The 72,089-nt window shown below is 42.2% G+C and overlaps 3 protein-coding genes across 3 annotated transcripts in view; 2 read left to right on the top strand and 1 right to left on the bottom strand.

The window, feature by feature from the left end:
* Positions 1–26,089: 26,089 nt before the first annotated feature.
* On the bottom strand, positions 26,090–38,009 carry ccnb3 (cyclin B3). Its single transcript, XM_034676798.1, has 12 exons — positions 37,849–38,009; positions 37,501–37,635; positions 37,258–37,341; positions 31,562–31,674; positions 31,313–31,469; positions 31,118–31,216; positions 30,931–31,023; positions 30,700–30,837; positions 29,510–29,665; positions 29,273–29,422; positions 26,798–26,928; positions 26,090–26,705 (listed from the first exon to the last, which is right to left on the bottom strand). The coding sequence occupies exons 2-12, from the start codon at positions 37,582–37,584 to the stop codon at positions 26,636–26,638; spliced, it is 1,275 nt and encodes a 424-aa protein (XP_034532689.1). The 5' UTR covers positions 37,585–37,635; positions 37,849–38,009; the 3' UTR covers positions 26,090–26,635.
* A 6,229-nt stretch (positions 38,010–44,238) lies between these two features.
* Positions 44,239–51,061, top strand: si:dkey-171c9.3. The gene is made up of 2 exons (XM_034676775.1): positions 44,239–44,251; positions 49,347–51,061. Exon 2 carries the CDS (start codon positions 49,353–49,355, stop codon positions 50,160–50,162), a length of 810 nt encoding a protein of 269 aa, XP_034532666.1. The 5' UTR covers positions 44,239–44,251; positions 49,347–49,352; the 3' UTR covers positions 50,163–51,061.
* A 12,607-nt stretch (positions 51,062–63,668) lies between these two features.
* Positions 63,669–72,089, top strand: part of tnfsf10l (TNF superfamily member 10, like) — a 90,895-nt gene continuing 82,474 nt past the window's right edge. The window contains exon 1 of the mRNA XM_034677251.1: positions 63,669–64,199. Coding sequence (XP_034533142.1) covers positions 63,951–64,199 — 249 coding nt within the window. The 5' untranslated portion in view covers positions 63,669–63,950. The remainder of the gene's footprint in view (positions 64,200–72,089) is intronic.

The raw sequence follows: 72,089 nt of genomic DNA, 5'->3' as shown, positions 1-72,089 counted from the left end.
GTAAACACTGAAAGCCTTGAGAAGCCACTACAAAATATTACATGTTGAAGTGTTGACATTTCTGGACATTCCTGGATCCTGGAAAATCAAAAAGAATGCCAGAATTAAATACTCAGAAACCAAAACTTTAAAAAACTACATAATGCTTAGAGACATACTGAAAACTGGATTTTACTTGATCGTTTTTGGAGTATTATGCAAATATTTAATCAGTTTGTATGCAAGTCCAATTTTGGTTTTCCATATATCACTTTAATTGCTGTATATTTTATACTGCTTCCATATAATTTGTCCTTTATTGTACAAAGTGTTCTTTGGGTCTAAACAAAATGTTTTTGAACAACTTTCCCTTCCTTTAAATTAAATTAACTAACAGTCAGAAACTCCATTTGTGTGAGTTCTGTTTCCACAAAAAGTGAACTATGCCCATCAATTTTTCTGTGAGCAATTTTCTCAAACGTCTGCACATATTGACATAATGTCCATCCTTAGTAACCACACAATTAACCTGTGCTGCATACACTATATATTGTTCTGTCTATATCTTCGGAGGCAGACTGTCAGGATCAATGACGTGTGAAAAATGGACCTTTAATGGAAAAAGTTGAGGCCGGAGAGCAAATGTTGTCTCAAAGCCCGAAAGAAGTTTGTTGGAGTGGCATGAAATCACTGTAGCCGGGAGCGCTGTCAGTTCAGGGACTAACACATCACACAAAGACGAGGTGGATCAGAGCACAGAAAGGCTCAAACTTATGAGAATATTAAATCAAACAAGAGATGAGTAAACATTGGCCTCAAACAGGACTAAAGGGACAACTGATCTTGGATAAGACAGAGTTTAACACCAGTTGGTACTGGACAAAAAGCCACTCATAGAAGCAGTTCAACATCAGTTATAACCAAGCAAAAACACAAGTGAACATTGGGCTAAAGCATGTCAACAATACAAGGAAATTAAGGCCAACACATGGACGAATGTTTGATGAAATGAGCCAAACTAAGGCTAAAATAACCAAAGAGTAATAGTCCAAAATATGACCCAAATATTCCAGATAATGAAACAAACCAATGTACATTGAATGTCAGATGTAATTAGGACAAAAAACATGTCAATATTGGACCTTAACAGCCCTGAAACACAGGTGAAATAAGTAAAAAATCAAGAGTCAAATGCTGTCATGTACTGAGCCAAACCAGGATAAAAACACAATTAGAAAATTGGATTTAAAGCTGGGGTTGGTAATCAGATTTAGATACACTTTTTGTTGTACTGGTTAAAATGATCTTTATGGTAATCAATACATAACATGTTCTTACAGAGTAAACCTGGGAAAACACCAACCAATCCCTGCCATCAGGAGCCAAATTATGAAACCAATCAAATCCCGTCCTGCCGTTCTGCCCGCCTCCTGCAAAGCGTACATTTCATGTTTGTTTGTGACACAGTGTCAGACTAACGACTCTGCTTCAAGTTGCTAGGTTTCTTCAGTGTCGCTGTCCCTCGATTCAGCTGTGTTTACATTCCGTTTCAAACACCTTGAAGCCCCGCCTACATCTCACCCTGCGACATGATTGGCTGGTCAATGCCGTCTTCTACTTCTGTCTAATGTTGGGTGGCAACTAGCGTTTAAAGCACATTAGCGCCCCCTCCATTTCCAGTGGTTAGTGGGTGTAATTACAGGTTTAAAAATATAGCTTTTTTTTTTTTTTTTAAACCTCTTTTTTGGGCTCTTTTACCTTTATTGAGAGGACAGCTGAAGAGAGACAGGAAATGTGGGGAGTTGAGAGTGAGGGAAGACATGCAGCAAACGGTCGACCGGTCGGAAGCAGAGGGGCGCTTAGACCGCTATGCCACCAGCGCCCCATATATTGCATTTTTCTCTCATTTTTGTTATGTTTATATTGAGAAAAAAAAAAGTATCATGATAACTGTCATCGAATTATCGCCCAGCCCTAGTCAAACTGTACTTATTATGTTGGAAACAGGGCTTTTAACATTGCTTATTCGGCTTTTAAACCAGACCTGTCGTACCAGTACAATGCTCTACTCAACACAAGTGATTCATGGACCAAAGCGAGACAAAACATTGGTGGCTATCAGATCAAAACAAAGTTAAATGACTGATAAATACTGAACTGACAAAGGGAAAAAGACAAGTCAATTATTAACCAAAACAGCAGAGTATGATTAACAACAGCAGGAATTTAATACCATAGAATAGACCAAACAATGCCTGGAACACCAATAAATCTTGTACTTAAGTAAACATTGCTCCAGGTCATGTTTAAACACAGATGTATCAGATGTTTAATGACACCATTAAAATACTTGAACCCATTAATGGACTCTGACAGGAATGACACAGGTGGCTATAAATACAAAACAAAACAATAGTCATAACTGAGACAAACCAAGACCTAAAACTAACACAACAGTGCTTGAGGATTAGCAGTTCATTTATCAGTACAAAAGCCAGACAGACAGATCAGTGTGACGGCAGGCTTTTAAAGCAGGGCTCTATAAACGGCATTGCACCGCGGAGCTGGCTGCATCTCTGTGTCAGCGCTGACTCACTGTTTATATGTAGTGACTCACTGTGAAGTCAAGAAGCCGCCATTGTTAGTGAGCTTCTTCTGAACCTCTCCACCTCATCACTGTTACGCAACACGATGTGAAGAGTCGGCAGCTCTCTTTGTGCTCTTTGAGCCCTTAAAACAGGTATCGGTGTTATCATGATAGAGGTGTTAAAACCTGTCTGTGACCTCCATCTTTTTGTTCCCCTTTTTCCATTCCTGTGTTTTTTGTTTTCTCAATGCATGTGTGCATGAGAAAACAGAGGTAGAGTGAGTTCAGGAGACACGAGAGAACGCTTTTGTATTCGAGCTCTTTGCAGCCTCTGGTGTCATCCTTAACTGGCTTTTCCTGCTCCGGAAGGAACACACACACACACACACACACACACACACACACACACGCACACGCACACGCACACACACACACACGCCTATAAACCTTACATCCTCCAAGGTTTTATAGCACAAATATACAATATAATATAATATAATACACAATATAAATCACACTGATGTATATTGTTGTCACACTGCGGTGAGGATTGTAAAAGTTTTCAGGTATGCAAATTCCGCTGATACACACACACACACACATACAAACACAGACACACACTCAACCCCTTCTTTTTCACCCTGTTACTTTGACTTTATCTCTTTTCATTGGACATTTAATGCAAATGTGAAATAAAAAGGAAGACAGTGCCGACTGCAACAAAAGTTCATCCCTCTGAACTTTTGTTGCTCTTCTCAAAGCCACACCTCATTAAAATGCATGACTTCATTATAAAAAAAAAAAATCTCATCTTACACTAAAGACCTGCTTCCTGTTAGCACCGTCAAAATGAAGGATTCAAGAAGCTCATTAGAGAACGAAATCCAGATACAAGCTAACAACTTTCACTCAGGATTAAAAATCTGCCTTTAAAGATGACATATCATGCAAAATTGACTTTTTAATGGTTCTTTACCTGAAATATGTGTCCCTGTCTACAAACCCCCCGAGAATGAAAAAAATCCATTCTGCCCCTGTTTTGATTTCTCCACCTTTCTGTAAATGTGTGTGAAACGAGCCGTTTCAGACTTCCGTGCTTTTGTTACGTAACAACAATATCCGGTCTGTCACGGAGTCAGAGCTCAGAGCTTGTTCAGCCCATAGACTGTATCAAATAATACTGAATCCATCCCCCGTTTTTCATTACCTGCACAAATGTGTGCTAACAAGGAGCTTAGGAGGGAGGCATGCTAATTGTAGGCTGTCTTAATAAACACAAAGGTCAGTTTTACTCCCCACGTCTGCAGATTTGAAGATCTAGTGGATGATTTTTATTTGTCATGGATAAGTGCTAGCGCTAATTAGCATAGCCACATAGCTACATGTTCATAGCTGTAGCTGTGTACCAAGACACACGTCGACATACTGACAAATAAAACAACAAGAAACACTAAATCTGTGACCAATCCTTCATAAAAGGTCCCGCTGCCTTTCTGGCAGAGGTCGGTTTTACTCCCCACGTCTGCAGATTTGAAGATCTAGTGGATGATTTTTATTTATCATGGATAAGTGCTAGCGCTAGTTAGCATAGCCACATAGCTACATGTTCGTAGCTGTGTACCAAGACACACGTCGACATACTGATAAATAAAACAACAAGAAACACTAAATCTGTGACCAATCATTCAGAAAGGTCCTGCTACAGGCGCCTCTCCGTCAGGATCAGATTCAGAGGGTTGAAGTAACGCGATCTCTGAGCAGCCGTGTATATTCAGCCAACATGTAAACATTAGATCAACGTGCTGGAGAGCCGAGGCACATCCACTTCCGGAGGGGGCGTGGTCAGAGGGAAAACAGAGTGTTCTGAGGAGGAATGAAGAAGAGGACTTTTCAGGCATGCCAAAATCTGATTTCAAAGTGTTTTTTTGAGCATAAACTTTAAAGACATGTTTTGGGGACCTCTTAGACCAATATATATTGATGAAAAAAGCGTGATATGTCACCTTTAAATTTAAATTGATTTGATATTTAACATCACAAGATAACATCTTTTTCAATGTCGCCCAGCTCTACATAAACCATTTCTTGATTTCAACGAGTGTCTGGACGGTTGAAGTTGAGGGGAAAATGTTGCAGTTTTTGGGGAGTTTTGTGCACATGTGTGAACGCAGCTGAATGAACAGCTTTGAATACAAATTACATACAAATTATGGCTAACCAGAAAGCTAATTGGTGTTGTTTTTGGCAATCCATCACACTCCATGACATCCATGAATCTGTTACACAACAACCTAACTGCCACAAAGGTGGGGCTACTTAAAAAAATGTTAGATGTATGCCAGGTCTAAGACCTGTTTCTCTTCCGTACATCATGCCTGACATACTAGCATAACTTCCAGGTGTCATCACCTGGAAAGTTGGCCGGCTTCACCTGAACAGATAAATCAATCATCTAATTATTAAAAGAGAAAACAATCTGAGATGACAAGCTATCAAGGACACACCTTGACCTGTAAGAAAAAAAGTACACAAGGTAAATTCCAGGGTGTGTGAGCAGCACCTGGATGCACAGGCTGCCAGGAGACAGAAAAATAAGCAATCTGTATGTAACCTGATTCAGAACACTGCAATCCTGAATCTCTAGTTCCGCTGCCGTTCTCATCACTGCCTTCAATGAGTGATTGACAGTTCCATTAATCAGATATGGACATCTGTATGCATCAGGCTTCACTTCAGAAGTCTCACCCCTCCATCACGGCCGCCCTTCACTTTCATCTGAGCCGTGCGAAGTGATTGAGTTCTGCTTCGTGTCTTTTTGATGGATCGATTGAGAGGACACCATGTGGTCCTTTAAAAGTCTGCCGAAAGTCTATTTAATGACGTCTGGAAGGACACTTTGATCCGTGATTATAGAAACAACAAGAAGGAGGATTTAGGGTCGTCTCTATTAATACGGTCATTTCAGAAAAATGGCCGAGCTTTGAAGAAAGAAAGAATCTCTGAATGAGCTGATCCTCTTCAAACTTTTCCCAACTCACCCTCTCTTTTTTTATAAATCTTAGAGCCATGATCTAAAGGTAGCAATGTCCACCAATCAGTGAAAACCTCTGACCTGTTGACTCCAGGCCTGGCTCCGCTCATCATGACAGTTTGTTGTTGTAGTTAAGTGAAATACGATCTGGTGATAACACATAGTGTTTTATTCTGAAAACTAAACGGATGTTTTCATTTGGTTTTGATGCCTGACTTCCTGTCCCGCTCCATCGTGCTCCGGCATCCAGCAAGACGGAGCTGGAACGCAATGTAGTGGATCCAGTGGAATTTAACACATTGACTAGATAAGAAAACTATCAGATGGGGCGCTGGTGGCCTAGCGGTCTGAGCGCCCCACGTACAGAGGCTACAGTCCTTGTCGCAGGGGTCGCCGGTTCGATTCCCGGCCTGTCAACCATTTCCTGCATGTCTTCCCCCGCTCTCTACTCCCCACATTTCCTGTCTCTCTTCAGCTGTCCTATCAAATAAAGGCAAAAAGGCCAAAAGACATGTCAAAAAAATTAAATAAAATGAAATGTGTTATGGATCCATGACTCAAACTGGCCTCAAACAAACAAACAAACCAGTGCCAGAACAAAACAAATAGGCCTAACAATAATGGCCTCCTCAACTAGGCTACATGCTGTCACTGTCTGAGTTACAGTGATGGCAAATGTAGGGTGTGCGCACTCCAACTCATTTCACCATGCATGATTTTGCCAACATAGGGGTTGGTTGCCACGTGACAATCAACCCCAAAGAGAATGTGACGACCAACCCCAACTGGAATTTTTTGCTAGCATCAAGGCTAACAACCATCTAACAACTACTTAGCTAGCTAATAAAAATCTAAACTCTAGCTTTCCCCTCACACTTTGTAAGGGTAACACTTGTTTTGTTATAAACCCATCGTTTAAAAGCCTAGAAGAAAAATACTGAGGAACTAACTTTAATAAAAAAAGAAAAGAAAACCATCAGATCCGGTATGGATCACATACCCCTTTTCGACTGAGGCAAAACCGGCTCCAGAGCGGCTCTAACTCTTTGCTGGTCTAGAACTGCGAACCGCTTACGTCAGGGGCGAGGTTGCCGTGATCAAAAACACAAACCAAACGTGTTTCGGTCATCGTCCTGCAGCCAAAAAATAAAAGAGACTAATGGATTCCAAGGCAAAGCAGTGGTCGGACGAGGAGACAAGCTGCCGTTGTCTGCCGTTGATGTTTTTGTGAGGGAAAGTTCACGCTGGCGCTGCTAGGTAAAGCAGAGACGTAAATCTGACGTCATGACGTGACTCTTTCACGGGCTCGAACGGGCGGAAAAAAAAAAGGGGTGCCATGTTGGCTCGCGAGTTCAACCAGCTATGAACCAGCACGGTAAGAGACAGACGGGACATGGATCTGGTGGAATTTGGCTTTAACACAGGAGTAAAAGTACTGTTTTGTCCACAGGGGGCACAAGAATCAACACAACCTGAAAGTTCCTCACTGGACCTTTAAATTCTGGATCAGTGATTTACGTCTCTGTTCTCCTTTATTCATCCATCATCTGTATTCAGCAGTTATATACTCCTCTCCTTCATTCCTCTCTTTCCTGCCTTTCATTTCCAGTTGATATCACTGTTTACAATACTGGCATTTTAAAGGTCCATCTGTTCAATAGAATAAACTGTGTACTGATGAACTCATCCATTACTTTTAAAGACTGTCGATGCACATACACAGAAGTCTGCAGAGCTGAGTCTGTTCTCTCACGTCTTGTCAAACGATCACACTGCCAAGCCTTTCTGTGCCTCACTCCTCTGCGAGCATATGTGTGTGTGCGTGCATGCGTAGACTAATGTACACACTACACAGGTTGTTTGGGGAACATATTTCTTCTTGCATTACTCGTTGGAGGCAACAACTGCTTCAGAGTGAGAGCACGTTTATAAAGATGGGAAGTCCTGCAGAAGTTTAAACAACAAGTCACAAAGTTAATAAAAGCGTCATCTTAAAGCTCCTGTAAGAAGTTTTCAGCTGGTCAAGATGGATCCACACTCTCCTGCCGTTTGAACAAATAATGTGCCAAGCAATTTGCATCCCCTCCTTCTGCATTTCATCATACGTTTGTACAGTGGATTGAAAAGAACTAAATGTGTGTGAGCATCCTTGTGTTGAAATTAATGTTAATTTGTTATTTTCCACGGTGCTTCGTGTGATCTCAAAGCCTTCAATCCACACAGAACTCTGATAATATAATGTTTCTCAGTCGGGGGAGTAAAGGGGAAATTGAGTCAGTTTAGAGGTCAGACATAAGTCAGTCAGTTTCAACAGAGTATGCAGGACATACCATCCGTCACGATGCTTGATGTCACACTGTGTGCTTTGGCTTTTATGCCAAATTGCAGCTAGATCTGACAGCTGGCTGTGACCCGAACTACTGAGTATGGCAAGTCTAGCAGACAAGGGGAGGGCACGGATCAGATCTCACGGATGTAAACACCGGGAAAGAAAAAGAGAGTCTCTCAAAATGAGATAAATCACGTGGCAGACTTGGCCCCATCTGCAGAAAACTGTAGCCTAGCTTGAGTGCCGGTTGGCCCTGCAGTTTCTCATTAAAGGGGGCCGATCTGAGCTGAGGTGTTTTTCGACCGGAGGAACTTTACCCCTGAACTACATGCGTTTTGACCTGTAGACCCAGGGTCTAAATTTAGTTCAGGGGTAGATAATCTCCCTCCTAAAAAGCCCCTGCTTGGGGGGTAGTACTTTTCAAAGGTCCCGGGACTTTTTTGGGGGGGGGCCTGCAATGCTGAACGTGTCTGATTGGTAGATTAACCGCAGTGTTTTTATTCCGCCCGCCGTCCACAATAACATCACACACAGCTGTGATTCACTTGATTTCTCTTTCTTGTAACAGTAGTCTTCTCTCAGCCCACCATGAATGCGTCTCTTCCCGGTATTACGGTTTTAAAAGTGACCCTGTAAACTGGAGACCTTCAGCTGAACGTGTCAGTGTTTGTGGAGTTTACACAGCTGTTGAAACACAGAGGGAGTTCCTGGGAATGCAAACTAGTTTAGTTTTTATTAAGATTTCAAAATATCCTCATCAGATATTTAATGATTGCCTAAAGACGTTTATGAGGGATGCATCCGGCTGAGAGTCTCCAGTTAACAGGGTCGCTGTTTAAGCCAAAACACTGGCCGATCTCTGCCACGGCTTTTTGAGTTCAAAAGGATTTTAAAGCCGTGTTGAAACGTCTTTGCTACTCGCGCTCATCTCCTCTCACGTGTTGATTCAGTGAATCCATCTGTGATGAAATATAGCACCATCTAAAACAGCGCCAGCTGAGTCTCTTCATGCTAACAGGCTAACTGTTGCGTTACTCATAATGATACCTGCCTGTCCGTCTGCTTCTATGGTGTCATTTGTGATGAATGGCATTCGTCTTTGTTTTACTTCCCTCTACTGGTCTGGTGGTGTAGTGCATTTACTTATTTTTTTCTCCATATGTTACTGGCCTGATTTGCACAATCTACCCGGGGCTTCAGTCCGCGGTTGAAACGCATACAACAGTTGGGGCACAGGAACCTTTTAGTTCAGGGGAAAGTAGTTCTGCGGGGAAAAAGACCCTGGAACTCTTGGTCGAAATGCACCTTAACTTGTGACATGTAACTCATACAACCCCACTTTAAAAACACCGAACTATCCCTTTAAATTGTTTTTGAAAATTAGATGTAAGCAAAAACAAAAAGAGTTTAGATAGTGACCCAACATTTACCTTGGTGCAACAGGATCCTGTGTTGTAAGACATCAACTTGGCAAGTCATAGAATGAAATATCTCCAACTTTTCCACCTTTAGGTTTCACAGCCATCACCCTTTCTAGTCAAGACCTCAATTTCCAAAGTTCCCCAACACCACATGAATGCACATTTCAATGCCCTCCAGCTCCACGGCACAATGCAAGCTGCAGTTCCTCCACTGTTCTTGAGGCTTTTTGTCCCACGGTCTTCCTTTTGCCTCCCCGATCACCATTACCAGACAGCTTGCATCACCTCTAATGGCACCCCTTGTTGCGAAGCCACCCCTTGTTGTGAAGCAGCAGCAGAGGTTGTCTTGAATCAGCGAACTCTTCGCCCCGGCACGGAGAGCGAGGCCAGCCTCAGAAAAAACCTCATTTAAGTTCGTTTTTTTTTTGTTGTATCTCCAATCTCATTCTTTCAGGCCCTGAGCATCAGCACAAATCTGATTGAAAAGTGACCGGTAAATTGAAAGATCCACCCTATGGTTCACTTTAAGGACATTTAATGAATACATATGGTCCTGCTGTCTAATAACCCATGGAATTAAGGACTTACAATTACTGGCTCTTCTTTTTCTTGAAGGGACTTAGCATACGCACTCATTAACTAATCCAGAAGTGTGGTTGAATCCCTGAGATAGAGATTCAAACTCTTGGATTCTTCCTCCATTTAGTTGCATGTTAACTAGGGGTGGGAATTGATAAGATTTTATCAATGTCAATGCCATTGTCGATTCTACTTATCAATCCAATTCCTTATCAATTCTCCTAACGATTCCTAACGAGTATTTTTTTGAGGGGAAAAAAAGTAGACCTAAACAGTCTTCTGCACCAAAAGGAACCATTTTATTTTTTCCAAAATTATGTCTGCACAAGATTGAACATGAACATATTCAACTTGAACATACTGAACAATAGGTTGACCTCATTCTCGGCCAAGTGAGTCCGGACGTGGCCCCTCGAGCCCGAATGAAAAGACTTTGAATTTAGAGAGGAAAAACGCTTTTCCTCCGGGGGTCATCGCAGAGGTATTTTACCCGCTCTCGGTGCCTCATTTTCGGCTGCGTGAGTCCGGACGTGGCCCTGGAGCCTGGAGGAAACTACTTTGAATTTGGAGAGGAAAAAGGCTTTTCCTCCGGGGGTCATCGCGGAGGTATTTTACCCGCTCTCTGTGCCTCATTTTCAGACGCGTGAGTCCGGACGTGGCCCCTGGAGCCTGGAGGAAACTACATTGAATTTGGAGAGGAAAAACGCTTTTCCTCCGGGGGTCATCGCGGAGTTATTTTACCCGCTCTTGGAGCCTCATTTTGGGCCGCGTGAGTCCGGACGTGGCCCCTCGAGCCCCAATGAAAAGACTTTGAATTTAGAGAGGAAAAATGCTTTTCTCCAGGGGTCATCGTGGAGGTATTTTACCCGCTCTCTGTGCCTCATTTTCAGCCTGGTGAGTCCGGACGTGGCCCTGGAGCCTGGAGGAAACTACTTTGAATTTGGAGAGGAAAAAGGCTTTCCTCCGGGGGTCATCGCGGAGGTATTTTACCCGCTCTCAGAGCCTCATTTTGGGCCGCGTGAGTCCGGACGTGGCCCCTCCAGCCTGAATGAAAAGACTTTGGATTTGGAGAGGAAATACGCTTTTCCTCCAGGGGTCATCGCGGAGGTATTTTACCCGCTCTCGGTGCCTCATTTTCGGCCGCGTGAGTCCGAACGTGGCCCCTGGAGCCTGGATGAAACTACATTGAATTCCTCGTGGTTGAAGGAGTTCTGCGTCACACAGTGAGTGATGCAATGTACCGCGACATGACGTGACGTCGTGCTGGGAAATGAATCGTTAAGAAGAATTGATAACATTTGAGGTGTACAATTCTGATGGAATTGATCAATTGGAACTGGTTCCAAGCCGGATCTGGTTTTCAATTCCCACCCCTAATGTTAATAGATATTAAATGTGAATTAAAAAAGTCTCTGAAACTGCTTTTTAACCCACACAGTAATCTCTTCGAATTAAGGCACAAGGGGCTTCAATCACCTGAAATATGTCTCCATATTGTCATCAGCTCATTACAAACCCCATCCAAATCCAATATCCTCATACTAATAAGAGTACTGCTATTATGACCCAATCTTGTCCTGTAATAGTGTCACTTTCTTATCACTAACACGCCAAATGTAATCATTTCAGTATCACCACCTCGGTTTCAATCGACGCTCACACAGAGCTGAGATTCATCACAGCGGGGGCAGCAGAAACACCCATTTCTCCACCAACAGCCTCAGAAAATAGACCAGAATGCAATTCAGCCGAGAGACAGGGACCCAGCTGCAATCACTCAGATGGCAAAAATGATCATGAACTGGGAGGTAGTGGACTTTATAACTCGTCCAGCCTAATTGAATACAATATGTTTGGTGCATTGTGTGTTGATTAACCCTCCTGTTATGTTGTGGGTCAAATTGACCCTTTTAAAAGTCTATTTTAGGCAATATATGCCTTCCTGGGCAGTATGTGACAGAAGAGGTGTCATGTTAATTTATTAACATCATTTCATAAAAATAAAAAAAATAAAAAATGTAAAATAAAATAAACAAAAATCTATGTCATAAAAAATGATGGTATTTATATTTAAGGCTTTCCGATGTAAATTTAAAAAAGTTTGAACATTAATTTAATGAAAAACGAGTGAGTTATCCTCATTGAACCATGATCCGTGAGAATTAAAGAACACCAATGGACTAAATATTGATTTAAATGGTTAGTAATGGAGTTACAAATTAGATTTAAAAAAATGTTTATTGGGATTTTTTGGGGTTCTGACACTTTTGGATAATTGAATATGCCCCGGGTCAAATTGACCCAGGAACATTATTGCTGTTCCAGAGAAACGAACATAACAGGAGGTTTTAAAGCTGCATGGTAAACAACGTTAATTTTAACGTACTTAGAGATTATCTAGTTAGCTTTTTTTTTTTTATGAAGAAATAAAGAAATAGAAAAAAATCTGGGAATTTATATATTTAAATAAATTAGAAAAATTGTCACTAATTTTGCCTAATTTTTGAGTAAAAATGTAAAACTTGTACTTAATTCTAAAAAGAAGTTGAAAAATGTAGCTTTCTGGCGTTTAATGGGTTTAAACCATAGACCATAAATAAAAATGGACAGCGTTGCTCCGCCTCTTCCTGTTGTACGGTTCTGAAGCCAAAAAATCCCGCTCCTGGGCGCCGCCATTGTGCAGCCAGAGCCTGTGAAGCCACTGTAATAAGCTCCGCCCTACAGCGTGACGTCACAAGACACTGTGTGTCCTTTGAAGTTTCACAATACGGCGGCTGTGAATCAAAGGAAACAGGAAGTAAAACCCTGTTTTTTAAACTCTAATAACTAACGAAAAAGAAACTTTTCAGGAAAAAGAGGCCTTGGACACAAAACAGTCAAATACTAACAACATATCACCACAGCATACGGATGTGAGAAACATTCGTACGACATGTATTTATTTTTTAAAGTTTGACTGCTCCTCCATTCATATGAATGAGGGAGACAGATTTTTTGACCTATACTGCAGCCAGCCACCAGGGGGCAGACACACTGCTGAAAGCCTCACCACCAGCCACTGGAACCTCTCCCTTGGTTTAAACATCAGAACAGTTGAAGGTGATCGGGGTTGACCATAGACTGTATAAAATATGGACGCAGTATCCGTGACGTCACCCGTCTGTTTCTGAAGCGCTGTTTTGAGGCCAATCGGCGGCGGCAGCCATATTGCTGCTGTCGAGCGATTGTGACGTAAAGAGGCGGAGTTTGAGCCTCCTCGCCAACAGCTACAGTGTTCCCGCTTGTCAATCAAGTCAGCTGTGCCTCTCATTGGAAAACTCATAATCTAAAAATCTTTTTTTGTACCAGACTGTAAACATGTTTATTTCTGCTGTAAAGATCACCTTTTTTGAATTGCTGTGTATGTGGTTCCAGGTACTTCCGGAGCCAGCCCCTAGTGGACACTTGATGAACTGCAGTTTTCACATTGGACTCATATTCTTAGACCGGAGGTTGCCGCTTAGGGGTTGACCCAGACCACAAGTCCCAAACCCTTCCCTGCTATGTTTCTCGTTTCTAGAATTCTATTTTAGGCACTCCCTTGAAATGCTGTGTGTTTGTGTGGGTGTGTATTTGTTTCTTTTAATACCGGTGTGTGGGTGTAAGAACAAAAAGATAAAGAATAAAGAGATGGATAGAGAAAGAACAGCCTCTGGGAAGTAAGAGAGGAGGAAAGAGATAAACAAAGACAGCAAAGACACTGGCACATGAACACACACACGGTGAACCTCAGCAGGAACATCTTTGTGGATGATGTGAGGCCTGCAGGTCTGAAATCTCTGGAGAATAACAAAGAGGAAAGTATGGCTCAAAGGTAGTGGATATAAAACACTCAGTTTGAAAAGCTCGAATCTAACCCAACATGCTTTTCACTGCTGTTGTAAAAGTAAGGGGTAATGTATAGTGGGCGGGTTGTTTTGGGGGATAGGAACCTTGACAGGATTAGTGGGACCTCTGGGATATATCAAGTGCCTGTGCATCTCCTCCTCCAGGAATTATCCATGATAATGGTTAATTGCTTTTGCAGTGTATTTTGGAGTCGGCTAACTAGCTATTCCTTCAATTCAGTTGTTTACGCTGATTGCAAAGTCATTGCTGCAAAGTGCTCTGCTCATGGTGGATTAAGATGAGATCAGACTGATTCCTGTCTGTAAGATGGGACTGGATCTTATCCTGTCTTGATGTTGGGTCTTTGTTAATAATAGAACATAGAGTACAGTCTAGACCTGCCCTGTTTGGAAAGAGTCTTCAGATTATGTTTGTTGTGATGGGCTTCATATTTCAAGACCGGAGGTTACCGCTTGGCAGAAATGAAAGCATGTTGTCCTTTTTTTGTGTACAGTCTGTGGTCGGCAGCAATCGAAGAAGCCCTCAAAAGTTGGGACACCTCTTTAGAGTACATTTAGAGAAAACTATAAGCTGGGTTAAAGCTAGGGTTGGTGGTCACGGAAAACTAGCATGAATTTGAATGTAGCATTTCCTCAGGACTCCGTCTAACCCCTCTCCCCTCCTCCCCTCAGAGCTCCTCCAAAACGACGACCCCGCTCACATGCATGAGCGTTTTTCATTACCTGCACACGTGTGTGCTAACAAGGAGCTTAGGAGGGAGGCATGCTAGTTGTAGGCTGTCTTAATAAACACAAAGGTCGGTTTTACTCCCCACGTCTGCAGATTTGAAGATCTAGTGGATGATTTTTTATTTTTCATGGAGAAGTGCTAGCGCTAGTTAGCATAGCCACATAGCTACACGTTCGTGGCTGTGTACCAAGACACACGTCGACATACTGACAAATAAAACAACAAGAAACACTAAATCTGTGACCAATGGTTCAGAAAGGTCCTGCTGCAGGCGCCTCTCCGTCAGGATCAGATTCTGGATCAGATTCAGAGGGCTGAAGTAACGAGGGTCTGTGAGCAGCCGTGTATATTCAGCCAACATGTAAACATTAGATCAACGTGCTGGAGAGCCAAGGGGATATCCACTCCCTGAGGAGGCGTGGTCAGAGAGCTCATTCTCATTTAAAGGCACAGACACAGAAAACAGACCGTTCTGAGCAGGGCTGAAAAAGAGGGGTTTACGGGCAGACCAAAATCTGATTTCAAAGTGGTTCAAAGACATGTTTTGGGGGACCTCTTAGACCAATATATTTTGATGAAAAAGAGCGTAATATGTCACCTTTAAAGCTCAACGTGTTCACGAATCGGCTCGTCATCCCTACAGCGTCTGGAGGGATGCTGCAATACATTTCTGTAGGACTTACTAAATGTCATTATTTCTTTTGCTTGTCTGAGCCCCGGTGGTGAGAGCTTTTTAGACTCTGATCCAGACTACAGTCCTGAGCAAAGCACCTCATCGGGTCAGAGGGGACAGGCCTGAGGTCGGGTGAGAGGGGCAGTCAGTAGAGTCAGGGGAAGCAGCGGCAGGGGACGGGGAGTGGACACCGGGGAAATGTACGCGCAGGAGGCGAGAAGAACGGCAGGACGGGATTTGATTGGTTTCACAATTTGGCTCCTGATGGCAGGGATTGGTTGGTGTTTTCCCAGGTTTACTCCACCTGTAAATCACGGCTTTTTGCGCTCTTTTTTAAGAACACACTATGTATTGATTGCCATCGGGACATAAAGATCATTTTAACCAGTATAACAAAAAGTGTATCTAAATCTGACTACCAACCCCAGCTTTAATGGATTACCAAATGAGCAGTTTGGTAACTCGTCACATCAGGAAGAGGTGAGCTGGGTGGATTTTTAGAGGTCTGTTTGGAGCCTTTTCTGGAGCTACTTGAGGAAAGTAAGACATCATTTGATTTTAATTGTGAGGTCAACTATGTGAATAAGTAGCAGTTCCCCCTCCGGTGTCAAGAGAGAGGCATGCTGCAGTTTCTGAGGGGATTGAAGAAGGCAGTGAAGCAGACAGAAATGGGTGAATGACTTTTAAATTACAAAGTCTCATCCCTTTTCTGCATATGACTGAGTATGAAAGGCGGCGGAATACATTAAGAAGTGCTGAGGGGAAAATGGCAGGATTTGGTGCCAGAGAAGAAACTTTGTGGAAAAGTGTGACCAAGAGTGGATGAGACTGTCCTGTATAGAGGCTGAGGATGAGGCCGCACTATCTAACAAAGAGAGCTGAAATGACAGTAAAGGAATTTGTTCAGCCCCCACGGCTAAAATAACCTTTCAGGAGTAGTTACAACAGAGGCGAGAAATGAGAGGAAGAACCCGAGGTTGATAAAGAGGAGTGACAATAACAGATGACTTGATTAATGTTCAATTTACTGCAGAGGAATGAAAGAGTTTGTGCAAAGTCCAGAATTAGTTTCTTCTCCCCAGGGAAGGACCGGGTGTGTTGTTGTGAGGGATGCAGAGAAAATGTTTTCAATGAAGAAATAAAGTGAAGAATCCAGAGTAAGAGGGCAGACATTTTAACCTCAATATTAACGTAACGGATAGCTAGCTAGCTAACGATAATTCTCTGTATCATTGTTCAACCCTTTATCAACTACAACTGCTACTGTAAATATATTTCACAGCTTGTTTATGCCAACTGGAAGGATTTAGTTTAAAAATGGTTGCTTCCAAAGACAACATGGTGTAACATATTAGCTGCCGTAGGCATCAGCGTATATTAGCATTGAAGGACTTCTTAGCTAGCTTTACAGCAAGCTTAGATGAACTCCCTCAATCCCTCATTGCAGCCTCTGAAATGCCTTATTTCAGCTACTGTCTCTTTAAGAACCCTCCAGCACTCTGGGACCCAGAATTCTGGAAGCCTCCTCCACTGTTGCCATGCTACCAAGTCATGTTTTTCTATTTAATCGGCAAATTAGACATTAAAGGTGACATATCATGCAAAATGGACTTTTTAATGGTTCTCTACCTGAAATATGTGTCCCTGGCATGTGTACAAACCCCACGAGAATGAAAAAAATCCATTCTGCCCCTGTTCTGATTTCTCCACCTTTCTGTAAATGTGTGCTGAAACGAGCCGTTTCAGACTTCCGTGTTTTTGTTACGTAACAACAATATCCGGTCTGTCACGGAGTCAGAGCTCGGAGCTTGTTCAGCCCATAGACTGTATAAAATAATACTGAATCCCCTCCTCCGTTTTTCATTACCTGCACAAATGTGTGCTAACAAGGAGCTTAGGAGGGAGGCATGCTAGTTGTAGGCTGTCTTAATAAACACAAAGGTCGGTTTTACTCCCCACGTCTGCAGATTTGAAGATCTAGTGGATGATTTTTATTTATCATGGATAAGTGCTAGCGCTAGTTAGCATAGCTACATAGCTACATGTCGTAGCTGTAGCTGTGTACAAAGACACACGTCGACATACTGATAAATAAAACAACAAGAAACACTAAATCTGTGACCAATCCTTCAGAAAAGGTCCCGCTGCCTTTCTGGCAGAGGTCGGTTTTACTCCCCACGTCTGCAGATTTGAAGATCTAGTGGATGATTTTTATTTGTCATGGATAAGTGCAGCTCAGAGGAACCTACGAGACAAGGGAGCTCAGGGACTCCAGAAAGGTCTATGGTTAGTAACTTTAATGGGACAGGGAGACTTAGAGTAAGTGATGAAGAGGTTGGGGAGGAAGGGGGTGAGATGGGATCCCAGTGTGTCAGTGTGCCAGTTCCCCCGCCAGTCTAGGCCTATAGCAGCATAACAAAAGCTGGTCCAAGCCTACAAGCTTTATCAAAAAAAAGAAAGGCTTTGATTAACCTCACTGTTACCTGTTTTTGTGTCACAGGCTCGAGATCTGGGCTACAGCGGTCAGAAAACGAGATGTTTTTTACTATCATACCAGCCTTATAAAAAAACTCACTCAGCAGTGCCTCTGATGATGTATCCGCCGGCTCTGCAGGCTGAACTGCAACATCCATATTCATGCTGCTTGTCTCAACCGTTTGGCGCGCACACACAGAAACAAACACACACAATCACTAGGGGCACAAACAACCAAATCCAAGAAGCTCTATTGTTTTGGCTCATCTGTTTTCTCGCCTCTCACTCCCGTCTTTCCTCTCTCAGTCCCTCTTTCTGTGGACACGGTGAGATTGCCCTTTCGTCTCTGTCCAGCTGGGGAATGCTAATGGCAAAGCGGGGAGGCCAAGACAATTAGCCAGACACACATACACACACACACACACACACACACACACACACACACACACACACACACACACACACAAAACACACTGAGCAACAGGAAACACACCATGATTCACACTGAAGGCACATTTTCACAATGAGAAACAATTGTTAATTTGTAGCTTTTGTTTGGTTAGCCTTCAGTTCAATCGGAGAGACAGACAGAGAGAGAGAGAGGCGTGGGGGGGGTCTCGGATGAGGAGCCAGGCTGACGAAGGAAGGACAAATATTAAATAAATATAAGAAAGAAGAAGTGTTTACACAAGGCTTGTTGTTTTCTTGGTTTCACAATTTGTCCTCCTTGCAAAAACTTGGCACGTCAACCACAGTAGCATTTAACCACAGATATTTCAGGTGCTTACTCTGGCATGCTATTCACTTGGATGCAGTTCAAATCTACAAGCTACCAGTTGTTTTTGCTCATGCAGATTTATCTTAGAGTAGGCTTCAAACTTTCCTTTTTGATAAAGCTTAAAGTTAGAGCTGGCTCAGGCTTGGACCAGCTCTTAGTTATGTTGCTATCGGCTTAGACTGCCGGGGGAACTGACACACTGGGATCCCCTCTCTCTCTGCCTGTCTCTCACTTTAACTCTTCCTGTCCCTTTAAAGTTACTAACCATAGACCTTTCTGGAGTCCCTGAGCTCCCTTGTCTCGTAGATTCCTCTGGATCTCTGCTGTAGACTCCTTTTTTGGGGTCTGTTATTCATCGATTCTTTCTTTCTTTCTTTCCTTCTTTCCTTCCTTCATTCTTTCTTTCCTTCTTTTCTTTTCTTCCTTCATTCTTTCCTTCTTTTCTTTCATTCCTTTCGTCCCTCATTCTTTCTTTCCTTCCTTCTTTCTTCCTTTCTTTCATTCCTTCTTTCTTTCTTTCATTCATTCCTTCCTTCCTTCCTTCCTTCTTTCATTCCTTCATCCTTTATTTCCTTCTTTCTTTGTTTCTTTCTTCATTCTTTCTTTCTTTCTTTCTTTTCATGTCTCTTCATCCTGTGTCTCATTTTCTTATCCCCTCTTTTCCTTCACCATTTCTTCTCCTCTTTTTCTTTCTTCTGGTCCCCCTGTCTTTTCTTAGACCTTTCTGGAGTCCCTGAGCTCCCTTGTCTCGTAGGTTCCTCTGGATCTCTCCTGCTGTGGACGTGCCAGACTCCAGCTGCAACAACTACTACTATCCGTCTCACCACGATCATCCCTCTCTCTCTTCATCTCCCTCTATCCCTCTCTCCAACTCGGTAGGTCTCAGCAGATGTGTGTCTAACATGAGTCTGGTCCTGCTGGAGGTTTCTGCCTGTTAAAGGAAGTTTGTCCTTGCCACTGTAACTTGCTAAATGCTGCAAAGTGCTCTGCTCATGGTGGATTAAGATGAGATCAGACTGAGTCCTGTCTGTAAGATGGGACTGGATCTTATCCGGTCTTGATGTTGGGTCTTTGTTAATGATAGAACAGAGTACAGTATAAACCTGCTCTGTTTGGAAAGAGTCTTGAGATAACGTTTGTTGTGATTTGGCGCTATGCAAATAAAGATTGATTGATTGGTTGTGCTAAGAGGTATTTTCTCCTTCACCCATTGATAGCACCCCTTGGATAGGCCAGACTACAGATGACTCCCAGCACCGTGGTTTATTGGACTGGAACTCGAGGCGAAGTCTTGACATCCCAGAAAATGTATATGTGTGCATTAGTGCTTCTAAAGTCCTGTTAGCTGACCTGGATGCATAAAACATCACCATGTTTCAGGTTTGGCTGTTTTGTTTTTACAACAAGCTGCAGCCAGTTCTGCTTTACGCTATGCCAGCATTTGAGGTCCATAACGGGACCAAACTTCTGCCTGGCTCCATCCGGATCTACTTGCAGCCAAAATGCCCTCAAGTATCTTTCTAATTGGCCGAGCTTGGCTAATTCAATATTTATAATCAGTGTTTCTCCAAAGCCTTTGTAGATAAAGAGTCTATGTGGGTCTAACTAGTGAATCAACAAATAAAAAGAAATTTATGGTGGAGTTCTGCTCAAAGCATTTATCTTTGTTAGTCAACAGGTGGTCAGATGAAGTCTCTAATGTTCAGGCACGACGGGCCAGTTAACATCCAGGAAAACAGAAGTAGCTTAATAGTTTTCATCCCACATTAAATATGCTAATTGAAGGTTTCAAACAGCTCCATCGTTTGGATTTGTCTCTTCTTCTGTGGCCATTTGTCAGACTTGTTAGAAGAAGCTGGGACGCGCTGGCAAAACACCAGAGATGTTAAACTCTTGGACACGTGAGATTTGATTCTTGGGGGTGGGCTGTGCTGCTGCCTGTGGAGAGCCAGAAAAAAACTCCTGACTCTGCATGCTGTCTGAAGTTTGAATTATAATGGCTGCTTATCTGAGCTGAACGCACGGATGTCTGCAGTATGCAAGTAAAAAGGACTTTGTGGCTGTGCATAAGTACGTAAAAAATGGAGAAAAAAAAATCCTCAAAATCAAACTATCCCTTCTATTCTCCAGGCCTGAACTCTTGAAAGCTGTGACTCAGAAGTGAGAACTAAAGACTGCAAAGCTGCCAGCTCTCTGCCAGCTCCTTCTGATTGTGCAAAGCTAACAGAGTGAGAGCCGTTTCCCAGCCCTCCACTGATCAATAGCTCATATGCGGTTTGGCAGAGCCAGTTTTGATGCGTATCTGCCCGGCCAAATGGGCATTATCTCCAGCAGCACACTCTAATCAGACTCAGTTATTGGGATATGTGGCTCAGAGTGAACAGGGAAAATGAATGCACACGCACACACACACACACACAAACACACACACACTCTCTCTCTCTCAGACAGTGTGGCCAATCAATGACTTTAATTGATCGAGTGAATAACAGAGAAAGAATGGGCTCAGAAGTCTCCAGATGCAGCAGCAGAGTATCTGAGTGTTTGTAGGAGATGATGGCCACTGAATTGATTGGGTAGGGATCCATAAACTGTGTGTGTGTGTGTGTTTAGGTGTGTGTGTGTGTGCATGTATGACTGAGTCAGCTTCCCCATCCCTCAGTCATCTCTCCTGAAAACAACGTTGGTTTCCGTTACAGCTGTTAAGCTAGCATCAGTAAGCTAATAGTTTTAGGTTATTTGAGGTGTTCTGTATTGAACCAAGATGGCTGCTACTGATTTAGAACCAAGTGACAACCTCAAAATCTTAAAACGTGAAGCCAATACGGAAGTGTTAAAAACTGCAGTTCCTCCAGTGTCCACTTGAGGCCAGCTGCAGAAGCAACAGAAACCACATACACACCCATTCATAAAGGTGATCTTTGCAGCAGAAATAAACATGTTTACAGTTTTGGTCTGAGTGGCTCATTTCTCTGTCAGGGGTTACATTTTTTATAATTCATACATTTTGAAAATATTAAATGTACGAGTTTTGCCTAAATAAGGGCGGGGCTCACCTGAGTGATAGGTGGGCACCCTGTAGCTGTTAGCAAAGAGGCTCAACTCCACATCTTCGCTAGATCGAATCAAGTTAGGTTGTCAGCATTTCCAATGTGGCAACTGCCGACGGTAGGCTTCAAAACTCTGCTTCAGAAACAAATGGGTGACGTTACAGAGACTAGGCCCAAATCTCAATGTCCCCCCTAAACCCTGAGGCCTTAATTGACGTCACCTGGAAAGTGACTTCGCGCAGGAGGCTGCAAGGGCTCAAAACTGTAGAACTGGGAATGGGACGGCACTTTGGGACCTACCTGCATGCCGTCATGTAGCTCACCTTAGCGGCATTAGAAAGTCTTATGGCACAATTTTTACTTTCCTCAAATTCAAGGATCTTTTTTTCTTTTTTTTTTAAGGTATATTTTTGGGCTTTTTTGCCTTTATTGACAGGGCAGCTGAAGAGAGACAGGAAATCTGGGGAGTAGAGAGTGGGGGAAGACATGCAGCAAATGGTTGACCGGCTGGGAGTTGAACCAACGACCTCTGCAACGAGGACTATAGCCTCTATACGTGGAGCACTTAGACCACTAGGCCACGAGCGCCCCAAATTCAAGGCTCTTAAGGGACGGACTGACTGATTGATTGCCATGTGATCTAGGCTCTAACCGTAAAGACTGCTTAAACACAACATTTAAAATGTATAAATATATAGATTTAAATAGATTGTGGATGATTAAGGCTGTTTTTACAATTATACTTACAGGCAAACTTTTTTTTAATGCCAACCCTTCCATGCTCGGGGGCTTCCCCTGGGAACCCTGTGTTTCACGTCACAATGCAATGAATTATGGGTAATTTCCTTACGCTAAGTCTGCAAAAAATGCCCACTTATGGAAAGGGGGCATAAAGGGCTCAAAAAGTCTGAGAGATCCCTCACACACATGAAGATTTGACAGTGGGACTGCTCTAAGCCCTCATGGACTGAGCGAGAACGTGCCTCAAAGTCAGTGAGTGCTTTAGAGTGGACATCGAGATTGGGCCTGTCTTCGGCCACGTCAGTATCAAACAAACTGTCAGTAGTAGTTCCCATTGGGGGACTTAACTTGGTAAGCATTGGCCACCAAAGCATACCTGCTATCCATTGCCTAGATATCTTCTCTGCATCTAATGCCGAGGTCAGACTACACAACCCTTTGTCTGTTACGATGGTCACCATGTCAGATTAGTCGATCACAGAGCCATAGATTTGTGCCGTGACTTGACCGACATGATGGTGCCCAACATGACGATGTGATGACCCTAGAAGGAAGAGGACTCTAGTTTCCCCTGTTGGGATTCCAATTCACCTAAATGCTTGCTCACCATATTTATCCACAACCTTATGAGACTACTCATTCAATAGAGGTCAGTATGTATAAATCTGGAAGTCCATCATACAGACAAAGATCTGTTTCTAAAGGACCACAATGCATTGCCCCTGCAGGACGTCGTTGCAGAAAGATCAAGACTCGTAGTTTGTCTGCTTGTTAAACCCGCTCCTCTGTGACCACTTAAACGTCAAAGCTGCACACGACTCCACTCAAGTGCCAATTTCACTGTTGAAAGTAGTTCTGGGTAATGTATGCAATCACTAATTGAAGCAGAAGAAGAGAAGGCAGGTAAGGATGAAATGGAGTTGATGAAAGAAGAAGCAAACTCAAATAAATGGAAGCTGAGACGTTGAGCGTGAGAGCTCTCTGCGTAAGTGCTGAACAAGTGAAAGTTTCTGAAAGGTTTGCTTTGACGTCAGAACTGAAACTCTAAGCTCGGTCCTGGTTCCATCTGAGGACACAATATCAATTTCCACCCCGTGTCAGATTGTCACTTAGCCGCAGCAGGTTTCTGTAAAACGAGGCAGGAGAGGAGAGATTTCAGAATCTCAGCTGTCATCTGGTCCACTTATTGATCTGTACAAATCTCCAAAGACCTGCAGCTCGCCGACCGCTGCACTGCTGATCATCATCCGAGGAGGTTTTGAGGAGACTACGAGGAGTACTTTCTTTGATCCAACTTTGGCAACAATTTCAGGTGAAGACTTAAACGGTTGCAAGACTCTGACAGATCAAAATCATTCGCTAATTGTCAACTGACTGTAAAGACAAAAACTGTACCTACGACAGAGACGTCTCTGCAACTGAAGACCGCCCATGGAACAATCACTTGGATGTTTTAAGGGACTGATAAATGGAAAGAAATCATCATCATAATGAGACAAACTCATCAGGTGTGGTATTCAGTAGGTAGTCCTTGTCCCAGGATACAAGGACCAGACGTACGGATTTATTGACAAGTACACCTCCGCTTCTGCCAGTTGTAAATACGTCACACACAAAAACAATCGACGAACAAGTTAGCAAGAAGTTAACTAGTTACATGTTGGTAAGAATAATACGGTAGCTTTGACTTGTTTACTTTCCTTCTTCTTCTTCTGTTGAGGTTTTGTTTACTACCCTGCTTCCTGCTTCCTGTTTCCTGCTTCCGGCGTGCAAACTGTGGAGCATGTGAAGAACACCTAGTCCAGTTTGGGGCCGATTGAGGCGGATTTATGCTAAAGAAAGAAAGCTAACGTGTTAACATGTGTTTTGAAATCTAGTTCCAGTTGGACTAACACAATAAATTGATTCTAAATGTTATCATGTTAGACTAGTAGGTTCCTGTGGTCCTGTTCACCTTGTTGTAACTTTTTTAAAAACACTATCTGGTGAAATAGTGTTGATTTCTGAGGCAAGTTGCTGTGCATCCCTAACTACCCTCTAACTTGACATTATCTCACTCATTACAAAGCTACCAACTAAAGTTACTGAGAAGTCACAAAGAAGCTGAGACTAAGTAATGATTTCAGGATTGTTGTTGAAATAAATTATTAATGCTGATTTCTTTTGAAGTTCTTTAGAATTAAAGGTCTGTAGCACCTTATAGGGAGTGTTCCTGTCAGCCTACTTGCAGGTAGAAGTAATATTACTTCCCCCCTCAGTTTTGACTGACAACTATCCAATTGATCCAAGGATTATTACTATTATTATATTAGTATATATTATCATTATTATTCTTATCTTATAGTAGTCATCTAAACTTTGTTGACATGCCATCAACTCTCTACCGGTATAATTTCTGTTAGTTTTGATGCTGTTCCGTGTCATGTGTTGTGTATGACTTTGTTAACTGTCCTTTGGCTTATTTGTTAGTCATGAAAATCAATAATACAAAAAAAAAGATATGAAATTAAATTTAACATTTTCGTTCACAATAGTCTTCACTTGAGGCTGTTTTGCTGTTATAATTCACATTTAATTAAACATTGTTTCACAGACAAGTTAAGTCATGTTTTGTGTTTGCATTCTTAACAGCTGTCGAAAACGTTCCTGTTGGCGTCTTCTTTTCACTCATCCGGTCCTGTAATGCTACCAAAGTCCAGACCGTGTTTTGCTTTGACTGTTTTCTTCAATTTGCTCGATGTTTCTTCCACTCTTTAACTTTAACCCTCAAAAGTTTCTACACCGTCTCCCTCCTCTCTTCTTCTTTTCTCTTCTGGTAACCGGTCAGCCTTTAACCCCAAATCTTAAGTTTGTGCTCTCTGAATAAATCGGAAACGATTGAGGGGGGGTTTCAAGGTGAAAGCTGACTCCAGAAATGTGCTAACTTCTTCCTGCAGGTAGATTTGAAAAGACACGCGTCACTTTTCAGAATTAATCACTATTCTTACAAGTTTCGACCAGTCAGGATCAAGTATGTGGGGGAAGACATGCAGCAAATGGTCACGGCCAGGGGTCGAACCAGCGACCTCTGCGTCGAGGACCACAGCCTCTGTATGTGGGGCGCTTAGACCGCTAGGCCAGTGGTTTTCAAAGTGGGGACCATAGCCCCGCCAGGGGGGCCTCAAAAAATTGGAGGGAAGGGAAAAGAATAGAATCTAATTATTATTATTTTTTTTTACATGTTTGTTAATAATTTCGTATGCTAAACAAATGAAATAATTAATGAAAAGTGAATAAAAGTAGGAAAATACACTCTAAAAGTTAATGTTTCTTTACATATTTTGCAGCATTGTCTGTGGGTTTGCAAAGGGGGTCCCCGGCCAGAAGCTAATGCTGTTTGAGGGGCCTTGGCATGGTTAAGTTTGGGAACCCCTGTGCTAGGCCACCAGCAACCCAGAATCAAGTATTCTAAACACAGCTGTGTCATTAACAGGAAGCCGGGTAATAAAGCTTAAACTACAGTTTGAGCAGGTGTTAAGGAGGAAAATGCAACCAAAGAATCTTGAGCTTTAAAAATGTCAAGAACAAACTATTTAAAAGCCAAAAAAGATCATCATGAAGTACCAGAAGCAATAAATCATGACAGGCATGGCATTAAAGAGAAAGATGAATGGTGATGATTCTGGAGGTTTGGCTCAAGTTAGATGGCGCTTTACTGACCTCTAGTGGCCGCTTAGCGTCATTACATGCCCAGTGTAGATCAGCTTCAAACGACACTGTCACCAAATGCAGTTTCACACAAACAAGTGAATAAATAATAGATAAAATGTAAAAAATGATGAAGCAGGTATTTTATCAAACACATAAAAAACATCTTTATTTTCAGAGTACGCAATGACAGCCATTTAAAAATAGCACAGCATCATCCGCTCGTCTTTTATACGCAGACATGGCGTTACGGTATTAACATGATAAACACTGTACAGCACATGCATACCTGCTAACCTCAACAACATGACGTGACTGTAAGAACGTGTGGGCCGGTAGTAGAGTTCATCTCCTCTTCAACTCCAACCATCTGCTACAAACATTCAAAAAGGGAGGCTCACTCACGTCTCACTCTTTGAAGGATGTTTTTCTCTTCGTTTAAAAAAAAAGAAGAAATGTAACTAAAAGAAGTTCTTAATTAAGAAAACAATACGCCGGGGAAACTTTAACAAAATGCCCACGTTAAAACTCTTTTCCATGACAAACTGGAAGTACAGATTTATTTCAAATATTACATAAAAAGGCAGACTAGACTATGTTCATAAATATTAAAACATATTAACAAGTTATGTACAAGGTTTCAGAGATAGGTTATTATTTTCCTTTATATGGAAGGCTTTCTCTTCCCTCACTGAGAGAACGCTTTCTCCAAAACGTCAATGTCGACCAACGGCAGAGATGCAACTTCAAAAAACACCCTGGAAGAAACACGTTGAATAATTCATTTTAAAAATCGTCCAACTTTGATTTTAGACACAAGAATGAAAGTAATTTGTTTTTTAGGACTCACTTGTGGGCGTATTTGTTCCTGATTGCTCTCAGTTTGTCGTCAGGCGGCGCTGAAAGCATCACGTGGAGCTTCCGGACAACCGGCGCCAAATCTGACGTCTGATACCCGGAGTGGAACTGCAGGATGGGACTCTGCAGATTCGAGACGGAGGAGAATAATACATATTTAGGACGTCTGCACCGCGCACGCTCAAATGTCCCGCCTCTAAAGTGTGATACAAATCCACCGCTCGGGTTTCATTACGGCGTCTGTGCCGTTTTTCAATTTGTTCCACAAACATTATCATTTCTGAATGGAGGAGGAGGAGAAGAGAAACCACACACACACACCAGTTGATTCCAGAGGCAGCCGGGAACAAAATGAAATTACCCAGCATGCCTTGTAGTACTGCTGCAATGATAAGTCCAATTTAGAGGGGAAAACTATTTACATTTAAATTGAAAGTGTGATCGTTCGCTGGAGGCAGAGCTGCACTCAGAGTTTAGATCGGCCCGAACAAACGAGCAGACTTCATAATGCCATGGTTTCCTTTTGAGCCGTGTGGAAATAAACTGTAATCATACGGCAAATAACTCAAGATTTAAAACACTATTTATGTTCTTTGTTAAAAAACATTCCTGGTTGAACGTCTACAGGAAGTGCATGATCCTATTTCTACATGGTGGAATCTTACAACAGTACTTGGACCTCTCCTAAGTGTACATTTGTGCCCTGAGGTCCTCGGCTAACGCTCGAGTCGAGGCTGAGGACGGGAGGTGACCGGGCCTTTTCTGGAACAAACTCCCAGGAGGAGTTTGGCGACTTCTTTATCCTCTTTTAAGAACACATTTTTATCAATCCTTTAAAAGTGACCCTGTAAACTGGAGACCTTCAGCTGAACGTGTCAGTGTTTGTGGAGTTTACACAGCTGTTGAAAAACAGAGGGAGTTCCTGGGAATGCAAACTAGTTTAGTTTTTATTAAGATTTCAAAATATCCTCATCAGATATTTAATGATCGTCTAAAGACGTTTATGAGGGATGCATCCGGCTGAGAGTCTCCAGTTAACAGGGTCGCTGTTTAAACCAAAACACCGGTCGATCTCTGCCACGGCTTTTTGAGTTCAAAAGGATTTTAAAGCCGTGTTGAAACGTCTTTGCTACTCGCGCTTATCTCCTCTCACGTGTTGATTCATTCATTGCTTTTTCCATGTTTTTAACCGCAGGCGCAAAATTTTCCCTTTTTTTTCCCCATGTTTTTCTAATTTTGGAGCACAATTTCAAATTTCAGGAAAATGTATTTTTCGAAAGGCTTCGGGTCAACTTTTTTGTCCATTTTTTTTTTCAATTGTTTTTTGTCAAATTCTTTTTTTTCAAAAAAATATTCAATTTTTTATTTTTTTTTCCTTTTTTTTTTCAAAACTTTTTCTTCAAAACTTTTTTTTTCAAAAACTTTTTTCCAAGTTTTTTTCTTCCAATTTTTTTTTTTTTTTTTTTGTCAATTTTTTCCAAAAACCATTCCCAGTCATTGTTTGTCCATCTGTGATTCACTTGATTTCTCTTTCTTTCATTAGTTTTTATTTGTTCTATCTTTTTTGTATGTGTGTGTACTTTTCAAAAGAAGAAGCTGTGATTCTCTTGATTCAGCAGCTTGTAACAGTAGTCTTCTCTCAGCCCCACCGTGAACGCGCCTCTCCCGGTGTTCCGGTTTTAAAAGTGACCTTGTAAACTGGAGACCTTCAGCTGAACGTGTCAGTGTTTGTGGAGTTTACACAGCTGTTGAAACACAGAGGGAGTTCCTGGGAATGCAAACTAGTTTAGTTTTTATTAAGATTTCAAAATATCCTCATCAGATATTTAATGATCGTCTAAAGACGTCTATGAGGGATGCATCCGGCTGAGAGACTCCAGTTAAAACCAGCTGTTTAAACCAAAACACCGGGCGATCTCTGCCACGGCTTTTTGAGTTCAAAAGGATTTTAAAGCCGTGTTGAAACGTCTGTGCTACTCGCGCTTATCTCCTCTCACGTGTTGATTCAGTGAATCCATCTGTGATGAAATATAGCACCATCTAAAACAGTGCCAGCTGAGTCTCTTCATGCTAACAGGCTAACTGTTGTGTTGCTCATAATGATACCTGCCTGTCCATCTGCTTATGGTGTCATCTATGATGAACGGCATTCCTCTTTGTTTGACTGCCCTCTACTGGTCTGGTGGTGTAGTGCATTTACTTATATTTCCTCCATACGTCATTGGCCTGATTTGCACAATCTACCCGGGACCACACGGAGACAACAATGGGGGCCCAGGAACCTTTTAGTTCCGGGGAAAGTAGTTCTAGGGGCTAAAAGACCCCGGAACTCTTGGTCGAAATGCACCTATACAGAGAAGAGAAACAGTAGGAGGCGGGGCGGGAGAAGCTGCAGTGTGTTTGAAGCCGTCAGTGCAGTGTTTCTGTGTGCATGTGTTTTGTGTGTGTGTGTGTGTGTGTGTCGTACCCATCCTCCCAGCTCTTTGGTGACCAGCGCCATCAGCAGGCAGGCGGAGGCCAGCAGCGAGCCTCTCTCCGTCACCAGCTCCATCTCCATCAGACTCATCTCGCAGAAGTACCGCGCCAGAGTCAGCGTGTCCATGCCGGCGCTCACACACTGCAGAGACGCACAGAGAGTCCAGCATCAGGACACTGAGACACACTTTTTTAAAGAGCCTCAACGTGACTCAACACCTCCTCTCACCTTGGCGTAGCGTCTGAGGAAGCGGTACGGGATGGGGATGTTGATGTCGAAGCGGAGCGCCTGCAGGATGTTGGCCTCTGTGGAAATAAGCTCCTCCCTCTTGTAGGCGTCGTCGCAGATGTAGAGGAAGTCGTCGACACAGGGGGGACTGCGCTCCTGCAGGATCATTGAGACAAACACAGAACAATAAGAATTCATGTTTGGGAAGATATTTGATGGACCTCATGTTGAATCACTGTACTTTCTAATCAAGTTTTAGTTTTGATGGACCAGCATTCAACCCTAAAGAACACAAACCTCCTGAAGGCAGCAGGGGAGGAGTCTTGTTTGAACTGATCTAATATAAAAGAACCATCATAAAAGTCAGAGCATTACTGATGACTTTGACTGTATGGATCTAAGGGATGTCGTGATAACAGTTCAAAGAGAAAGGGGTGATTAAATCTCATAAATATGACAACAATCAAAATCTATTAGCGCCCTGTCGTAGAAACAGACGGCTCAAGGTTAAGGATGAGAATTGAAGCCAATGCGCAAGTGTTAAAAACTGCAGTACCCCGCTTGTCCACTCGAGGTTGGCTCCGGAAGTACCGTATACCACATACACACCAATTCAAGAAAGCCGATCTTTACAGCAGAAATAAACATGTTTACAGCCTGGTACAAAAAACGAGTGTAGTGTGGACAGCTCATTTCTCTATCGGCACACACTGTATGGGGGGGAATTTTTTCATAACGTGGCGATCTCAAAGATATTAATATTACAAGTTTTCCATTACAAGAGGCACAGCTGACTTGATTGACAGGCGGGAACACTGTAACCGCCTCTTTACCTCACACTAGCTCGGCAGAAGTTAGGTTGAGTTCAGCATTTCCAATGGACACAGCTACTACGTCCATTATTTATACAGTCTATGGAGCTGATACATATTGCCGTTTATCGTACAACGATTACAGGGAAGAATAGAGAGGAGGAGATGAAATACATGGCCGACGTGCGGGGATCCCAGAAGTGCTGTAAATGCGGAAAATGCTGCAGAGCGGACCAATCACAGGGCTTGCAGTCCGCATTGAGAAGTTTTGTGCACACGTGAAAACAGCTACAGATCATGTTTAACATCTGAATGTAACATTTAAAGGGCCTGGACTTTGTGAGTGTGTGTTTAAGTTTTCCTGACGGCGCCCGTTACCTCAAACTTGGAGGCGATGAGCATGGCGGTGGAGCCGATGAGCTGCAGCATCTCCCTGTGGACCGGAGTCTGGGCCAGGTAGTGGTCTGTCATCTTCACGGCCAGGTACAGGGTCTCGTGGTACAGCTCAAAGTTCTCCTGCAGAAAACACAAAGAGCCGTCAACGAGACGCACCGACAGAAGAAGAGGAAGAAGAAGAAGAAGAAGACGATCTAGGTTTCATCATCTCACCTGCACTTCAACCAGCCAGTCGATCAGGATGGACCTCATCTCCAGGTTCAGACTGGGCTGCGTGGGCATGTAGTCACAGAGGACGAACTTCTCCTGCGGACAGACAAGATGGACAGTCGCTCCGGTTCACTCACACGGACTTCAGATCAAACACAAGAATCGTGCTGCTGTGAGAGCCGGGTCTCACCTCTCTCTGTTTCAGGTAGTCGAAGATGTCCTTGGCGTACTCGGGGCACATGTAGCAGTCCTCAGAGTTCTCAGAGTCGATGTCAAACTCCTCTGGGATCTGTGCGGAGGGAGAGAGGAGGGGGAGCTGGATTTTTCAGAACACCTATGGAGGACTTAGAAAGTCCCACAGGATCAATCGTTAAACTGGTCTTACGTGTTGTTTCCGGAGGTGTTCAGGGACCTCCACAGCAGCCACCAGCTCTTCGACTGGAGCTGCTGCGTCGCTCTGCGCCTCCTCTTCCCTCTCCTCCTCCTCTGCGTCCGTCTTCTCTTTCTCGCTCGGCGTCCCCTCCGAGCTCGTGGACAAAGACCTGAACAGAGAGGAAGGGGTTAACGATGAAAGGAAGGAAGACAGAGGTTTATAGTTCAATGAGATTTGAATCAAAAGGGAGAGGATAGTTACTTTTTCAGGTTGGCCTGGTTCTTCGTCGACACGGTGGCAGAGCTCGTCTTCTTCGCCTGCTTCTTCGCCGCGTCCTTCTTCCTCCCCGGGATGCTGAGCTGGACCTTGTGAGCCTTTGGGAGGAAAGTCAAAAACGGTCTTCAGGGTTGTAGGATCATTTCTGAACTCATCGCTCACACTCTTCTTCTTTTTAACGTGACAATGAGCAACCGTTAGCTCTCTGCACCTTGTTGGTTTCACACTCAGGTGAGGAAGCAGGGGACACACGTAGAGCTGGGCGATACTGCAAAAGATGTTACCACTGTAACATTTTTCAAATCAGTTGATATGGATATATTTAAAAGGCAGATTTTTAGTCCTGAGTGAAAGTTGTTAGCTTGTATCTGGATTTCGTTCTCTGATGAGCTTCTTGAATCCATCATTTTTTACGGTGTTAACAGGAAGCAGGTCTTTATTGTAAGATGAGATTTTCAGGACATTGGTGGACATTAAACGCGTCTGAAATGCACAGCAGGAGTCGTCTCTGTGCTCTTCCTTTACCCACATCCTGAAACTATATTTAAAGCTCCTGTGAGGAGTTTTTGAGTGGTCATGAAATGGACTGAAAAGAACAGTGATGCCTCATTATGACCCAGAAAAGTAAACAAGATTGTTAGAAAAAGGTATTGATCATTTCCGTTTTTGTTATTTTAAAGCCTGAAATCGCTGTGAGAGGGTAGGTGTCAGATGAGGTGATTGACAGCACGTCACAAAAAAAACCCTTTTCTGCAGTAAATATTCTTAATGAGTGAAATAGTTGACTGTTAGTTGAAAGCAGGAGGAGATAACATAATTTACACATGTACAGGACAAAATAAGCAAGATCACTTAGTGCACAGGGGGGCACCAAAGTCAACACAAACAGAAAGTTCCTCACAGGAGCTTTAATGAAGTGTATTAAGTTAATAGTTAAAGCAGAGTCAACACAGTGTCAGACTAGCGGCTCTGCTTTGAGTCGCCAGTTTTATTCAGTCGCTAATTTTAGCTGTGTTAGCATTTGGCTCCAAACATCTCTTGGCCCGCTTACCTCTCACCCTGCAACATGATTGGCTGTTCAATGCCGCCTTGGTTGGGGGGGTGTAATTACAGGTTTAAATATATTGAATTTTTTATTTTTTTATCCAACATTTGTTATACTTATACTGAGAAAAATTATAACGCGATAATTAGCGTTATTGAATTATCGCCCAGCCCTAGACACTCGTTCACAAGTTCACACCGAGGAGAAGCACAGCTGTGAGCACGGCTTCACCTACATGGTTTTTTGTTTTGTTTTGGGGGGCTTTTTCGCCGTTAGTCGATAGGACAGCTGGAGAGAGACAGGAAATGTTGGGAGTGGAGAGCAGGGGAAATGGTCACGGCCGGGAATCGAACCGGCGACCCCTGCGACGAGGACTGTAGCCTCTGTATGTGGGGCGCTTAGACCGCTAGGCCACCAGCGCCCCTGCCGACATGTTTAAAGCGGGCTTTTTACTGATGACAACAATGAAGATGAAATGAGCCGCTTTTTGCCTGCTCTTGTGCAGAAAGTCCCACAGACCGGATGCTCAAGATATATTAGACACTGAGACCCTGGTTGGACACAGAGTCGAGCAATTTCAAAGATATTAAAGGTGACATATCGTGCAAAATGGACTTTTTAATGGTTCTCTACCTGAAATATGTGTCCCTGGCATGTCTACAAACCCCCCGAGAATGAAAAAAATCCATTCTGCCCCTGTTTTGATTTCTCCACCTTTCTGTAAATGTGTGCTGAAACGAGCCGTTTCAGTTTTCAGTGTTTTTGTTACGTAACAACAATATCCGGTCTGTCACGGAGTCAGAGCTCAGAGCTTGTTCAGCCCATAGACTGTATAAAGTAATACTGAATCCCCCCTCCGTTTTTCATTACCTGCACAAATGTGTGCTAACAAGGAGCTTAGGAGGGAGGCATGCTAGTTGTAGGCTGTCTTAATAAACACAAAGGTCGGTTTTACTCCCCACGTCTGCAGATTTGAAGATCTAGTGGATGATTTTTATTTATCATGGATAAGTGCTAGCGCTAGTTAGCATAGCTACATGTCGTAGCTGTAGCTGTGTACCAAGACACACGTCGACATACTGACAAATAAAACAATAAGAAACACTAAATCTGTGACCAATCCTTCAGAAAGGTCCTGCTGCCTTTCTGGTAGAGGTCGGTTTTACTCCCCACGTCTGCAGATTTGAAGATCTAGTGGATGATTTTTATTTATCATAGATAAGTGCTAGCGCTAGTTAGCATAGCCACATAGCTACATGTTCGTAGCTGTGTACCAAGACACACGTTGACATACTGATAAATAAAACAACAAGAAACACTAAATCTGTGACCAATCCTTCACAAAGGTCCTGCTGCAGGCACCTCTCCGTCAGGATCAGATTCAGGATCAGATTCAGAGGGTTGAAGTAACGCGATCTCTGAGCAGCCGTGTATATTCAGCCAGCATGTAAACATTAGATCAACGTGCTGGAGAGCCGAGGGCACACCCACTTCCTGAGGGGGCGTGGTCAGAGAGAAAACAGACTGTTCTGAGGAGGACTGAAGAAGAGGGCTTTTCAGGCAGACCAAAATCTGATTTCAAAGTGTTTTTTTGAGCATAAACTTTAAAAGACATGTTTTGGGGACCTCTTAGACCAATATATATTGATGAAAAAAGCGTAATATGTCACCTTTAAGATTACGCGTTTCCATTATGAGAGGCACAGCTGACTTGATTGACAGGCGGGAACACTGTAGCTGTTGGCAAGGAGACTCAAAGCCCGCCTCTTTACCTAACACTGGCTCGACAGCAGTTAGGTTGTGTTCAACAGTTCCAATATGGCTGCCAACAACGATTGGCTTCAAAAACAGATGAGTGATGTCACGGATACTACGTCCATTATTTATACAGTCTATGGATCCTTCAGTCTTACTGTTGTTATTGTGAAGTCGACTTATGAACAGCACGAGACGTCATCGTCAGGCTGTAATTGATGCTCAAGGAACCACAATGAGTTATTGAGAGTGTCGTTTTTTGTTGTGGTACACCCACCACTGCTGTTAGCTTACCGTTGCATGATTCTACTATGAAACAAAATCACTGCAGCGTGAACTTTTTACATTTCACCCCACAGTCAAACATCCCTGACTTTCTGTGAGGAGTGTTTGTGTAAAGTAAGGCACGTTTATAACAAGTACATTTACAGCAGCAGTGTGTCTAGTGTGACCAAACTTTACAACGGTTCCCTCTTACACTGATGCAGACAATACAGCAGATTTGTTGTGGTATCTAAAGCACTGCACAAGTCCATGCACGGTTGAAAACATGGTTCTGCACGTGGATTCAACTCTTTAAAAGGCTGTTTAATGACACCAGACCTCTCTCTCTCTGTCTGTCCACAGCACCGTTCTGACAGCTTGGAGAGTACTGCACTCTTTGAAGTGCTGCGTTTACAGCTTCATACCAAGTTTGAAACACAAGTAGAGTCTGACAGTCTTTAAGAACGATTCTTTTTTTTTTATTTCTGCTGCTGTGTCCCGTTACAACATACACAACACTAGAGAAGACATTCTCTGCAGCACTTTTCACACTTTGCACCACATATAACAGAGGACAGATTCGTTTGAGGACCTGCAAACACTCCCTCACAGAGTCGACCTCATGAGGCAGATTTCTGTTTCTATTCCAGTGTTTCCCCTAGGTTTACAGCCTTGGGGGGGGGGGGGGGGGGGGGGGGGGGGGGGGGGGGGGGGGGGGGGGGGGGGGGGGGCAGACAGACTTTGCGAATTTTTTAAGAATTCATACAGTCGATCAGATATCGGTATCAGGGTTTTAAAATCGTCAACATTTCACTACTTTAACACTTTTGCTTTTGTAATATCCTAAGTGAAATAACCTAGCCTGCAAAAAAGTCAAAATAAAACTTTCTTCATGTGACCACTATATCTGATTCTCTTGATTCAAATAAACATGAATGCCATGAACGCAAAATACAGGTCAGCATTGCACTTTTACGACAGTCCCTGAATGCACCTGCAGTGACAGTCAGCTCACGGCACACCGGGGGTAAAAATCCTCAATGAAGAGGTGACTGGTTCACACAGCACACCTGCTACAGGTAGAGACCAAGCTAACACTGCGCCCCTCCAATAATAACTCAGCCTGTTACAGGAATGCATAGTTTTAATTTCTAAAGATTAGACGCACAGCGGGGAAAATATGAGTTGTTAATGTCCGACGGTCCTTCTTAAGTTTTCATCTGAGTTTGTATTATCAGTGAGTATTGCAGTTGTAGATGAACATTTATCGTATCATTGTGCTGTGATGTGTGTATGTGAGCGCACGTGTTTGTGTGTCTGTGTGCGCATCGGGGCAGAACTCTGCCATGTGATACAGAGAGCAGAGGAGCATAATGACATCCTGTGATGTAAATAAGATAAATAACAGAAGGATATTTAGTCTGTTTAATAAAAGAACAAGTTTAAGACCTGATCTATAAGAGAGGTAACTCTAAATTACTTCTGCTGTGATCTGGCGCTATATAGAAAATAACATTTATTGAACTTCCAAGGAGGGCGGCTGCCCCCTGTATAATGGTAGGGGAAACACTGTATTCACAAAGTTGTCTTCTTGCTTTTGTTGGTATTTCTGTATCGTTCGACTTTTAGATACACGAAAAGTTTGGTTTTGAAAATACGAATGTTAGAGTGTTTTTCTACAGTTCAAGGTCTCACGTGAGGAGACAGGTTCTGTTCAGTGAATGAACAAAGGACACTCTGTGAAAGTAGGCTCAGAGCAACACACGAACGCGACTCAAAACATGTTCCAGCGATTTACCTCAGAGGGGTCACGAGTCACTTTTCGGGGCATCTTATTGCAGACTTCAGAACAAATGCTAGAATGTGATGAATCCTGCAACCACGATCGATATGCAAACATCTCAAGAGCTAAAAAAGAAGACTAAGGCAGTACAGATATGTGCGCACAAAAATAAAGATGTTTTGCAACCAACTGAAGTGAAATAAAGAAGAGAAGACGGCAAGACATATGCAGCTTTTGTGTCCTGTACGTTCATGCACTGCAGGTATAACTAACCCAGACTTCATGATAGATCTCTCTTGGTTACTTCAAGGAAGAGCAACCTGGTTCACTCATATTTAAAAGTCTCATCCATGAGGACCATAAATATGAAGACCACGAAGCTAGGTGCTTTAAATCCCTTCCTTCAGCAGCTTCACTGGTTACCAATAGAGCTGGGCGATATTGAAAATATCTCCTGGGGATTATTCGAATAATCGTGGAATAGATGCCAATAGGTGAGATCGGCCGGTGTTTTAGTTTCAACAGCGACCCTGTTAACTGGAGAAGGTGATAGTAGGCTGACTTTGTAATTGTCTTAATGTGGCTGCTGAAATTAAGGTCTGAGTCTAAGACTACACCAAGGTTTCTGGTTGGTTTGAACATTTCATCTGTGCAGATTGGAGCTGAGCAGTAACCTTTAACCTTTCTTCCTTAGCTCCAAAAACAATCATTTCAGTGTTTTCTTTGTTTAACTGAAGAAAGTTCTGCCTCATCCAGTCATTGATTTGCTCAATGCATTTACTCAGTGTTTGTATGGGGACTTTAACACAACCAACCTACAAAAACAAGACTTACATTAGTGATGTCGATGAAAGCAGTCCTCTTTTTGGGGGCTCCATGAGGAGGAGAGGAGGACCTCTTCGCCTGGGTGCCTTCCTCCTGCAAGAAAACAACATGAAACTGAAACACAAAGGTAGAAACTACAAGGACATACAAGTGTGGGACTTTCTTCTCCCTCAAATCAAACAGCTGCTGCACGTCTGCTTCATGCATTATGTGTTATAAAGCCAAATGAGTGTGCATGCATGTGTATTTCACCTGGTTCTCGCTGGTTGTTGCAGTCAGCTTGGGTATCTTGCTCCCAGCAGTGACTGCAGGCTTCCTCACCCTCGGTATAGGCATGTCTGGCTCCTTTATGCGTACAAAGTAACTCCACAGTGCCTGTAATGGGATCTATGTGCAAAGAGAGGATGCAATAGAAAGTGGAGGGTCAGTTTCGAGCAGAAGAAAGAAAACTCATGAAGCACTCTTCTTTGTTTTATCCAACATGATTTGAAAGCGCCATAGCTGTCCCCTAACCGGGCGTCTGTGTGCTCAAAGGGCGGGTACGCTTCTAAATTGAGAAATACAGACAGAAAACAGAACCACCTTGTTATTTAGACTTACAGTTTTCTCAATTCCTACTCCTTTCACTCAGTCGCTTCGTTAAAGGTCGAGAATTCAGTGTGAATAGTCCAGTTTCGCTGTGTTTCTTCACGACTGAGCTGAGAGCTCAAACAAAAGCAACCTAAAGCAGCTGCGGATCCAAATCTGCTGCGCTGCGCTGTGATTGGCTGGAATTTGAGCCGATGGACCAATCAGGGAGCCGCTCAGGATGCTGTCATTAAGAAGCGTTGGTTTCACCACACCGACTCCGCCCGGCGTTTAAATGTGTTGAATTTTGATTGAAATTCACGAGCTTTAAACCACTTAATTGATTATTTTAAATTTCGTATGTGTGTCTTTTGATTCAAGAGGGTGTTCTGTGTCGTTTAATTTATAAAAATAATAAAAAAAATGTTAAGTTACCTCTCGTAAAGATTCACTTCCGGGTGTTGTAAATCAAACGCACCCTGGCGGAGCTTGGTGCGTGAGAGATTTCAAACATGGCAGGAACCAATAGCAGCACGTGAGAGCACGTTGGGGGATTTTATTGATGTTTTCCCTGACGCAGGCACGAGCTGCTTTAACTGAAGCAGGTTATTAAATCATTTCAAAACAGACCATAGTAAACAAACGTGACATGGTTTGTACCCCTACTGCGCATGAGCAAACAAATGTATTCATTCATTTCAAGTGTTACAGTAACAGAGTAGACAAAGTGCAAAAGAAATATATAAAGCAAACAAAATCCTATAAATTAACAATTATTATAAGTTATTAACAATTAAAATTTAAATAAAAAATAAAGAGGTAAAAGATAAGCATATCTTAAAATCACACACACACACACACATATATATATATATATATATATATATATATATATATATATATATATATATATATATATATATATATTATTGATTATAGAGTCTGTCCCAAGCGGCAAACTCCGGTCTCAAACGATGAAGCCAATGCGGAAGTGATATAAACTGCAATACATCGAAAATCCGCTTGAGGCTGGCTGCAGAAACACCGGAAACCACATAGATATGAATGGGAAAAAGACGATCTTTGCAGCATTAATAAACATGTTTACAGCCTGGTTCAAAAAACGGCTTGGCCCTACAACGCTAATCTCTCTAATGGCATACACTGTACGGGGGGTGAATTTTTTTCTAACGTGACGGTTAAGAAGATATTAAGATTATGAGTTTTGCACAAATAAGGACATGACTGACGTGACTCCCGGTCGGGAACACACAGCCATTGGCTAAGAGACTCACACTACGTCACACTCTGCCTAGTTGAGTTCCGCATTACCAATATGGCTGCCGCCGTCGATTTGCTTCAAAACAGCTCTCAGGAACAGATGGGTGACGTCACGGATACTACGTCCATATTTTTTACAGTCTATGGTCTGTCCACTGCAGGAAGAAAAGACCTGCGGTATCTCTCCGTGAGACACCGCGGTTGAAGAAGTCTGTCACTGAACAAGCTACTTAGTGTTGTTATGGTCTCCTGGAGGGGGTGTGGCGTGTTGTCCATCAGAGGAGATAGCTTTGCTATCATCCTCCTGTCAGCCACCACCTCCACAGGGTCCAGTGGGCAGCCCAGAACAGATCTGGCCTTCTTCACCAGTCTGTTCAGCTTCTTCCTGTCAGCAGCAGAGATGCTACTTCCCCGCCAGACCACTCCAAAGAAGATGGCTGATGTCACCACAGAGTCAAAGAAGGACTTCAGAAGAGCCCCCTCCACACCAAAAGCCCTGAGACTCCTGAGCAGACATAGTCTGCTTTGTCCCTTCTTGTAGAGTGCGTTTCAGTTGTCTGACCAGTCCAGTGTATTGTTCAGGTGAACACCCAGGTACTTGTAAGATTTCACAATCTCAATGTCCGTTCCCTGGATGTTCTCTGGTGTGGGAGGAGGGGACTTGCGTCTTCTGAAATCCACCACCAGCTCTTTGGTCATTCCTGCGTTGAGCTGGAGGTGGTTTCTCTGGCACCAGACTGCAAAATCCTGCGTCCGCTCTCTGTACTCCCTAACATGTTTCTCATTCTACCATCTTTTAATAATGTGTCTACTTTTATGTTACAGTGATGTATATCTTAATTTAACCATGCTTGAAGTCGTCATTTGTTGTAAAATATTCTAAAAAATAATTTAACAATTTAAATAAATTGAAATGAATAATCTGAAGACCGACACAGAAGTATTTCTACTCATAGGCTGTTTTCGAAACTGCCTACTATACTAGCAGTACCTACTGATTTGGGCAAAATTCAGTATGTAGTTTGTGAACAAGAGCAAAATCTGCAGTGTGCCAGCACTGCCTGGATGTCTACTGATTTGGGAAAATTTCACAGTATGCATCGGACAAGTCTGCCTCGCATACTGTTTCCCACAATGCACAGCACTCAATCCGCTTTTTCTTTTTTCTTCTTTTTTGACGGGGAGGAACTCTTTTTTTATGTACTGTGAAAATTATTAAATTACATATAAACCACTTCTTACGTACCAGGCTGTAAACATGTTCATTACTGCTTCAAAGATCGGCTTTTTTGAATGGGTGTGTATGTGGTTTCTGGTGTTCCTGCAGACACTCTGAAGTGGACACTCGATGAATTGCAGTTTATAACACTTCAGCATGGGCTTCATATTTTGAGACCGGAGGTTGCCACTTGCATATTTCATTTAAATAAACATCAAAAGAACAGCGAGACATGCGCACATGCAACATGAAACAATTTAAAGCCGTCATGAAAACACTACATCTGATTTTCATTAGTTCAGCCAAAATAAGTCATAAAAGCTCTGAAGCAGATGTTCATGTTCCTGCAAATTAAATGAAATTATAGGCTAAGTTATGAATTTAAGGTCTTGTTTGGACTGAATATCTGATTCTAATCAGATGTGACAACTGAGCAAATTCCATCTGCTTATGAGAACCATGAGTCGGATCTGGAAGAGCCAAATGAACCCATGTTCTGACATTTAGTTAAGAATATTTGTCATAGCAGTTGTCGAGGGTGGCTTGGTTGGTTTCACAGCATGATTTTAACACACTGAGTGAGCCTCCATGTTTCCTTCCTGTGTGTACGCAAACCTTTTAAAGCAAATGATGCAAAACAAACCACAAGAACTCAGAACCCAAAGGTACTTTTCTTAGATTTGTTCATGTGATGCAATCTGGCGTGTCCTGATTTCCCTTCAGGCGCTCAAAACGGTCTAAAATCGCCCTTAAATTCGACTTAAATGTTGGTGTTGAGCAATGAGCTCACTGACACACAGATAAGTGTTTCCTGGGCCAGAGCAGAGAGATTACGGAGGGCCTTCTGGGGCCCACAACACTGAGTTACCGCAGTAACAGTTTGGATAACAGAGGGCCATAAAATCCCAGTTGTGCGCCCAGAGGGCAGATTCAAGATGGACACCGGAGGGAAGCTGGCAGCTAACGTACACACTGCTGCCAGGGGTGAGGGGGGGTCATCCTTGTTTCATGTGGTCTGGATGACAGGAATAGAGCCCATAAAGTGTCTTAAGAGAACAACATGCAGTTTATGTAATCTTCTTTGACCTAAACTACACTAACAAAGCCCTTAAGATTGAAATCATCTCCAGCGCGCCCTTTACACTGACAATATTAAGACGGTTCGACGACAACAAAGAAGCTCTAACATTCACCCAACGCACTTTCTGTGAACCGGCACAGAGCGATCTTTGGTCTAATGAAGTCCTCAGAGAGATATCATCTCTCAACACCGCTTTTATTCCAGCTCCCCTCCCTGTTTGTGTCCTCGTCCAACCCTGAGATTCTTCGCCCGAGCATCATCCATGTCCGTCTTTAAGTGAGGAGGGAGAGGTAGTTTTGTAATTCTCAGGACTTGCTCAGATAGGTGGAGTTCAGAGGGGTCATAGAGGTCATGTGTCGCAGATAAAACACAAAATGGGTCCATGTGGGACGGTTTGAGTCCTCCGGTATGATCTGAGGTCATTTCAGGTACTTGTACTCAGAGCATTTTCCTTGATCTTCAACTTCACTGCAATTTAAAGGGACAGTCCAGAGCTTTTACTGTGTTGTAACCATAGACTGTAAATAAAAATGGACAGCGTTGCTCCGCCTCTTCCCGTTGTACAGTTCTGAAGCCAAAAAATCCTGCTCCTTGGCGCCACCATTGTGCAGCCAGAGCCTGTGAAGCCACTGTAACAAGCTCCGCCCTACAGTGTGACGTCACAAGACGATGTGTGTCCTTTGAAGTTTCCCTCTACGGCGGCTGTGAATCAAAGGAAACAGGAAGTAAAACCTCGATTTTTAAAATCTAATAACTAACGAAAAAGAAACTTTTCAGGAAAAAGAGGCCTTGAACACAAAACAGTCAAATACTAACTACATATCAACACAGCATGCGGATGTGAGAAACATTTGTACGACGTGTATTTATTTTTTAAAGTTTGACTGCTCCCCCATTCAAATGAATGGAGGAGACAGATTTTTTTTACCTATACTGCAGCCAGCCACCAGGGGGCCGACACACTGCTGAAAGCCTCACCACCAGGGCCGTGTCCAGCACGCTTGGTTGTAACAAAGCGTCAACTTCCGGCAGCGAGAATTGAAGCCAATGCGGTAGTATTAAAAACTGCAGTTCCTGAAGTGTCCACTTTAGGCTTGCTCCGGAAGTACCGGAAACCACATACACACAAATTCAAAAACGCCGATCTTTACAGCAGAAATAAACATGTTTACAGCCTGGTACAAAAAACGAGTTTAGTCTGGATAGCTCATTTCTCTCTTTGCTGAGTCATGAATTTTTTCATGACGTGGCAATTTCGAAGATATAAAGATTATGACTTTTCCATTATGAGAGGCACAGCTGACTTGATTGACAGGTGGGAACACTGTAGCTGTTGGCCAGGAGGCTCAAAGCCCGCCTCTTTGCGTCACACTAGCTTGATAGAAGTTAGGTTGTATTCGGCATTTCCAATATGGCTGCCACCGCCGACTTGCTTCAAAACAATGCTCAGGAACAGATGGGTTACGTCACGGATACTACGTCCATTATTTATACAATCTAGGGCTGGGCGATATGGCATTATATTGATTTCTTGATATTTATAGGCCATATTTTGCCTTAGCCTGGAGATGACGCTTCTTTTTTTTTCCCAGAGGCAAACGCTTAAAATAAAACAGTCAGTTATAAGTTTTTTGCCACGTGCCAAATGTCACACAGGCACCTTTATTAACTGAGGTCACTTTGCACAATATCAAAATGTATCAAACAAATTGAACAAACAAACTGTACAAAATGAAATAAAATGCTCCTTGAGTAAAATAAAACAAATAATGTCTCTTTTCTGCATGACAAAAATACACAGTAATATTTTAACAGTAACAGTAAACAGACTTTTCCACTGAAAAGTTCAACAATTGTGTATACAGACAGGGCATTCAGTCTATGATGGAAACCGGGATTTTAGAGGGATCTGTAAACAAAATTATTACTATTATTATACTGATGTTTATTTTGGACAGTAATGCATCACTTCTTTCTATGAGGGTCCTAAAGGGGGGCTCAGAGGACTCAGGGTTGGGAACCTTTCCTTTGAGCTTTGCAAGGAACAGGCTAAGGACATCTTTGTACAGTGAGCACTCTAAATACATTGGTTTTACTGATGCAGTGTCACCTCATTAACATTTTAAGTAGCAGGACCTTTAGCATTGTATGCAGAGGGCCACAGATATGGAACGAGCTTGACAATGGGTTAAGAATGTCACATTCCATCTCCATCTTCAAGGAAAAGCTAAAATTACAACTTCTGGAAATTTATGATTAATGTACTAATTTATCTATGTAACCGCAATATTAGGATTGTCTGTTGTGTGTTTGTTATATGTCTGTTGATTTGTTGTTGTTGTTGTTGTTGTTGTTGTATCTTGTCTGTTGCCACTTTATTTGTGGGAAATTGGGGCCCCTATTAAAAGCTTTAAATAGCTTCCTTGGGATCACCCCTCTCCACACATCCGACCATTTTTGAAATGTTCACTGAATATATATAGATGTATATTTGTGATGATGATGTGTGTGAATAAACTAAACTAAACAGACCTCTGCTTTGAAACAGCATTTCTTTAAAGGTAGAATAAAAAAGTGTGTGAGCTATATTTGACTGGTGTCACTCTTTGATACCTTTCTTTCATTATCTCTTCATCAGCCTGACCTCTCGCACAAAGTGAAAGGTTATTTGAACATTCTAACACGTACTCAGTCATTTCCTTCTGTTGTAATGAGGTTGCAATTCACATCACTTTCACACACACACACACACCCACACACACATACACAGGAAGTGAAGGTAACACAGACGCACTCATTTGTCAAACCATTTCCGTTCAAACTCAGTTGCACTGAAGACATCAGAGAGCGAGCTGGTAAGTTACTCTGCATCAGATATACTCCTCTGATGTTTCCTGTGTCATGCGTTCATATTTTACCGAACATGAAATCAACATTTGGCTTTAATATTCTCTAATTGGCTCTAAAACAGCCACCTGTTTCACACCAGGAGTCCCAGAAGTTTTATTCTTATCTGGAATACTTCTTTAATTTATTAGTTATGTTGAAAAACTGAGGTATTTTCTCGGTTTCTCTGCATCATGGTTGGTTTTATCTATCAAGGTTTTCTTTGGACACAGAGGTTAACACACTTCTTGCACCTCTTATCAAGCAAAAGTTGACATTAAACAAGTAGACTTTATCATCCTTTCTGCTTGTTCCTTGTCTCTGCTGTGGGTAAAATGTGCCATCAAACAAGTTTGAAGCATCACAATCCACTGACTTGGTTTTAACAGGCCTCTGTGACACATGAACAGTGGGGATGAAGTAATGAAGAAGCATCCTCGTCTCATAAACTTTAGTTCGGCCATCCAAGTGGAATCGCCGAGAGAGAACATTCTTTAGTTTAGCTGTAATTTGTTCCACATCTGCGCCTCATTCTCAATCGTGTTTCCCTGTACGAGCTCTGTCCGTTGTGAACTCGGGTTGTGGTCTGATGGGTGACGGGGGCCAAGATAAAATTGTGACACTCCTTAAGAAGCTGTAACACACACAGAGATACTGACTTTTCTACCCACAGGGACATGTATGCCGTCATTTTCTTTGGCTACAAATTAGAAGAACACAAAGTAGGGATGAGAGTGTTTGGGAAAGACACCGTTACATTGATTTGAATTGATGTGTCCCTGATTTCATTCCTTTTTCTGGTTAAGTGTATCTGTTTGCTAACCCTCAAATCGTGTGACCATATACAGATCAATCATTCAATCAATCAATCTTTATTTGCATAGCGCCAAATCACAACAAACGTTATCTCAGGACGCTTTTACAAACATAGGAGGTCTAGACCACTCTATGTCAAATTCTGAACAGAGACCCAACACCAAGACAGGGTAAGACTCAGTCTGACCCCACCTTAATCCATCGTGAGCATTGCACATCGCAGTATTTAGCTAGTTACAGTGGCGAGGAAAAACTTCCTTTTAACAGGCAGAAACCTCCAGCAGAACCAGACTCATGTTAGACAGCCATCATGCCTCGACTGAGTTGGGTCTGGAAAGACAGATAGAGGGGAGTAAGAGAGAGAGGTGATAGTGATGAGACGAGTAGTAGAAGCTGTTGCCACTGGAGTCCAGTACGTCCGTATCAGCTGGAGTCCAGAACGTCCGCAGCAGGAGGACGTCTACGGCAGCTCAGAGGAATCTACGAGACAATGGAGCTCAGGGACTCCAGAAAGGTCTATGGTTAGTAACTTTAATGGGACAGGCAGAGTTAAAGTAAGTGATGAGGGGGTTGGGGGGAAGGGGGTGAGCTAGGATCCCAGTGTGTCAGTGTGCCAGTTCCCCCGGCAGTCTAGGCCTATAACAGCATAACAAAAGCTGGTCCAAGCCTGATCCAGCTCTAACTATAAGCTTTATCAAAAAGGAAAGTTTTAAGCCTACTCTTAAAAGTGGAGAGGGTGTCTGCCTCCCGGACCTTGACTGGTAGATGATTCCAAAGGAGAGGGGCCTGATAACTGAAGGTTCTACCTCCCATACTACTTTTAGAGATTTTAGGTAAAACTAGCAAGCCTGCATGTTGGGAGCGTAGAGATTTAGAGGGGTAATAGGGCGCTATGAGCTCTTTAAGATACGAGGGTGCCTGATTTTTAAGGGCTTTGTAGGTTAAAAGAAGGATTTTAAATTCTATTCTACATTTTATTGGGAGCCAGTGTAGAGAAGCTAACACTGGAGAAATGTGCTCTCTCTTCCTAGTTCTAGTCAATACTGGAGCTGCGGCGTTTTGAACTAGCTGAAGAGTCTTTAGAGACTTATTGGGGCAGCCTGATAAGAGGGAGTTACAGTAATCTAACCTGGAGGTAACAAATGCATGGACAGATGCCAGATTAAGGTAAGGTGAAAAAGATATCAAAGATGTTAAATGTTTAAGTTTTGGTTTTCAATACTTTTCAAGAAGTGTGTCAGAAAAATGTACCAAAAGACCGACTTAGCAAATGACGTGGCCTCAGTAACATTAGCAAAGGAACTTTAGTAGTTATGTAGCACAGCTAGCAATTTCTTTGCTATCAAGACAATGTTTCACAACCATAGACTGTATAAATAATGGATGTAGTATCCGTGACGTCACCCATCTGTTTCTAAAGCGCTGTTTTGAAGCCAATCGTCGGTGGGTGCCATATTGGAAATGTTGAACTCAACATAACTTCTGTCGAGCGAGTGTGACGTAAAGAGGCGGGCTTTGAGTCTCCTCGCCAGCAGCTACAATGTTCCCGCCTTTTAATCAAATAACTGCCGCGTTATGAAAAAATTCACACCCCATACAGTGTGTGATGATAGAGAAATTAGCTATTCAGACTACACTCGTCTTTTGTACCAGGCTGTAAACATGTTTATTTCTGCTGTAAAGATCGTCTTTTTTTTAATTAGTGTGTATGTGGTTTCTGGTACTTCCAAAGCCAGCCTCAAGTGTATACTGCAGTTTTTAACACTTCCGCATTGGCTTCAATTCTCATCGCAGGAGGTTGCTGCTTGTTCACAATGTGCACAACTGTAACAGCAAGACACAAAAACATATGAATTGTCCTGTAGGTGCTAGCTTCTTCTTTATTTTAAAGGTACAGTGTGTAGAAATGGGAATATTCAGCAATCAAGTGGTCAGATTCTAGACTAAACTGCTCCCATGTTAAACCCTCCTGTTGGTGGCCTTTGAGGACAAAAAGCTCCTAAATAAGGTCCTTTTGTCAAGTTTTTACTACAGGAAAAGTCTATAAACAAAAACCACTCACCTCTTTGTGTTCTGTCTCTTCCAACCTGTAAGAGGTAACATCAGCAAAGATGTTGTCTGGACATTTGTCCAAAGGGGGCGCCAAAGTTGGCAAAACCCAAAAGTTCCTCACAGGAGCTTTAAAATGAAAATGCACCATTACGCTAATGAAAATTGTTCAAGATGTTAAAAAAAGGTCCTTTCAATTTGTCAGTTGTGGTTAGCTTCAGGGATGAAAATTGAAGCCAAAACTGAAGTGTGAAAAAACTGCAGTTCCTCCAGTGTCCACTTGAGGCTGGCATCAATGCTGAGGAAAATCTAGAAGAGTCAATATTAAATGGCCCAATTTTACAACAGACTTTAAACATAGCTGGAGCCACAAAATGTAGTTCTGGTCTTCTGGGACCTATTTCTTTATTCCTGTCTTGCACAGGGGTTACATTTTTTTAGGACTCATTCGTTTTGATGTTATTAAGGAAACTAGTTATGCATCATTACACATAATATGGGTGTGGCTGATTTAATGTCAGTTGGAGGAGCTAGCTGTTTGCCATACAGCAAAGGCTGGGTCTCAACTCCTCTTATTTACTGGCATCAAGGTTAGCCGGATGTTAGTGAGTCCACAGGAGCTTTAAAATGAAAACGTACCATTATGCTTATGAAATTGTTTTCAATTTAAAAGCTAACTCTTTCAAGAAGTTAATAAAAGCTCCTTTTGACTTGTCAGTTGTGGTTAGCTTAAATATATAAGATATTACCAAGCAGCAACCTCCAGGGTTGAAAAGTTGATGTCAACGCTTAAGTGCAAAAAACTGCAGTTCCTCAAGTGTCCACTTGAGGCTGGTGCCAATGATAAGGAAACCCCAGAAGAGGCCATATTAAATTCAGGTTTAATATGGTATTACAGTTTTATTGTTAATGGAGGTGCTAGCTGTTTGACATTCAGAAAGGCTATGGTCTCAACTCCTCTTTTTTACTGGTTTCAATGTTAGCCGTAAGTTCGTATGAGTCAGCATTTCCAATATGGCGTCCACCATCTTTGGGCTTCAGAACACGTCTTCAGAAACCAATGGGTAACACCACTAAGACTACCTCCATGTTTTAAACAGTGTATAGATATGACATGTTAACTTTGTATCTCTAAGGTTTTAACATCTTAGCTGTCTTAGCTAGTGCTTTCTTCTGGTCTAACCAGTCGCTGGCAGTGTTAGCTTTATATTAGCACAACAGTATCAGGGCTGAATCAGTATTAAGTCCAACTAAATGACAGTGAATGAGTGTTTGGTGGTCAGGCAGTCTGAACTGTCCACATTACTGACGAGAGCAATAAAACTCCAAAGAAAAGAAGCAGCTTTGTGTTAGCCCGGGCTGCACCTCCCGCAGAGCGATTATAGCTTTGTCAGTTGACGTTACTGCACATATTAAAATCAGTTAGCGGCAACACACTGACAGACCCGGTCCCTCAATGAGTGTAAAAGCCTGTTTCAAGTCAAACAAAGAACCCTTCCAAGCATGATGAGTCTGTTCTGGCGTACTTCCACTTCGCTGAAATAGATACAGATGTCACATATCAATCGAGTATCAGAGAGCGACTGCTACACACATTTTGTGTAATATCTTCTTTGTTTCATCTTTGGTTTCTTGGATTGGAGGTACATTTATTTGATAATGTTTTATCTGAATTAATCACAGATGGGTACAAATGAAGTTTTTGGACTGATCTAATATCAAACCTCACTTCCTGCTTGTTAGATATTGGTTTCCTGCCAGCTCATATGGCGACAGGCTGTAGTTAAGGCCTCCATTTTTCTTTCCGTCTGTCCTCAGGTTCTTTTCTCTTTTATTCACCATTTTTTTTCTGCTGCTTCTTGAACATACACTTAAACATTCAATTTGCAGCTTATCAAAATTGCCCCATTTACTGAAACATGTAGTCAGCGTTTATAGCTCAGAGACTAAAAGGGGACCACTTAAGAGAAATATTGATATCCTGCCAGACTTTGACTGAACACTCTGGCAAGAAATGATCAAATCAAAACAAAATTTCACTAATTACAGGAACAAGGCAGTGTTTGAAACCATCTTTGGACTCATTTTAGTGCCTGTGTCATGAACTGACCTTTACAATGTTCTTAATGCAAAAAACAGGCTCCAGGAAAACCAATATTTCCTTCAATTTTCTAAAAATTATTGCTTTTATTCTCACAGGATCCAATGCAGAAAGAGAGTGCAGATCCAAGGATGCCAGAGCCCAGTGAAGGAAACCTTGGCAGACCTGAAGGCCACAGGACAAGTCCCCTAAACAATGGGGTTCTTGAGAAGTTTGCCCAAAATATGACCGAGAACATAATCCAGTCGTTTTTAGGCCAAATGGAAATGGTGGAACCTGAAGTGGTGTCCAATAATCAAAACCAGGAGATGTTAGCTGAAGAGTTAGCCTCAGCTGTGGTTAAAGAAGCTCTGAGGGAAGCTGGTTTTATGCTCAAGAGTTTTCAATCAGAGGGGATGGAAATGGATGGCGGACAGGCCAAAAGTTCTGATGAGTCTGAGAGCGAGCCCTGCAATCCATCTTTGTCCAAGTCAGGGCTCCCCGTTTTGGGATCCGTCGACTACCCCGACGCCCCTCCGACTACACCCCTCCTCCCAGAGCTCGAAAGAAGCAGATACAGTTTTGCCAAGAAGCTCAAAGGGGGCTTGGCAAAGGTTTTCCTGCCGTCGCCTCCACCGCCGACCCCCAAGGATGAAATAGACAGCGCCAGCGACCCCAGAGTGGAGTTGATGGAGCATCTGATGCACTCGCTGTCCAGCGATGACGTAGGACGAGGACATTTTGACGCAGAGGCAAACCATGGAACCACAGTGGGAGCTTTTGCGGAGGCTCTTTCGTACGACATCATGGACTCAGTCTTACGTTCCAATAATGGAGATCTGATCCATGAGAGTCGTGATCTTCATGAACTGGCCGACAAACTGGCTGAAACCATCATCACGTCTTCGCTTGATGAAGCTAAAATAATGGTCTAGAGTGTTGTTAAGATTTATCAACCATGAAGCCGCCTCTTTCCTGTGATGTCATGCTCAGAGTGAGAGGTCAGATGCTGTCACTGTGGCTTGCTCCTGTGTTTTAGGGTTAATAGTACAAATTTAAGCTTTCTTGGAATTTCCATCAATTAACTGCGTAGAGATATATCAGCAACTGAAACAAAATCCAGAGGAAAACCAAAATCATATCACAAGAAAATGATATCATTGGTAAGCTAATGTTAGCATATGGTTTGAACTGGATACAACAAAATATTTGGTAAGCTAACTTTAGCATAAAGTCACTTTCTGGATTAAAAATAGCATAATAAGGCAACATTTAACAGTAATCTCTTTGCTGAAACTACATATTTGGCAAGCTAACATTAGCATACAACACTTATATGACTAGACAACATACTTGATAAACCTACATTTGAATACAGTCACTTCTTTGGTATAACAACGTTAATATTAAGCTAATACCCACATATCAAAATTGGTCTGATAGGTCTGGACCAGATCTGGCGTCAAGCCGGCACTGCTGGCTGACTGCTGGCATGACAAGTGGTATGTCAACCGGATGTGGACCAGGTCTGGCAATGATGGCCCGATTGTGGCTTGGTTTATGTGGCCTAGATCTGTACATGCCGCACCTGGGTCGATTAAGGTTGCGCTTGTGATTAAGCTGGCCCATGTGTGGGCCGTCTCTGGCAAACTATATCTGGGCCACTTAAGGGCCGTCATTCTTTGCAGTATGTTGGCCGAGTCTAAGTGTATTGTGGGCCAGAACCGGGCCAGACCAATTTTGCTATGTGGGTAATAGCATACGGTTAATTTCTTGTCAAAACAACATATATGTTGAGCTAAAATTTGCATACAGTCACTTCTTAGATGAAGCAACATAACGACATATATGGTAAGCTAATGCTCGCATATGCTGAAAGATATTTGGCGAGCTTACATTAGCCTTCAGTCTCATTTAGACATCACATTTTGATTAGCTAACAGTAGCATACAGTCTTTACAGATTAAAAAAACATATTTGCAATGCTAAAGTTAGCATTTAATACCTTCTTAGATAGAAAAACGTATTTATCTAACGTTAGTATACGAGAAATTCAGATAAAAAAGCATATTTGATAAGCTAGCGTTAGCATAGTCTTCACAGATAAAAAAAAACAAAACATATTTGGTATGCTAAAATTAACATGATGTACCTTTTTAGATAGAAAAACGTATTTATCTAAGTTAGAATACAGTCTTCCCAGATTAAAGCATATTAAGTATGCTAGATTTAGCTTTTACTACCTTCTTAGATAGAACAACTTACTTATATAATGTTTGTTTACCAGTAATTCAGATTAAACAACACATTTGATAAGCTAGCGTTAGCATAGTCTTCACAGATTAAAAAAATACATATTTGGTATGCTAAAATTAACATGATGTACCTTCTTAGGTAGAAAAACGTATTTATCTAATATTAGTTTATAAGTGGTTCAGATAAAACAACATATCTGATCAGCTAACGTTAGCATTTTCAACTCAAACTTTATTTATAGAGCACGTTTAAAACAACCAGAGTTGACCAAAGTGCTATACAGTGTCAAAGATACAATACTAAGATACATAAACACAGTGCAAATATATAATAAAATAAGATAGAATAAAATAAATGAAAATTTAATGAAAATACAGTCACTTACTGGATAAGGACACTGTTTGAAATGAAGTAGCAGAAAGCTAATGTGTTAGTTTGGTCACAACAATAACAATGTTGTCCTAGCTAGCTTAATGTTAGCTCTATTCTTAAGTAACTTACTTACCTTTGCTCATTATCTAAGTGTTGAAATGACAACAACTGTGAAGTATCCTTTAGCTTTACAACTTATATCCTGAAATGCAGCAGTAGTCCATCCTAACAGCATATGAGCTCCCCGGCCTGAGCATGACATTAAAATGTCCACTTAGTGATGATGGAGAATGTTATATCTGATTACTAGCAGACACACAAACACACACAAATATATAAATACTGGTATCCACCCACATGTTGCCTCCAGGCCTACAGCCTAACGTTTTCATTGAAGTGTGATTTACTGTGATAATAATGCTGCCGAATATGAAGTTAATTTTCTCCACTGAATTTATTTCTCAGCAAGAGTTTCATTGTGAAATATTAACTATTTATTGAGCGACTCAGCAGAGATCCAACGAAAAGATGGTTGACTCCTTCTAGAAACAAACTGTGGCGTCTTTAACGACACATACATCCTTGGAACTGTGTATTTAAGACTCTGAATGATGGATTCAGAGTAGCAGTATGAGTCCAGGGTGGATGAAATGTGTATTGGCAGGACGATGTGATGTTTGGATGCATTTTTTTGACTGGCTGCAGTAACCGCCGATGGCCTGTAGATGGTGACAGAGGAGCAATGTGGGTGTTTTCAGTGAAAGGTCAGGACGGGTAACCAGTGAGCTTTCCAAACAGTGACTGGATGAAATGCAGAACTTTTCCAATACAAATAAAGATATGAATATTCTTTTAATAATAACTATGCAAACAGGAATGTGGAGCTTTATTTTTCTGTGTTTTGATGTCTTTCTTTTGCTTGTGAAAGACTTTAATTCACCAAATCTGACACCTTTGCCATATCTTTTGAGATTTTCATGTTTGCATGAAGGTATTACAAATGATTAAATATAATTGTGACCATGTGGTGGACTTTTTTAGACGCTAACCTAATAAGAGTATTATGATTGGGAGTAAGTGGGTTGTTTCCTCATGTCATCAGCCTGAAAACTTAATACATTCATTTTGATTCATTCCTACCCTGCTCTGAGCTGAATGTTGTCCTTGTGGTAATGTTTTGGCTTCAAGAAAACTCACCACAGAGGTCGAACCAGGAGGAAGATGGAGTCATGGTGCTAAATCAAACATTAATGTGGTCCCGTCAGAGGATGCCAGATCAACTAAAAGGTTAGTTGAGCTGAAACTCAGAGGAGCAGTTTTGAATTAAGAGTTTCATTGTCTCTCTCGTTTGCACGTGTGCATAAATGTCATAACACTGAAGCAGATCTGCAAACAATACAAAGCACCTTCTCTCTCTCTCACAGCGCAGATGGGATGAGTGGGAGGATAACCAAGACAGTATGTTATCTTTGACAAGTAAATCCTAGTGAACAAAGGTAGGCCAACGAGGAGTTCCAGCTCTAACGAAGAGCAAGGAGCAACAAAGGCCATCAGAGGGAACTGCTCTTAAAGGTTTACGGCCAAATTTCACCAGATCCTCGTCCGGTCCGTCTCAGATCCGTCACGGCACGAGGTCTGAGAGGTTTCTATTCTAGTCAATGTGTTAACTTCCACTGGATCCACTCCATTGCGTTCAGGCTCCCGTCTCTGATCCGGCATGTCTGAGTCCTCCGGATCAGATGCACAAGACTTCTATTTTTGCCGGATGCCGGAGCACGACGCATCAATCTCAACAGAGCAGATGGAGCAGGACAGGAAGTCAGGTTTCACCAAAACAAAATGAAAACATCCGGTTAATTTTCAGAATAAAACACTCTGTGTTATCACCAGATCGTATTTCACTTAACTACAACAACAAACCGTCATGATGAGCGGAGCCAGGCCTGGAGTCAACAGGTCAGAGGTTTTCAGAGGACCAGAAAGACAACATGGAGGAGGAGAGGAGGAGGAGGAGAATCCTTGATTCAGTGATTACCACTGGAAAACCTCATTCACATGGCTTCCAGCTGTCCGGCGGTCCTGCTCTGTGCAGCGGACAGAGACGGACCAGACACAGATCTGGTGGAAGTCCAGTGTTAGAGTCTGTTCTTGGATGCTGTGAATTTTCAATAACAACCATGGGAGTCGCAATATCAACCTTCTTGTTCCACTTTTGTAAGAGCAACACGACTCTCCCTTATCAAGTTGTGTTATCTTAACAAACACTGGAAATGTGCAAGGAGGAGGTTTTTACTTTCCGTGAGACAGATCTGCTTTTAATTGATTTTTCATGAGCTAGTTCCCCGTCCTGCTCGGCTAATTTGTCTTGGGGCCCACCCTACATTCTCCCTCCAGGTTTCATGAAAATGGAGCCAGTAGTTTTTTCCACAATCCTGCCAAACAGACAAACAATGAAATCATTACGTCCTATGTAGAGCTCTAATTTTCATCAAGCACCATGATCAATCAATCAATCAATCAGGACTCAGTCTGATCTCATCTTAATCCACCATGAGCAGAACACTTTGCAGGATTTAGCAAGTTACAGTGGCAAGGACAAACTTCCTTTAACAGGCAGAAACCTCCAGCAGGACCAGACTCATGTTAGACACACATCTGCTGAGACCGTGTTGGAGAGAGGGATAGAGGGAGATGAAGAGAGAGAGAGAGATGATAGGGGTGAGATGGATTTCAGCTGCATACGCCTACAACCAGAGCCCAGTGCGCACACGTCGACCTGGCTGCAGTCCTGCATGCGATGGTCCCTCGGCTCAGACACACAATACGTCAACTAACGCTCAGTCTGAACTTTTTCCTCCCTCCGCTCATCACCATTATGTTTCCTCACAGCGGGACACGAACCCACTTGACACAATCACACACGTGCACAGAGATAAGCTGCAGGGCTGGGTGGACAGCTGCAGTGTCCGGGGGGGGGGGAACACACACACACATACACACACACCTTCACATTCACATTCACTTACACACAAACACACACATCTGGAGAAATGCTTGTTGTGTTGTGAGGAGGGTGGCTGCCAGAGAGAGAGGGAGGAGATGGAAAGAGAAAAAGTAGCATGACATATGTTTAGAGGACGAGAGTTTCAACATGCTGTGATTGAAATAAATGGAAGAATTACTTAAACACTTTGTCGTCCCGTGTGGAGTTCTACCCCACCTAAAGTTGATGTTTCTACCCTTATTTAATGACATCATGCTGTAAGGATGAGTTTCACATACACACTGTAGTACACAATAAGGAGTGTTCTCAGTGAGGACAATGAGGAGGACATCACACCAACGACACATCCTCTCTTCATTTGATTTAAAGATTTCATTTGTTACTACAATAATCTAAAACACTGCAGAACAAATTCAGTTTTTAAGAATGGGACAATATGCTGTGATGTGTGAAATTATAAATATATAAAAGCCAAAATACATAAACAGAGTAAACGAAAAGCAACTTTTCAGAAACCAAACACAGGTCTGAAAATATTGGCATCAACTGAAATCTTGATATTTTAAGTAGTATAAGTTGTTTTTTCTTTTGCCTCTAGGGGGCAGCAAAGTAACTGTAAACAAACATTGGCATTTTTTAAAGACGATGAATATAGATGACTAAGAGTTATCAAAGATGACAATACGTATTAACAGGACAACACCACCTGTTTTTGCGCTCCTTTTATCTCTATTTTGGGCTCCACCAGCTACAAAGAATCAAATCTTGAGTAAGTGTTTATTTTCTATACAAACGCTACACAATGATTGATGTGAAATTGAATTGAAACAGACATACGTAAAAACAGCTAAACCACTGTCTGTTTCGTTCTCCTTTTGTCTCTATTTTGGGCTCCACCAGCTCCAAAGAATCCGAATCTCAAGCTAGTAAGTGTTTATTTTCTATACCAACACGAGACAATATTAGACATACAAGTAAATCGAAACAGACGCCCATAAAACACTTTAATCAGTTTATTTTTGCTCTCCTTTTATCTCTATTTTGGGCTCCACCAGCTCCAAAGAGTCAGAATCTGAAGCTAATAAGAGTTTATTTTCTGTACAAACGCTACACAGTGATTGATTTGAAATTGAATTGAAACAGACATACATAAAAACAGCTAAACCACTGTCTGTTTCGTTCTCCTTTTATCTCTATTTTGGGCTCCACCAGCTCTAAAGACTCCGAATCTGGAGCTGGTAAGTGTTTATTTTCTGTACAAATGCTACACAATATTAGATGTGAAAGTTAATCAAAAACAGATAGACGTGAAAACACCTAAACTACAGTCTGTTTTTGCTCTCCTTTTACCTCTATTTTGGGCTCCACCAGCTCCAAAGAGTCACAATCTCCAGCTAGTAAGTGTTTATTTTCTAAACCATCACGAGATAATATTAGACATACAAGTAAATCGAAATAAAAACGCCCATAAAACACTTAAATATGTCTATTTTTGCTCACCTGTTATCTCTATTTTGGGCTCCACCAGCTCTAAAGAGTCCGAATCTGGAGCTGGTAAGTGTTTATTTTCTGTACAAATGCTACACAATATTTGATGTGAAAGTTAATCAAAAACAGATAGACGTGAAAACACCTAAACTACAGTCTGTTTTTTCACTCCTTTTACCTCTATTTTGGGCTCCACCAGCTCCAAAGAGTCAGAATCTCAAGCTAATAAGAGTTTATTTTCTATACAAACGCTTCACAATGATTGATGTGAAATTGAATTGAAACAGACCTACGTAAAAACAGCTAAACCACTGTCTGTTTCGTTATCCTTTTGTCTCTATTTTGGGCTCCACCAGCTCCAAAGAATCAGAATCTCAAGCTAGTAAGTGTTTATTTTCTATACCAACACGAGACAATATTAGACATACAAGTTTATCGAAACAGACGCCCATAAACACTTAAATCAGTCTAATTTTGCTCTCCTTTTATCTCTATTTTGGGCTCCACCAGCTCCAAAGAGTCAGAATCTCAAGCTAATAAGAGTTTATTTTCTATACAAACGCTACACAGTGATTGATGTGAAATTGAATTGAAACAGACATACGTAAAAACAGCTAAACCACTGTCCGTTTCGTTCTCCTTTTGTCTCTATTTTGGACTCCACCAGCTCCAAAGAGTCAGAATCTCAAGCTAGTAAGTGTTTATTTTCTATACCAACACGAGATAATATTAGACATACAAGTGAATCGAAACAGACGCCCATAAAACACTTTAATCAGTCTATTTTTGCTCTCCTTTTATCTCTATTTTGGGCTCCACCAGCTCCAAAGAATCAGAATTTTTAGCTAAGTGTTTATTTTCTATACAAACGCTACACAATGATAGATGTGAAAGTTAATCAAAACAGATATACGAAAAAACACCTAAATCACAGTCTGTTTTGGTCTCCTTTTATCTCTATTTTGGGCTCCACCAATTAATTTCTGTACAAACGCTAAACAATGATAGATGTGGAAAATGAATAGAAACAAATATACCTAAAAACACCTAAACTACTGTGGGTTTTTGCTCTACTTTTATCTCTATTTTGGGCTCCACCAGCTCCAAATAATCAAAATCAAAAAATGTTTATTTTCTATACAAATGCTACACATTGATAGATGTCAAAGTGAATCAAAACAGATATACATAAAGACACCGACACCACAGTCAGAAAAATGTTAAAATGCTCCACATGGTTGAAGTCGACCAGTACGAGCAGCTGTAAGTATTTTGAACATCAAAAAACTTCCACTAAAGACACATCTCAATGCAAAACATTCACTTTTCCAACCATCTATCAGAAAGTCTCACATCACTTGAAGGTTTATCGATTTTATAACCAATTCAGTCCCAATAGCATCTACTTTACCTTGTTTGACTACATTTCTGATCTCTGCCAGGACTGCAAAGCTGATCAGCTCTGATCCAACATAAGTCTTACCAGTCCAGGGTTGAAGGTGAACGCGTTGGAAACCATTTAAAGCATTTGTTTCCATTTTCCTTTTGCAGCTGAGTTTGATCTTCCCCAACGGACAGTTCAGATTCTGTCAGCTCAGATTACATTCATCCTGACTCTCTGGAGGTTTACAGACAGCACTTTGCACGGTTTGATGTCAGAGTAGGAAGAGGTTCAAGAATTTGGATTGAAGCTACAAGATTATTGTTTAAGTCATTTCATTGTTTTGCAGATCATCTGGAAACTTGCAGGGAAATTGATTTCCCCTTTAGCAATGTATTTAACCAACAATTGTTCCATTGCTGCATCCAGGAATTCAGTTATAGCCAGTACTCAAAACGAGCCCAGGTGCTCAGCTGAATTTTGGATAAAATAAGCTTTGACGCTAAAATAAAGGCATTATCTGACCCAGGGCTGAAACTTTACGAGTATAGGTGCTTACGGGACAGATTTTTAAGGCTGCTAACTGCATCTATCAGCTTGTTTTATGAGGGACCCTCAGCTACCCGCTTCAACTTCATAAATCTGAGACAGCATACATCAGTACACGTGTAGAGTCGAGTGTGCAAAACAAACTTCTTTCTTAACACGGTGTAAGGAACGAGCCACGAGAGGCTACGCTTTATTTTCGCTGATAGTTAAGATGAATGATTAAGGTTTCTGAAGTTCTGTAAAATGTGCAGCACTGGAAAAAAAGGTTGAAAGGAAAATGGACTGAGAGATCTGCAGGCTGTGCGACTACAGCTAGGTTGGCGTTTTATTGCATGAGCTGTTGAAAGTGCCCCAGCTTATTTGCCTCTTGTTTTTTATGCTAAGTCTCAGAGCAGACCAACAGATTCTCTCAAACATAAACTCCTGATGATAACTGGAAACACAGAGGAGCATTCAAGAATACTCACCACTGTTGTAAAGCTTGTTCCCTCACCTCAATAGATGAAACAGTTCACATTTAAAGGGGACATATCACGCTTTTTTCATCAATATATATTGGTCTAAGAGGTCCCCAAAACATGTCTTTAAAGTTTATGCTCAAAAAAACACTTTGAAATCAGATTTTGGCATGCCTGAAAAGCCCTCTTCTTCAGTCCTCCTCAGAACACTCTGTTTTCTCTCTGACCACGCCCCCTCAGGAAGTGGATGTGCCTCGGCTCTCCAGCACGTTGATCTAATGTTTACATGTTGGCTGAATATACACGGCTGCTCAGAGATCACGTTACTTCAACCCTCTGAATCTGATCCTGACGGAGAGGCGCCTGTAGCAGGACCTTTCTGAAGGATTGGTCACAGATTTAGTGTTTCTTGTTTTATTTGTCAGTATGTCGACGTGTGTCTTGGTACACAGCTACGAACATGTAGCTATGTGGCTATGCTAACTAGCGCTAGCCCTTATCCATGATAAATAAAAATCATCCACTAGATCTTCAAATCTGCAGACGTGGGGAGTAAAACCGACCTCTGCCAGAAAGGCAGCGGGACCTTTTATGAAGGATTGGTCACAGATTTAGTGTTTCTTGTTGTTTTATTTGTCAGTATGTCGACGTGTGTCTTGGTACACAGCTATGAACATGTAGCTATGTAGCTATGCTAACTAGCGCTAGCACTTATCCATGATAAATAAAAATCATCCACTAGATCTTCAAATCTGCAGACGTGGGGAGTAAAACCGACCTTTGTGTTTATTAAGACAGCCTACAACTAGCATGCCTCCCTCCTAAGCTCCTTGTTAGCACACATGTGTGCAGGTAATGAAAAACAAAGGGGGGATTCAGTATTATTTTATACAGTCTATGGGCTGAACAAGCTCCGAGCTCTGACTCCGTGACAGACCGGATATTGTTGTTACGTAACAAAAACACGGAAGTCTGAAACGGCTCGTTTCACACACATTTACAGAAAGGTGGAGAAATCAGAACAGGGGCAGAATGGATTTTTTTCATTCTCGGGGGGTTTGTAGACAGGGACACATATTTCAGGTAGAGAACCATTAAAAAGTCAATTTTGCATGATATGTCACCTTTAAAGAAACTGACCTTCTGAGCTAATGCTAGAGGCAACATGCTAACAAACTTACAATGACGACAACTATTCCGCACGATTCCAGCTCGGAACCAGCGCGAGCACCAGCCCGAAAATACAACCCGGTTAGCGTTGGACGAAAAGAGGTGATTGAGGTTTGTTTCGTCCGTACGAATAATACTGATCAACGTCACATTTTCCACACAGACAACAGGCGCTACCATGTGTGTCTTTGAGACACATTAGAACACACATTGGAGGAGGATACCTTGTACAGCTACATGATATGCCAAAGGGTTAAAGCAAGACATCCAACTCTGATCTGGGATTTGAACAAGTTAAGATGCGTACGGAACTTGCAAACACTTGTCAAGCTTCAGACAATAAAAGTGATTTGTGAATCTTGTCTTGGCACTCTGTCAGTTTCGATGAACTGTGGATCATCCTTACAGATCACGCATTGAGTCAACAACAGCTCTGAAGGATTAAAAAGAGAGGTTTTCAGGGTGAGGACAGAAGAATAGAGTACTTGGGTACTTAAACTAGGCTCCTGTTGGTTGTTACAAGGCTTCAGTTTTGGAAGACTCGAGACAGAGAGTGTCTAGGGGTGTGAAGTCTCAGTTTTCTTGACAATAACGTCACCTTGAACTCCTTTTCTGAATTGTACCTTAATTCCACCTCAAGACACAAAGAGTTTGAGCTTCTCTGGGCCTTAAGTAAAAAAAAAGGACTGAATCACAAAGTCTAGTGCAGCTGTTCTTGGATCGAGGAGGTTCGGTTGTCGAATCGCTTTCCTCATGGTCTCCCTCTCTCCTTTCCTTCTTGCCCTCTTTGAACCTGGTTCTTTCTATCCAGTGTCCAGACGAGGGAAAGGCCCGATCGTTCCTTTAATGGTCCATCGTTGTTTGATTGGCAGCGATCCAAGCTTGTCTGTCTCCCATACTGGATAAACAGTTCTGCCTGTGGGGCACACACAGACTGTTCTTCAGCTGTTAGCGGTGATGGAAAGGAATCAAAGGAAAGGTTGTTGTTTGGATCGGTGGTTCCAAAAGTGGATGCCTGGCGGACAAATCATGGGTCCTACCAAACTGATCTCATAATTGTTCAGATATTGTGAAATCTTAACTAATCCGAAAAGCCACGATGACTGACTGACATGAAAATCTCTGTTAAGGTGATTTAAAGCTGGGGTTGGTAGTCTCGGAAAACCAGCATGAATTTGAATGTAGCTTTTCCTCATGACCCCTCTCATGCACGAGCGCCGCTGATTCTCGACCATATGATCGTGACTGATTCAAAACCGGTCCTCACCAAAACATTCTCATAGTGAAAGTTAAAAACACAAACAAACATGGCTGCTGTTAGCACTCACAACTGTCATGCTAGCATTATCCAGTTGTACTGGTGACACGATATCAGGAGAAAAGTTATAACACATATATAATACTGTAACAGCTCTACTGTTTGTTAAACCTGTTCAGTGTAGATGTTCTTAATTCCTACAGTGTTGACAGTCAGTGAAGGCATCAGGAGAGGTGTAGAGTGTGTGAGTGGGAGAGAGGAGAGACAAGAGGAGAAGTTCTTCATTCATTCAAACATTGATTGTTGTTTTGTTGGTTGGCGTGATCTCATTAAAGCTCAACGTGTTCACGAATCGGCTCGTCATCACTACAGCGTCATTAATTATTCTGCTTGTTGGTGAGAGCTTTTTAGACTCTGATCCGGACTACAGTCCTGAGCAAAGCACCTCATCAGGTCAGAGGGGACAGGCCCGAGGACGAGCGAGAGGGGCAGTAAATAGAGTCAGGGGAAGCAGAGGCAGGAGACGGGGACTCGGAGGAGTACACGCCGGGGAAATGTACGCGCAGGAGGCGGACAGAACGGCTGGACGGGATTTGATTGGTTTAAAATTTGGGGAGCCAAAAAACGGTGATTGGTTGGTGTTTTCCCAGGTTTACTCCGGCTGTAGATAGCAGCTTTTTTCATTCTTTTTTAGGAACACATCATGTAATGATTACCATCAGGACATAAAGATCATTTTAACCAGTATGACAAAAAGTGTATCTAAATCTGATTACCAACCTCAGCTTTAAGACGGAGTGGAAGCTTCAGATGGATGCAATAAAAAACTTCTTGATGCATAAAACTCTCAAATGAAATTTGTGGCCAGTGCTTGAATGTTTCCAGAACATCATAGAGCTCTGTCTGTGATACTTTTGGAGGCTGAAGTTGAAATATTTAAATATGGCTTCACTTGTTTCACAGGGATGAACTGGGGTGGTGTTGGGTAAATATTTGTCCTCAAACAGCGTGAAGCTGTGTAACAGAGCACGGGCGAACACAAACAGTGGGGGAGAAAATCAAAGTAAGACGAGGGCAACACTAGATAGAGATGAGTTTATCACTTTATTTATGATACTATAAGAAATAGGTCGTGAATTCATTCTGAAAGCTTTGATTTAGTGCTGTATGGTTTACAAAGAATGTCTATAAAATGTCCCAAATCCAAAGATATTGACAGATGACTTCAGATCAGTAACACAACTACCATATGTTTACATTTCAAGAAGTTAAACGAGTCATTTTGGGTCATTTTTGCTCCATTGGACTAGTGATGGAAAGTTTGGCTCTCTTCAGAGAGCCGGCTCTTAATTTAGGATCTTTTGGAAGCCTTATAATTGTCCAATTTTGTGCATTTATTCTGTTACAAAACCATTCTTAATCAAACTTTTTTATTGTACAAATAAACAAAAAACTGCAAACATATCAACAGAACAGATTAGGAACCAACTCAAGCAAACAGAAACAGAACCAACTCAAGAAAGCAGAACCAGAACCAACTCAAGAAAGCAGAACCAGAACCAAACTCAAGCAAACAGAACCAGAACCAACTCAAGCAAACAGAACTGAACCCAAACTCAGGCAAACAGAACCCAAATCAAACTCAAGCAAACAGAACCAGAACCCACTCAAGCAAACAGAACCAGAACCAAACTCAAGCAAACAGAACCAGAACCAAACAGAAACAGAACCAACTCAAGCAAACAGAACCAAAACCAACTCAAGCAAACAGAACCAGAACCAGGAACAAACCCAAGCAAACAGAACCAGAACCAAACTCAAGCAAACAGCACCAGAACCAAACTCAAGCAAACAGAACCAGAACCAAACTCGAGCAAACAGAACCAAACTCAAGCAAACAGAACCAGAACCAAACTCAAGCAAACAGAACCAAACTCAAGCAAACAGAACCAGAACCAACTCAAGCAAACAGAACCAGAACCAAACAGAAACAGAACCAACTCAAGCAAACAGAACCAAAACCAACTCAAGCAAACAGAACCAGAACCAGGAACAAACCCAAGCAAACAGAACCAGAACCAAACTCAAGCAAACAGCACCAGAACCAAACTCAAGCAAACAGAACCAGAACCAAACTCCAGCAAACAGAAACAGAGCCAACTCAAGCAAACAGAACCAGAACCAAACTCGAGCAAACAGAACCAAACTCAAGCAAACAGAACCAGAACCAAACTCAAGCAAACAGAACCAGAACCAACCTCAAGCACTATTGTAAACTGTGTAATGAGCAACAGCAGAATAAAACTTATGCCATCTTGTTTTATTCTGCTGTTTCAACGTCTGGCACCAGTGTCCCATGCCTAGAAAGCTCAGTTGAAGCTGAGAGAGAGGGAGAGAGAGAGAGAGAGAGAGAGAGAGAGAGAGAGAGAGAGAGAGAGAGAGCGCATTCCTCCACAGCTCCAGGGTGGTGAAAAGGTTAAGCCAGCCCCCTCTTTGCAGCTCCCTCTCTGGGCTGCAGCTCATCAGTCCGGCGCTGCCTCCTCCAGCAGCAGCAGCTCCTCTCTCTGCGCGCACAGACATGGACAGATCCAAACTCTAACTTCTTCAGCTCGTCTTCCTCCTCTTCTGCTGCACCTCTGCCCCCTCAGTGCTCCGAATGAAAAGCTCCATTGGAAGCAGCAGCAGTGGACGCATGGAGATCTAATTTTGCTCCATTTTTTTCGCTGAAGCTCGTGGAAGTTTTTGTTTTGCTGTTCCCTTGGTTGTTGTTTTTCTTTTATTGTCTTTATGGTCTCCTCATGCGTCGGGAATGCCATGGCCACTCCGAGCGCACAGCAGCAGCACCAGGATTATTACAGATCGGTGAGCAGCGAGTCCACCACATACATGATGGTCCCGGCCGGCGGACCGACGGGGACGGCGCGCAGGGAAGCGCCGTCCAAGATGTGGGTGGCGATGGTGGTGATAGTGGTCGTGGTGCTGCAGATCGCCTCCACCACGGGGCTGTTTCTCTACCTGAACATGTCCATATCGCAGGTAAGAGCTGCTTTACAGTCTTTGCTGCACCGAGAGACATGTGGGGGATCTGTTTGAGGAAGAGGCTGCAGAGAAATCACTTTTACGCACAGAACTTTTAGTTAAAAGTCAAACATGAACTCTTACCATTGAAGGAACGCCAGAAATGCGCTTTTTTTTTGCACAAATCTGCAGGGAGAGCTTTGAGAACACTGACTTTTTGCGTGCTGAATTTGAAGAAATGTGTCACTGTGAGCTTAAAGGCACTATGAGGAGTTTTTAACTGGCTGAGAAACAGACTGAAATTTATACTGATGCCTCTTTATAACCCTCAAAAGCAAACAAGACCATCTACAACAACACTGATACCTCCTCTGTTGTCATTTTAATGCCTGACACTGATCTGAGGGGGGTAGGTGTCAGAACAGATGATTGACATCTCACTTTAGAAACACCCTTTTTTGCAAATAATCACATTGTGTGATAAATCTAAATGTTAAAAGACAACAGGATGAGGTTATTGTCTGAAGACACGTATTTTGCATGTACACGACAAGAGATAAGAGGTTGCACTTTGTCCACAAGGGGGCACCAGAATCTCTACAAGCTTAAAGTTCCTCACAGCAGCTTTAAAAGTCAAACATGAACGCTTAGCATTGAAGGAACGCCAGAAATGCGCATTTCTTTTTGCACAAATCTGCAGGGAGATCTTGAGAACACTGACTTTTTGCGTGCTGAATTTGAAGAAATGTGTCACTGTGAGCTTAAAGGTGCTGTGAGGAACTTTTGTTTTGTATCGATTCTTGGCGCCCCCCTTGTGGACAAAGTGATACCTCTTATCTCTTGTCCTGTACATGCAAAAGTAGTGTTTTCAACAAAAGCCTCATCCTGTTGTCTTCAACAGTCAACTTTATCAGGCAATGTGATTCTTTTCCATGAAAACAGTCAAATAAAGGCTGTTTGTGAAGCAAGATGCAACTTTAAATTTAAAGTTAAACGTCTCATTTACACATTTACTCCTTCAGTGTTGACAGAAAGCACAGAAAACTCACCACATTTGCACCAGAATTAGGAGATTTCCTTACATGTTACTCATACGACAACAAGCAAACATGCAAAGTTGCTGCAAAATGACAGAAATGTCACGAGAAAACTCCTGCAGCCTTCATTAGATGAAGTAAAACTGGGTTTTTTGGGGAGTAATTCATTTCTGGAACACGTTTGACTTGCCAGGCGCTCCACAAACAGCTTTACATGACTTGACTTGTTAAACACTGAAAGTTATGAGCAATCACGTCTGTCTGAGGGTAGAAGAGAGTGTCTGTCCAGCAGCGTTTATCGGATCAAACTACGTCAATGTCCTCATTAACTGAACATATTGGAGCTATTTGTGTTGGGGAGGAAAGGCTGGAGCTGCAGCTTTTTGAAGTGGGTTACAGATGTCTTCCTCAGAGGTGAATATACAGGTCAGGGATTGAGTGATTGAGGTGTGAGCCATCCTCTGGGGTTTGATTCACTTCACACCACAGGTATCCTCATAGGGCTGTGAGTCGTTCCCATGTGCGTAAAGGGTTCTAGAAATGTGAATTATGGCTGAGAAAAAGGGTCTTTGCTGCAGCTGTGGTTTGATTTTTTTCTCCAGAAATCAATTAGCAGAGCTGCTGTCTCTGCCACAGTCAGTGAGAGAGAGAAAAGTGACCTTTGTAGCACCAGTTATTGGTCCCACTGCACACGCAGAGGCTTGTTTTCAGCTCTCTTATCACTGCCTGACACATTACATTTAAATTTAAAGGCACACAGCAGGTGAAGGTGTCCACTGTGTATGATTTCTGATACACTGCATGATAATGTAACATACTCTTCATTTAGGAAAGGCTGGAGTAGGAAGTTGATGTATGAATCCCAGCGAGAGCTCATTTCTAACTGTCACGGTCCTCCGTCAGAGAGCGGTCTGCATCTCCCCAGGAGAGTAAACATCTGTAAGACTTTGAGGTGGGAAGTGTGTCATGCTTTCCACCTCCTGCTGGGGCGATAACTCACACAGGTGTGCCTCAGACAACTTTCCTGCTCATGTGTCCTGCACCGGTGCTGTAGATCATTTAAAGGGGGAAACCAGAGCATCTCTCCGCCGTACATTCTTAAAGATGTGGAGGCTGAGGAAAGGAAAAGAAAAGGTCATTTACAAACATTTCCTAAGGACAGAAACATGATACTTAAGGTTTAGGTTGTGCATTTGCTGTGGAATCAGGCTGTTGCATTCAGCTTTAATCCAAAGAGACTGTCAAGTTATCTGACTTTCATGCAGTGTCCCAACTTGAAAGGACAGACAGTCTGACCAAAGGTGACTGGACTCCACTCAAAATAGCACAACATGTATCTTTTTTTTTCTCCTTTTATTTGATTTCTTTCATCTCAGAGTTTTTTCAGAAACCGTTTGCACTATTCAAGTGAAACACCTTAAAATAAAGGACAAAAGACATGCCTATTAAAGCTGGGGTTGGTAATCAGATTTAGATACACTTTTTTATTATACTGGTTAAAATGATCTTTACGTCCTGATGGCGATCAATACATAATGTGTTCTTAAAAAAGAGCGAAGAAAAGCTGCTATCTACAGCCGGAGTAAACCTGGGAAAACACCAACCAATCACCGTTTTTTGGGACCCAAAATTTTAAACCATTCAAATCCCGTCCTGCCGTTCTGACCGCCTCCTGCGCGTATATTTCCCCGGCGTGTACTCCGAGTCTACGTCCCCTGCCTCTGCTTCCCCTGACTGTACTGTCTGCCTCTCTCGCTCCACCTCGGGCCTGTCCCCTCTGACCCGATGAGGTGCTTTGCTCAGGACTGTAGTCCGGATCAGAGTCTAAAAAGCTCTCACCACGGGGGCTCTGACAAGCAGAAGAATTAATGACATTCAGTAAGTCCTACAGAAATGTAGATGTACTGTAGCGTCCGTCCGGGCGCTGTAGTGATGACCAGCCGATTTGTGAACACGTTGAGTTTTAATAACCGGTCACTGTCGGCCGTGATCACGACAACCAACAAAACAACAATCAATGTTTGAATGAATGAAAAACTTCTCCTCTTGTCTCTCCTCTCTCCAGCTCACACACTCTACACCTCTCCTGATGCCTTCACTGACCGTCAACACTGTAGGAATTAAGAGCATCTAAACACAGGTTTAACAAACAGTAGAGCTGTTACAGTGTTATATATGTGTTATAACTTTTCTCCTGATATCGTGTCACCAGTACAACTGGATAATGCTAGCATGATAGTTGTGAGTGCTAACAGCAGCCATGTTTGTTTGTGTTTTTAACTTTCACTATGATAATGTTTTGGTGAGGACCGGTTTTGAATCAGTCACCATCATATGGTCGCAAGTCAGCGGCGCTCGTGCATGTGAGGGGAGGGGTTAGACGGAGTCCTGAGGAAATGCAACATTCAAATTCATGCTAGTTTTCCGAGACTGCCAACCCTAGCTTTAATGTATGAATGAAAATTAAAGTCCTAGTCCGTAAAAAAAAACTGCATTTGTACGGCTAACTGTAGCTGAATAGTGGCTAGCTCTACAAGACATGATGTCAGTCTTTGAGAGATGTCATCTAAATATCAAAAATGAATGTGTTCAGATAGACAGTGAAATCTGATTTAATATTTTGCACTGCACACACAGAGAGAGAGAGCTGAGATTGAGTGACGCTAACAGTAAGGGTAGAAAGACTTTGTGACATGCCGGGTTCTTGTAGTAGACTTTGGTAATAATAATGCCAGAAGTCCTTATGCTCTCTTGTCATGGTTCATGGACCTCCTGTGATGAGAGCGACTTCATAATGAAGGCAAATATATCAGAGTTTGGCTGCATCTGCTTCCAATCGAGTCTCTGGCATCGAAGCAGCAATCCTGCAACAGCAGAGTCAGCTGTAGCAACAGCCTTTACATATTTTTACATACAAGTACATAAGAGAACAGAAATGTTTTTTCCACCGTGTAGTTTCTGGTCTGTTTTGTCTGGTACGATGAGATTTGGCAGGAAATCACAAACAGAACATTTCAGAGATGATACCGGACAGAGACGGATAAAAAAAACACGGCGCTATGTATCTTGAATGTGGGGAATCCCCCGGTTCTCATGCGAGGGCTGGCTATTTTTAATCTGGAAACAGGCCCTCTTTGAGTCCCAGCATAGTTCCACCCCCCCCACCCACCCCCCTTCCCATTTGCCAGCCTGTTTAAGACAAAAGACGCTTCAAACAATAAACGCGGCACAATGAGGAATGCTCCAGTGTTGCCTCAAAGCAGCAGCGTTCACACACAAGCAAACAAACGGGTGTAAATGTGGGAGTTTCCAGGCTTCACAGGGATGTGCGTCCTCTGCTTTTGCTGATACTTGCTTTACAAACTTGTATATGTTAATGAACTGGGAACATCGGGTTGTGGTGGATGGTTCAACGTCAGACTGATTTTGATTTTGAAATGAATTGGCTAAATCATATCTTCATAATCTTCAATTTAATGTAGGGCAGAAAACATACAGCAAGTTCTCTGATGACTGTTAGATTGTTTCGGTCATTTTATAGGATAATGTTAAACTCACTCTGGTTCCAACTTCTCAATTTGGAGGATTTTTTTGCTTTTGAGGAGAGTTTTAAATTACTCCTCGGACGAAACGAGACATTTGAAGATGTCATATCAGAATTTAGGACGTTGTGATGGACATTTTCACCACTTTTTGCAGACGTTTATTGAACAGAATATTATTCCTTTGATCAAAATAGTGAGCAGGTTAATCGTTAATGAAAATAATTGTTGTTTCCAGCACTTTTCTGTTGCTTAGCGCCGCTCGAGTGGCTGCTTGTTGCAGCAGCTCTCTCTTCGTTGTTCTTTTTTCATATCTGTTTAGTTCTCTTTGTATTTGGAGCCTGTCATGACTTTTAATGACTCATTTGTTGGCCATTGACACCAAACTGACTACGGTTGCAGTGGTGTTTTTGCTATTTTTGTTCCTGTTTGTGTCCGGAGATCCTGCGTGTATCCATGGTAACATTGTTTACATACGAGATCAGCTGTTAGCAGCCCGTAGCCTGTGGAGGTGGTGGCTGACAGGAGAATTATGGCCAAACTGTCGTCTCTGATGGACTTTTTTTTTCTATATATATTCTTGTTAAATTCTTGTACTGTACACCTTCTTGTTTGCTGCTGTAACTCCATGAATTTCCCCGTTGTGGGACGAATAAAGGAGTATCTTATCTTACTGAGCGCTTCTCTCACAGCAGAGCTGTCTGTTCTCTTATTTTTGGAAAGAAATCTAATCTGCCTGTTTGAAGGAAGTTTGTCCTCGCCACTGTAACTAGCTAAATACTGCCATGTGCAATGCTCATGATGATTAAGGTGGTGTCAGACTGAGTCTTACCCTGTCTTGAAGTTGGGTCTCTGTTCATAATTTGACATAGAGTGGTCTAGACCTCCTATGTTTGTAAAAGCGTCTTGAGATAACGTTTGTTTTGATTTGATGCTATACAAATAAAGATTTATTGATTTATTGATTGATTGATTGATTGATATCACACGTGTAAATGTGTGATACAAGACAAGCATTGGTAAATCAGTAAAGGATGCAGTGTGACCGCAATGACCCTCAAAGACCCAAACAAAAATTAAAATCTGGAAGACATCTTACGACCCCCTATTGGTGTCTCACGACCCCCCAGGGGGTCCCGACCCACACTTTGGGAACCCCTAGTTTAGACATAGTTTTATTTTGGCATTAAACTGCTGAGTCTCCTCTGTGATTTAGACCAGGGGTTCCCAAAGTAGGGGTCGGGATCCCCTGGGGGGGTTGCAAGACACAAGTGGGGGCTCGTGAGATGTCTTCTAGAAGGTTTTTCTGCACAGTTATCTAAAATAGTACTTTTTTTTGTTTTTTAAACCAAATTTTATTCATTTTAACATTTAAAAAAAAGCAGTAAGACAAACAGAGACAAGCAAATGAATACATTTATGCAAAGTGTATAACAGAGAGTGCACCTAACAAAAAAAAAATGAATATAAAGAAAAATAATAATAATACAGAATCAAACAATATCAAACAAACAAAGAAGGACATCGTGTTATCAATCATCAACATGTTCTTCCTAGATCACTAGTGAGCATATATAATGCCATGACTTTAGTTTAAAATAGTACATTTAACCCATTGTAGTAAAAAATATCAAAAACAATAGAAGCTAAACTTGAAGTAAAACCATGAAAATAGAACATGTAATGAGTTTTCTGCCTCTCTTTTAGCCAGATGACTATATGACAGTCATCTGGAAAAAAGATACCTATATGACATTCTCATAAAGATAGGTTAATTTTCTGCAGACCAGCTAAAGGAAGCCACATTAAAACACTTTGAGGGACAGTGGGGGTCACGAGTCTTTGGTACTTGTATTTTGGGGGTCGCAGGATGAAAAGTTTGGGAACCCCTGACTTAGACGATGAGCTTTACAGCTAACCTCCACCAGCTCCCACTGACTTCGTTGCGTTCCTGCTCCGTCTCAGCTCCAGCAATCCACAGCCCTCCACAGCAGAAACATAAGACACAGGAGAAAGTGTTAGAGTGAAAGTAACTACGAGTTTTTAAAAAGAAAGGTGTTTATGTGTGAGTTTGTGTGTGTGTTAGCACATTTTTTAGGTTTTGTGTTGATACTTGGCTGAAATTTGGGACTTTTCCAAGTTATCTGAGTGAGACAAGCCTTCCATTCCTTCCACTTCACTGGTCCACTTTATTATTGTTTGGGTTCACTGATAGGCTCTGACTCACCCCGACATGCAACAATACACCCGGTGTGAGCGTGTGTGTGTGTGTCCACTGTGTGTGTGTGTGTGTGTGGTCTGATTCACACTGTAGAAGCTGTAGGTGTTTGTTAAGGTGTGTGTAGACGTGTGTGTGTGTGGTCCACTTAGCCTCCAAACAGGTTCATTTTGATCTTTTCAGTGTTTTTGGTGTTTAAGTGCATTACGTCGATGATACTCTGCTCTATCTCTGTGTGTTGATAAGATGACCTCTTGATAGGAAAAGACGAAGTAACCCTTTAAAGAGTTGACTTTTCTGTCATGATATTGAAATATGAACTCTGACAGATTAAATTGAAGTCGTTTTAGGCTTCATGTTTATAACCAGAGTCAGATTTTAGGCTTTAAAGTAGATGGAGTAATCAGGACCATATTAAAGGGCCTAACCTCTTTGACAAGCCATATAATCTCATTTATAAAGATTAGAGTCGGCAGGGCTGATCTCATGTGGATGATGTAGACTCAAAGGGATCATCTTAATGCACTGAGGACTTTGTGATTATATACTGTTAGCTTACTTGGCAGCAAGCGTCACTGCAGAGAATGGATAGCTAACATGCTGTTAAGTTAAATATACAGTAATTTGTCCTTTAACTCCATGAAATTAAATCCGCCATGGACCCCATTGTTCAACGGGAGGGAAACAGAATCGGATCTTTCTAACACAGATACACACTTTTGAATATTACCTCATCTGGATTATCAGAGCTCTGGTTGGATTGGATCAGATTCAGAGTCTGGGTTTTTGTTTGGAACAAACGTCAAGCCTGATGGGGTAACTGACCCCCCAAAAATGAGGGTTCTCTTAATCCCTGCAGAAGGCTGGATTCAGGCCGGATTACAGGAACAACATAGAATAAAACCTTTAAGAAACTCAGACAAATACAACAGCTTTACAGTGTAGTTGATACTTCACACCTTTTTGATATTTTGCATTGAATTGCTGAGTCTGTGATATTGTAGATAAAGTAGACTGAAGTCCAAAGAATGATCCAATCCTGTTTCTCATTGGAAAACTGGGACCAATAAAAGATGGATTACCTGCTCCTGGAAGAACAAATATCCTCTCT

Source organism: Notolabrus celidotus, chromosome 23 (assembly GCF_009762535.1).
Source record: "Notolabrus celidotus isolate fNotCel1 chromosome 23, fNotCel1.pri, whole genome shotgun sequence".
Lineage (NCBI taxonomy): Eukaryota > Metazoa > Chordata > Actinopteri > Labriformes > Labridae > Notolabrus > Notolabrus celidotus.
This window is presented reverse-complemented; position numbering and strand designations above follow the sequence as displayed.

Excerpts from the sequence above, each read along its gene's own strand:
- ccnb3 (XM_034676798.1), bottom strand. The coding sequence starts at position 37,584 with ATGCCTATACCGAGGGTGAGGAAGCCTGCAGTCACTGCTGGGAGCAAG. Across the intron at positions 31,675-37,257 it reads CTTTCATCGACATCACTAAT|GCTCACAAGGTCCAGCTCAG; the intron begins GTAAGTCTTGTT and ends TTCCTCCCAAAG. Across the intron at positions 31,024-31,117 it reads ACTACCTGAAACAGAGAGAG|GAGAAGTTCGTCCTCTGTGA; the intron begins GTGAGACCCGGC and ends GTCTGTCCGCAG.
- si:dkey-171c9.3 (XM_034676775.1), top strand. The coding sequence starts at position 49,353 with ATGCAGAAAGAGAGTGCAGATCCAAGGATGCCAGAGCCCAGTGAAGGA.